General features: G+C 38.5%; 5 protein-coding genes across 5 annotated transcripts; 3 read left to right on the plus strand and 2 right to left on the minus strand.

Moving 5' to 3' along the window:
* Positions 1–4,208: 4,208 nt before the first annotated feature.
* On the minus strand, positions 4,209–5,841 carry LOC109160498. Its single transcript, XM_019308785.1, has 3 exons — positions 5,175–5,841; positions 4,839–5,062; positions 4,209–4,214 (listed from the first exon to the last, which is right to left on the minus strand). Exons 1-3 carry the CDS (start codon positions 5,839–5,841, stop codon positions 4,209–4,211), a joined length of 897 nt encoding a protein of 298 aa, XP_019164330.1.
* Positions 5,842–37,039: 31,198 nt separating this feature from the next.
* On the plus strand, positions 37,040–38,039 carry LOC109160499. The gene is made up of 2 exons (XM_019308786.1): positions 37,040–37,316; positions 37,468–38,039. Exons 1-2 carry the CDS (start codon positions 37,040–37,042, stop codon positions 38,037–38,039), a joined length of 849 nt encoding a protein of 282 aa, XP_019164331.1.
* Positions 38,040–40,057: 2,018 nt separating this feature from the next.
* LOC109160500 lies at positions 40,058–40,846 on the plus strand. The gene has a single exon (XM_019308788.1). The coding sequence runs from the start codon at positions 40,058–40,060 to the stop codon at positions 40,844–40,846; it is 789 nt and encodes a 262-aa protein (XP_019164333.1).
* An 8,782-nt stretch (positions 40,847–49,628) lies between these two features.
* LOC109160460 (short-chain dehydrogenase TIC 32, chloroplastic-like) lies at positions 49,629–54,337 on the plus strand. The gene is made up of 8 exons (XM_019308746.1): positions 49,629–49,865; positions 51,225–51,456; positions 51,799–51,878; positions 51,989–52,142; positions 52,627–52,705; positions 52,813–52,897; positions 53,131–53,177; positions 53,975–54,337. Exons 1-8 carry the CDS (start codon positions 49,754–49,756, stop codon positions 54,146–54,148), a joined length of 963 nt encoding a protein of 320 aa, XP_019164291.1. The 5' UTR covers positions 49,629–49,753; the 3' UTR covers positions 54,149–54,337.
* A 69-nt stretch (positions 54,338–54,406) lies between these two features.
* LOC109160501 lies at positions 54,407–55,561 on the minus strand. The gene has a single exon (XM_019308789.1). The coding sequence runs from the start codon at positions 55,559–55,561 to the stop codon at positions 54,407–54,409; it is 1,155 nt and encodes a 384-aa protein (XP_019164334.1).
* Between the last annotated feature and the right edge of the window lie 16,528 nt (positions 55,562–72,089).

The raw sequence follows: 72,089 nt of genomic DNA on the forward strand, positions 1-72,089 counted from the left end.
AGTTATTGATCGAATTATGAGCAAAGAGCTCTAACATTATGAACTTACAATTATGAACATATAGTGATAAAATTATGAACATAGAGCTCTAAAATTGTGAACATAGAGCTTCGAAAATTATGAATGTACAATTATGGAGTTATGAATGTACAGTTATGGAGTTATGAATGTACAGTTATAGAGTTATGAACGTACAGTTATGGAGTTATGGATGTACAGTTATTAACATATAGTAATAAAATTATGAACATATACTCCTATAACGAAGCGGTCTGAAATTAAAAAAAAAAAAAAAAAAAAAAAAAAAAAAAAAAAAAAAGAAGATAACAGTGCCTAACGGTACTGTTACCCGTGTCCAGCAAGCATGTTGGACACGGGTCCAACGCATAACGATTGAGAACAACCGTACCCTAACCTACATAACTACAATGTTCTCCCTATTTCATTTTCTTTCGTCCAATCCATGCCAAGAGTGACACTCCTTCAAAGAACACTTTATACCATTTTTCTTAATTTGATAAAACACTTAATACCGCGTGTGTTTTCTTGTTCTTGGTATGTTGTTTTCGTCAATTAATGTGGTAATGACTAATCAATGAATCACTGCATCGCGTGCCTTGAATTAATGCATGCATTGGGATAACCTTTTTTGGCCGTGACCATATGTGAGCAGAGATTTGCATGTGACGATCTAATAAATCTTCCGTGTGACCGGTCCGATTGATCCTAGTTTGACGCAGGAACAATGTTTAGTTGAGGGTAAAATCCATAAATTTTGCAATGTGATCCAGTTAATGTTTCATTTTAGTATAAAGTACATATCAACTGTCAATATTCGACGATGAAGATAAGTTTCAAATGAGAGAGGTTGAAGACCGTAAGTTGTTGCTCAAAAAAATAAAAAAACGAAACGCATGACTAGGAGAGAATGCAAGGCTTGTGTGTGTAAGTTTGCCTAACAAATGGGTAAGTTTGATGGTGAGAAAATGACATTTTTTATTGTTGGATGAAAAGAGAAACCCGTTTAACCGTATGTATTGAGTAAACTCTACTTATGTGTTACAAACTGTAAAGAAAATGATAATTTTGATTCTTTAATTATAGACAAATACTTAATTCAATCTTTCAATAATATGAGTCTAACTTATTTGTTTTTTACGTTGTCAAAGTTGTGCTACAATTAGTCTCTAAGGTAAGGAAAATATTACTTTTGAAGGTTAATTAAATGTTTAAAATTTTAACTTTTAAATGTTATTTTTATAAAATTTGTGCCATTATTCTTTTAAAGTATTCAATAATTTATAAAGTTGCAAAACGATTCTATTAAAGTGAAAAAATATCAAATTTACAAGAAAAGATCTTGAAAAGTTAGGTGTTGGGTATTTAACGATCAAAGTTAACACTTCTATCACCTTATAGACTAATTCTGTCGCAACTTTGACAACTCAAGAACTAAATGTGGCCATTCGTATAATTGAGAAAATAAATTGATTATTTGCCCAAAATTGAATGACACCTTTGAGTTATGTATTGATTTTATGTAAATAAGAAAAGTTAAAGAGATTAACCGTATAACATATTTAATCCTTGTTGCACAAAACTATGCATAATCTCAAGTAGTTTAAGTATATGACTTGCATATATAGAATTCATTCTCTCTCTACCTAATAAGAAATATTACCATTTATCATTTCTGTTCTAATTAAAATTTTTTGTACCCTTATAAATGCATCTCTTCATCATGTACTTTAAATAATTATAGATTGATCAATAATAAGATTAATTTCAGAACTATCATTCTCAATATCAATAGACCTAACGATCCATGGCTACAAATCCTAAAAAAAAAAAAAAAAAAAAAAAAAAAACCATTACCGGCCGGTACGGTGACACCACCTCCTCTTCTTGCATCATTTTCTATATTGTCTATCCAACTATAGCACCGATAAATACCCTCAGTAGATATGTTGAAGACATGCTTCTGTGTCCGGCTTCATTTAGTAAGGCTCCAAATGAGTATTTAGTTGTAGCTGCACTCTGGATGTGCTCCATTGTAGTTGCGCTCTAGATGAGTGCTCCGTTGTACACTCAAAATTAAATTTGCCAAGGTCAGCAAAGTTATATCTTCAACATAATACACAAGTGTCTTATTAAAAATGAGAAAATTGTAATTTATACCCTTCACAAATATGTCAATTATCAATGTTACCCTTAAATTATTAGTGGTGTAAATGTTACCACTCAATTTTTAAAATGTGACATATATTGCCCCTCTCCTAATAGGAAGAAGGGGAAACATTGTTGTTGGCGGAAGGAGAACAAATGAAGAAAGGAAAATGGAGGAAAAAAATGTGGTATTTGAACGTGAAAAATGACGGGTAATCACGTCACATTTGCACCACTGATAATTCAGGGGGCGGAGGGGCAATATTTGTCATGTTTTGAAAATTGAAAGACAAAATTTACACTACTAATAATTTAGAAATAACATTGATAATTGGCATATTTGTGAGGTACACCTTTAAAAAAATTTCTCTTAACCTTTAGACATTTTTGTTTAAAAATAAACATCTTTGCAATATATTTTAGAAACGTATGTATAAATTCACTCCTAAACTTTTACTCATCACAAACCATGACACTAACAATGATCCTTGTACACTTCTTCAATAGCTAATCCTTTCCATGAAATAAAATAAATACAAATATGTAAAAATCAATATTTTCAAATAAATTGTTAATATAACGACAATCTGGGTTCGGCCCTACTATGAACATGGGAGGTTTGGGTTTAAAATGATGGACCTTGTGCACAAAATTGTAAAACTTTGTATTGAGTCTTGAAATTAAATTGGATTGATTTACCTCATCATGAGTCTGGGACAAATTTATAAGATTCAAGATATAGTCTAACAAAATCAAAAAATTTGAGTTATTAACAAAAATAATAATAATAACACTCTAGTGGACTCATCTTCTCCCAAAAAGTTGAATCCCCAATCACAAGGACCCACACTCCGACTCGACAGAACACTTGAGAGGATGTAAATCACTGTAATTCAATGGCTCAATAGACAAGACTAAATACATTCGTGCACAAAAAATCTATCAACTTTATGCATAATTCTCACACTACCTTTAGTTGACTAATCTTGTTGTGAAGACCCGGTCTTCGTACCAATTCAAGCATTCTAGAAATCTAAGCGTTATTCGTATATACTCTATTCTCGTTTTCTTTAGTAGTGTAGGGCAAATTATGCTATGTATCCGTATGCACCATGCATGGTGCATACGGATGCAAAAATGACGTCATTTTATTAAAAACGCGTGTCTCTCCTTAAAAAAAATTCCTGTTTGATTCCCAGCAACAACATATGAACTAAAATTCCAGAATCGATGAACTATAATTCCATGAACTATAATTCCAGAATCTATGAACTAAAATTCCAGAATCTAATCTATGAACTAAAAATTTCAGAATGAATGAACTAAAATTCCAGAATCTATGAACTAAAATTTCAGAATCGATGAACTGCAATTCCAGAATCGATGAACTATAATTCCAGAATCAATGAACTAAAATTCCATAATCTATGAACTAAAATTTCAGAATGAATGAACAACATAATTTTGTTGCTCAGAATCGAACCTGAATTTTTTTTTTTTTTTAAGGAGAGACGCGCGTTTTTAATAAAACGACGTCTTTTTTGCATCTGCACAGCATAACTACTCGTAGTGTACTCTCTAGATTTGTATTGGGCCAATAGCGATTAATTAAACATCTATATTTTTGTTCTTCCACTATTTTTTTTTTTTTTTTTTTTATGTTTTATCTCATATTCTCATTCAATTTTGTATGACTATCCTATTTTAATTTATTCTATTGTTATTATGATGACAGCCTTATCCCTACATTCTTATTGTTCAAAAATCCATAAAATTCACCTTTCTTAAAAATTAAATAAAACTTTGAAAAATACTAAATGCACTCCAAACTTTTACTCCATACTTACAAACTTTTGATATAGGTAAATTTTGCTAGAATTCATTGAATGAAAATGTCTTGTTCATGCTTGCCACATCAAGGAGTAGAATTTGGGGGTTCGCATAGTAGAACTCTAGAACTTTCACCGCTTATTTTAACTTTATTTTAGGAAAAAAATACTACAATTAGTATACTTTTTTTTTTTTAGATCAACTTGTGCATGTTATGTCTAAAAATTAAAATAAGGTAAAAAAGAATTTAGAATAAATGTAAGTATGAGTAATACTACACATACTCTTAATTTTCGCTATTTTTTATTTTCTCAATAATTTATGTGACATGTTCTGATTCATCTACAAAAAATAGTAACTTACAATTTTCATTATTCCTTCTTTTTTCTTAAATCAATAAAATGATTATGTGACATGAATTTTATTCTCTTAGAATCCATATATCATTTTTCATGTAGTATTACTCTTTGGATTAGAAAAATGGGGCCTAAAGACGATGGCCATGAAGTCATAATGGTTCTCTTATCAAAGGATGTTGGAATAAGAGACTACATTGATGGAGAACGAAGGAAGCAGAGAGAAACGAGAGGTGCGGGAAGATGAAGAAGAAAGGTGTTATTATTGATGATGAGCTACTGGTTTATATAAGGGAAAAATAAAAGATAAAAGAAATAAAATGGAAGGGGAGGATATTACATTTTTATCCTCCAACACCCCCCGGTAAGCTGGAGCGTGTAGATCCTACATGCCCAGCTTAGATACAAAAGAGAAAAAAAAAAAAAAACAATATTTGGTGGGACTGCATTTTGAGTGAATCTTGTGAAATCATCAACCAAACTGACTGTAAACTTTAGCTTCCAATATGAAACCCATTCAACTTGGACATCCTCTTTAAAATCAGCCATATCTTCTTCCACTACCTTGGCCACATCTGATTCATCTATAGAATCTTTAGTGTTTCCTAACAAACTCTCCTTCTTATCTGCTTTTGACTTGGGCAAATATGTAACAACAGGATAGCATAGCCTCCACCGCTTGGAGACCTGTTCATGGAATCCAGCAGGGCCTGGCTCAACACATTCAAATGAGCTCTTATCTCCACCGCTTGGAGGGAGCATAGCAGCCTTTTTTTTTTTCTTTAGATTGTTTGAAATTATCCTCCTTCCAGCTAGAAGCACCAGACGAAGCCATAACATTAGCAGAAGTATTCTTGGCTATCTCAACTAGTTGTTTCAATGACTCGTGAGAACCAGGTCTTGCAGCAAGCTTTCCCAATGCATCCACAAGATCTTGCAGCTCCAATAGAGCTTTTGAATCAATCTTCAGCAATGTTTGTATAAGAGAAATCGAAAACACAGTTGTAGACTTATTTCTTTCAGCATTAATAAGTTCCGCCATATGATTGTTATATTCTGCAAAGCTCAGTAGTTCACTCTGTATAAGACGAACAGTTATGTCTTTGTTGAACTTCTGCTCCTCATCAGAGTAAATCACCCAACTAGTCAGCTCCTTAACAACAACCTTGCTGATGTCTGCTCCATTCAACCCAATTTTGTGACCACAGTCATGTATTTCTACTCCTGGTAGAGTTTTGTATGTCTTTAGATCCCTTATTGGAACAATGAAAGCATGAACACCCATGTCGGAAACACCTTTTGAATCATGAGATGGTAGCAACAATCTTGCAAAAACTGTTGCAAATTTACCATGGACAGCAGCATTACCAATCCACCATTTAATGGCCCCATCATTAGGTGTGTCTATAATAAATTCACCCTTAAGTGGATCAAAGGTGGCAACAGTTTGAAGGCCTTGAACATTGGAACCATGATGAAGCTCAGTCATTGCAAAGCAACCGGTGTATTCCAGGTTGTTTATGCCTTCAAAGTACTTGTCTTTGTGTTTCTTAGTCCCCAAATTGAGAACAGAGCCTCCCTAAAGACTGTACTGAACACCCAGCTTGATACCTAAAGACATATCAACGCTACCTGCAGCCTTCGCAATAGCGAAATACTTAACAGGCTCGTCGTCCACGATCACCGCACCATTTTTAGTGTCCAACCCAGCATTCCTGGGATTCAGGCTCACTGATGCATTTTTACAAACAGTTGGTGTATCTAACAATTGTTCACTAATCTCAACACAATCAGCATGTCTAATCCCCTTAATAGCCTTACCAAAAGACGTAGATGCTAGATTAGAAGGATTACCAGATTTGAGACTCTCCACTGCAAACGAGACCCCCTTCTTCGCAGCCACTTCATGATAATCAAAATATAGCGATACTTCTCGCCAAGTATAGCGATACTCCACTGGAACCTTCGTAAGCTTCCTCAATGCCGTATCCTCTGCTCCAATTCCGGCGATACTCCTCTCCGTTTCTCTCCGAAATTTCGGATGGAAAGACACAACTGCTGTGGCTGAATCGGAGGATTGGACCGGAAACGACGGATAAGCTTCCTGGATCGCCTTCCGCTGCGGATCGGCTACGGTTATGGCTGAATAGGAGAACTGCTCCATCTGCTTCAACCGGTGTGAGCTACGAACTCCTTCCTCTGCGGCTGGGGAGGTTCTAGCAATCGGATTCTCCTTGTCTTCTAGATTCCTCTGCGGAATTGATCGACTACTCTGCGTAGCAATCGGATTGTTTGGCTTCCTCTGCGGAATTGGGGATTTAACAATCGGCATCACCGGATGAGCCGTGCTTTGACTCAATTTTCCGGCGACGGTGACAGCGGCGGCGTGGCTGTCTCGCCGCTCTGATACCATGTTGGAATAAGAGACTACATTGATGGAGAACGAAGGAAGCAGAGAGAAACGAGAGGTGCGGGAAGATGAAGAAGAAAGGTGTTATTATTGATGATGAGCTACTGGTTTATATAAGGGAAAAATAAAAGATAAAAGAAATAAAATGGAAGGGGAGGATATTACATTTTTATCCTCCAACAAAGGAAGAAAGAGAATGAAATCACAACTATGATTCAATTACCCAATAGTTTGGGAAAACAAAACAAAAGGAGGGTGAGTGGCTTGGTCGCCAGTTGACAACCACCTAAACATTACCAACGAGCACTATAAGTGCACAAAATGCATATCAATTTTTTTTCATTTTCCAATGAGACCCACAAAAAGTATTTAATCGGAAAAAAAAAAAAAAAAAAAAACCCCTCCCTATTGAAGAACCCCTTTTACTCTCTCCTTTCTCTCTTATCCACATCGCCCAAAAATTCACAAAAAAAAAAAAAAAAAAAATCAATAAAAATTGTTGTTGGCCTTACTCCATACTCATTTAATTTGAAGCTAGTCGCACATCCATACACGGCTTACGTACCGAAAAGGTCTCATTTGTAGGTCGCAAATGGCATGGATGGGCGTGCCGTGTTTGAATACAACTCTAACAACTACCTATCTCTCTAGCACCATATATTTGACTCTCATCTTTATTCCCACTTGCATTTAATTGGATATGCACATATTTTTTAAACAATAACACATATTGTTCATATTTACTCCAAGTCTCCCACTTTAATGTTCACAAACATTTTTTTCTTACAACAGAAAAAGTCAAACAAACAAAAAAAAAAAAGAACTCATAAATATTTAGATCACTTCGACCAAGCATGCATGATCAGCAAAAATCTGTAACTTTAGACCATTTGAGGAAACATTACGCACATGAAGACCACACGAAACAAAATAATAGTTACCTACCATCCCATCTGTACATTTATTGGTCAGCTGCAACAATGTAATTGAAGTGATTTATCAATTCTATTAAATTCTTACTTTCCTAGTTGAAAATTCTAAAGTCATTTCAAAAAATTCATCAGTGAATTTAATTAATCGAGTAAAATCATTTTCTATAAAAAGATCTTAGGAGACATCGGGATTCAAGTTCCACTTGACCCTATTTACCTTCAGAAAATACTATTTGTATTTTGAAAAAAAGTCATCGATGAATTTAATTAATCGAATAAAATCATTCTCTATAAAAAGATATTGGGGGACATTGGGATTCAAGTTGCACTTTATGCTATTTACCATCAGAAATTATTATTTATATTTCGTAAAGTGTATATTCCTATCATGAGGTTTGTATTAATTGGGAGCAAAAAAAATAAAAAAAGAAAAGTATTTTGCAGAGTTGACTTGTAGGTCTATATCCTATATGCAACAAACATAAATGTCTGCTAATTAAAGATTTCGTAAAGGAGTTCACAACTAACCCATGAAACATTCAACTGTCATGACTAATGCGATTGGTACGTTAGTTGCGTTTGGTTTATGAGTTTTAAATTTTATAACCATATTCACACACACACACACATATATATATATATAAATTTAGATCAAATAAAACATGCTAGGAAGCAATCAGAGTCATTCATTTAAAAAGATCTAACCGCTTTAATAGTGAGAGAGGAAAAATGAAGTGCATTTTTGCAAATAATTAGAGCATTAAGTACAAATAATAACACTATAGAGTATACTTAACAACACCATAGAGTGCAACAATAAAAATGTACACCTAAGTAATAATATTAAGTGACCTAACGTTATTAATAATTAGTTAATTATTTACTTGCACACTATAGTGTTAAAGGTTGCACTTTATAGTGTCGTTGTTACTTGCACCAATTACTTGCATATGTTACTTGCACTTTAAAGTTTGAGTTACTTACAAAAATGTCACCGCGTTTTTATTTTTTAAATTACTTTTGCTCCATTAGATCTTTTCAAATGGACAAGTCTAATTAGTTCTTAGTTTTCTCTTGAGCAACACTTTTCTTAATAAATATTACAATTTTTCTCATAAGTCTTCAACCTAAAATATTACATTTTAATTTAAAAGTATTACGGTGTACATTTTTAATCAAAGGCATCACATTTTTTTCATAAGTATTACACTTTTTGTCATAAGTATCACTCAATCAATATATCCATGATTAGCTTGCATTTTTTCTCATAAGTAATTGTTTAGCCCCTAAATATTATATTTTGATTATTTAAAAGTATTATATTTTTTTCTTCAAAAGTATTAAACTTTTCCATATAAATAACATAAAATTTATTATGATTAGTATTACATTTTCCAGCATAAGTATTACATTTTCATCTTGACATTACCTGTCTCACGGATCAACTTACCTAGCTTCTACCTAATTATATAAAAGTCAATATTGGTAAGGTTCTAATAGAAATATAATATAAAATATGTTGATGTAATCATGTGCATTCTTAACTTACACATTTTGATTTTTTCCTTGTACAAAAGGATAAGACATTTTCAAAGTTGTCATATTTATTTTTTCATTTTTTTTCTTTATATATAAACTTTGGTAACAAAATATTCATTGTAAATTGTAATTATTATTAACTTACTTATTGCATAATATTTTCTAACATTTAATAATAATAATAATAATAATAATAATAATAATAATAATAATAATAATAATAATAATAATAATAATAATAATAATAATAATACTGAGAATTTTATTTTTATATTATTATAATAACAATTAAATTAGTATATAAAAAATAGACTCGTGACATTTTTGGATTATATTTTTATTCTTTTTGCAGCCATTTTCTTCTTTGTAATAATGATAATTGAGGTCTCAATCATATACACAAGAAAAACATATGAATTTGTACGCTATAACTTCATTACATAATTATATTCTTTAATTGCTTTTCACCAACATTAATAAGTCTACTATAATTAATCATTTCACCTTTTACAAAAAAAAAAAAAAAAAAAAAAAGTTTAACCAACTCATTAATTGTCATCAATACCGTATTAAAAAAACCTTAATTTATTTTAATATGCAAATTGATAGTACATGATTTTTTTTTTATCATAATTATTTACAACAATATAATGCACATCTTTAATTACTATTACTTTTATCACAAGTTGAAAACTCATTTTTTGTTATTTTGAAAATGTTCAATTTTATTTTATCTTAATTAAGTTTCATATTTAAAAATTATTTTAATTTTCATATTGGGTATTGATCGATTTTTTTTTTTTTTAATGCCAAGGAGAGGGAAAACCCTCAGAGATCATAAACGCCTGAACGCCACAGCTCCCAGTTGGTCGAGCTTGATATCTTCATATAAATCTGCTGTTGCTTTCTGGAGATCACGATAGCCTAATCGGTGGGCGAGAGCCGCCGAGGCTAGTTTGTCTGCCACTACATTCCCCTCTCAAGGGATGTATGCGAACTCTATCTCTTGGAAGTGATCAGCTTCGCATAGGCATCTCCACACGGTGTTGGTGGTGAAGCCATGGTTTCTTTTTGCAGCACATACATCGGCAATCAGACTCTTCGAGTCAATCTCCACTACTAGCTTTGCGATTCCCAACTCCTTCGCCATTCGTAAGCCTTGAAAAATCCCCCAGGTTTTACCTTCTCTTGCACTACAACGCCCGATGTTGAACATGAAGCCTCTCACCCAAATCCCATGCTCATCCCGGAGCAAGCCACCACAATGCGCGATATCATTTGCTTTGCAGTAGCCATCGACATTGACTTTAAACCAGCCTCTTGCCGGCTTCCGCCATCTAATCTGATCAGTCGTGCGAGATGTCATTGCCTCCTCCGGATTCAACCGTTTCTCAAAAGAGTTTTTAACCTCGAGGTCATTGTGTTCAAGCCACTCCAGTTTCTGCTCTAGCGTTCGTGGTTTTTGCTCAAAAACTTCACCGTTTCGCCATCTCCATAGCCACCAGATCCTCAGGCAAAACTACTCTCGCCAATTCACGTCAAAGCCAAGTGCCACCTCTCCCCGCAGGTTCGTCTCCAGCCAAACATCCCAAGGCAATGCATTCAGGGTCGTTCTTGTTCTCCCACTTAGAGCTGCATCCCAGACCGGCCTTGTTGCCGGGCACGATCGAAAGAGATGGTTCAGGTCTTCAACCTGTCCTACACATCGAAAACAAAAAGGATTAGTCGTCAGCTTGCGCCTAACTCTCTCAGCATTTATGAGAACCTTTCGATGTTGAACCAGCCATAAGAACATGTTAATTCTGGCTGGCACTCGAATGCGCCACAACCTGCGCCAACTACCCTCCGTGGTGTCCATGGGGTCGTTCACGAGTGCATTATAAGCTGACCTAATCGTGAACTTCCCCTTTGGATCAAGACTCCAGTCAAAAATATTCGGCACTTGCGCCTCAGTGAGGACATAGCTTGCTAGTCTCTCTTTAGTCGCGGTTGGTAAGGCGGTATCCAGTCGTTCCCACTTCTAGCCCCGCGTGTCATCCCAATAGTCCCTCACCGGCACATAGAGATCAGGCAAAGTTAGCAGCGCGTTGAGCTATGCGTACAGGGGTTCCAGGGTTATCCACCTGTCCATCCAAAATTGTGTGCCCATCCCACTGTGAACATTTTGTGCGAGTCTCTTGTCCATAAACTCCCATGCCTCGCCAGGCGTTGGAAACGCTACGCCGTCCTTGTGTAACGCATTGCCTTGTCACTGGGGCCTTATACTTCGTAGTCAAAATTTGCGCCCAGTAGCTTTCACTTTCAGTCCTGATACGCCAAGCCAATTTCACCATGCAGGCTTTGTTCATCTCGCACATACGCATAATTCCCAGCCCCCCAGCCTCCTTCACCGTTGTAACTAATTCCTAGTTAGCTAGATGCATTTTGTTCACTTGAGCACTACCTCCTCAAATGAACTTCCTTTTCCGTTTCTCGATTTCCATGCACAGAATCTTGGGAATGGCATTCAGCACCGATTTGGCCAGAACAACCCGCCCCGCTAAGGACAGATTTCTTGTTTTCCATCCCTCAAGACGTCCAGCTATCCTGTTCAGCAGGTCTGAATAAGTGCCACAAGTGACCCGGCCATCGATCGCCGGCACTCCCAAGTAATTACCCAGATTCGTCGTTCTCTCAATTCCCAGGCACCATGCTATATCCTCCGCCAAACCCGGCTCAGTGTTCTTAGAGAAGAAGACCTAGGACTTGCCTAGGCTGATCTTTTGACCTGATGCAGTACAAAATCTATCCAGACAGTCCTTCACTACCTCGACCTGTGCCATTGTAGCTTCCGTGAAAAGTACTATATCATCTGCAAAACACAAGTGCGTTAGTTTAGGCCCATTAGTTGCTAATTTAATACCTTTCCAAACCTGTTTATCAGCTCCTGGCGTAATTAGCTGACTAACGCATTCCATACATAACACGAAAATAGTCAGAGACATGGCGTCCCCCCTGCCTGATGCCCCGAGAAGGTCTGAAGGGCTCCAACCGTTCCCCGTCCCATATTACTGACAACCTAGATGTCTTGATACACGTCATCATGAGATTTTTGATAGTTCCAGTGAAGCCCGCTTGGTTAAGGGTGTCTTGGATAAAATCCTAGGACAACCGGTCATAAGGCCCTACAATCTTAGGAAGGATAAATTTGAGTCGGTTTGTAATAGTTTTGGTAATGATCTTGTAGCTGACGTTGCAGAGACTAATGGGCCTGAATTGCTTTATAGTTCCCGGCCCTCGGACTTTAGGAATAAGGGCAATCAGCATGTCATTCAGTCTCTCCGGGATGTGTCCTGTCGCAAAGGCCTGTTTGACCAAGTCGAAAACGTCTTCTCCAGTTTCCGTCCACATGTGCTGGTAGAAACTCGCCTGGAAGCCGTCTGGCCCTGGCGCCTTGAACGGCTTCATGTCCTTTAGGGTGTTATGGAACCCTTCCTTTGAAACCCCTCTGTTAAAACAGGCCCAATCGATGCCCCTTAGCCGGGGAAAGCTTGCTGTAAACTGTCCACTAGAGGTTCCATCCATCTCTTCCGAGAACAACTTGATGTAGAAGTTTCTAACATGACTGCGTAGCTCGTTACCATTCGAGATCCAGACTCCGTTCTCACCCATAAGCATTCAGACCGAATTACGTGACTTTCGTATAGTGGCCGCCGCATGGTAGAAAGATGTGTTTCTATCTCTCGAACTAATCCATTCCTCCCTGGATTTTTGGTACCAAATAAGCTCTTCTTGGTGGAGGATTGTATCCAGCTCCGTCCTTAGCTTCACTTCTAGCTTTGCCAGACCCCTGTGGTGGCCATCCGCGAGAGCTTTCTGTATGCCACTTATGCGTGCCAAGATGTTCTTTTTGCGAATAAACACGTTACCGAAAGATTCAATGTTCCAGGTAGCCAGTTTTGCAGCTACGAGCATAGTGTTTTCGAGAAAGCCACGGTCGGACTTCCAGCTGCGTTGAACAACATCGTGAACGTTAGGCCGTGTGAGCCACGCTGCCTGGAAAGTGAAAGGTGCCGGCGACCGTCTTGGCCCTTCCCCGTAAACCTGCAGCAAAAGAGGAGCATGGTCAGATGCAATTCTCGCTAAATGCGTCACGCGTGCTTCTGGGAACCTGGTCCACCAACTTGTGTTGCAAGGAGCACGGTCTAGGCGAGCGCCTTTATAATCATCATTCGCCCCTTCCTTTACCTAGGTGAGCTGTGGTCCCGTGAAACCCATGTCAATAAGTCCCTCGTCATGAATCCAATTCATGTAATCCGAGCTCTGGTGCACAGAGTATGATCTGTAATTGCTCGTTTCTTCCTTGCAGGTGACTGAGTTAAAGTCCCCGGCAACAAGCCAGGGCCCATTAATGCCTCGTTTCTCATGCGTAAGATCATTCCATAACCACTTGCGTAAGTGGTATGCCGGGCTGCCATACATCGGTGCTAGATACCAGTGTGGGCGACCCGCCTCTATTACCTGCATAAAAATGAACTGGGGGTGAATGCTCAAAATCGTCATCTGCACCGGGTCCTTCCAGAAGACCCAGATGCCTCTACTAAAACCCACGGCTTCCACCCGAACCCATTCTAAAAAGCCAAGCTTCGAACAGACAGAGTTTGTGTGGGCTCCCAAGATCTTTGGCTCAAAAAGGCCTAAGATGCAAGGCTTATAGGTCCGGTCGTCCAGAGAAGGAATTTAAGGGCGCGAAGGAACGGCTTACCACCCGCACCCTGACAGTTCCAAAAGATGCAGTCCATAAACAAAACAAAGCAAAAGCGAAAACCAGACACAACTCAAACATAGAAAGACAAAACACGAAACCCGAGGACACTCACTGAGCATCCCCGTTACCTCTAGTCTCACGATCCACCAAGGCTTCGTCGAGGTCCATTACAACATCACCCTCCTCGTCCAAATTCCCCGGTCGATCCGCAAACTGCTCTCCCATATGCTGCCAGACCGGCGATGAGAGTGTGCTGTCAGGACTCTCCAAGTATACACGCGACGAGTTTATCACCAGACCCCCCTTCTCCGCCCGAACCACGACATGCTCCTCCTTCTCAGAAGCTCGCCTTGGTGCTCCACCACCTTCCCGTCGAGCTCTTTGTATGACCGGCATTGCACTGATGTCCTTCCCCACTGGTTTTGTACGTTCGTTCGAAATCTGTTTCTCATTTGCTATCACGTTAGGGCGTCGAAGTTTGTCCCCTCTGGTCCTCGTGCCTGACTGACTCTCGGCTGAGGTCAGGGAATCGCATCAGTCTCCACTGTGCGCCTATCGCCCGCAGCATCCCCCTGCATCGGTTCTTTACCGAGCACCATTTCCTCTTCAGCATCCCCCTGCGTCGAGGTCTGTCCCCTCTGGTCTCCCTTGTCTCGAGAGTCTAGCGGCGCAAAACGAGAAACTTGGGCCACCGCTTATTTCCTTACGCCCACACCCTCTGGACGGCCATTCGCTTGCCTCACATGTCGTGCATTGGCCGCCGATGGCCTACCCCTCCGCTGCGGTGCAATCATCCACTCCCCGAATGGGATTGTGGGATCCCGGTCTTCCTTAGAAACAGTAGGTACCTGGACAGCCGTCGCTGGGTTCTGATCAATGTAACCCTGTGCAACTCCTCCTCCTACATCTTGTTCAAGTTCCTCACCTGACTTGCGCAGCTTTAGGCAACCCTCCTTTGCATGCCCATAGAAACCACATGCAAAGCATACCAAATGAACCCCTTCATACGCGACATGGTGGACTTTCCCTTCGTAGGTGAATTTGGAGATGAGAGGCTTCCTCATGTCAATCTCGACGCAAACCCGTGCAAATTTCCCCCGAGATCCCAAGCTAGTGGCCAGATCGACTCGCACAGTCCGTCCAACCCAATTTCTGAGTTTCCTGAGGAAGATGTAATCGTAATAATCCATGGGGATACTCGGGATTCTCAGCCATACAAGTACCTTCTCCGTAGTATCGTTCATTGGATCGAAGTCCGGTTCCCAGGGTTTCACTATCAGATAATGATCAGATAAATAATAAAAATAAATTCATATATTAATAAATGTTTGACAAAAATATAACAATAGGGACTAAAAGTGTATCCACAATTAATGGGTTATATTTGTTTAAATTAATTTATAAAAATTAAATTTCTTAAATTGAAATAATTCAAGATCGAACTAAACGCATTATTATTATCTCAATAAAAAAAAAATTACGTATTTCATGTAAAGCAGACCACACAAGAGTTACTCAAACAATAATAATGGACAAAAGCATGCATGCTCTAGTGCTCTATAGGTCGACACACATGGACGGAGCCAAGGGTGGGCGGGGGTAGTTGCCCCATCCCCCATCCCCACCCCATATATAATAGTTGTATATATATATGTACACTGCTGGAAATTATGGAATTTTCGACTACATGAAATTGATCTTAATTAAATCAAGTCGAAAGTAAAAAGTGGTTGGAATTAGCAACAAAGATTTTTCCGGATACCAAAAGTGGTCGGAACAAGACTTTCGACTTGATTTAAGATCACTTACAGGTGGTCGGAAATTTCATAATTTCCAACAGTGGTATATATATAGTACAAGTTTTAGTATTAGTATAAAGAAACAGATAAATATTAATAAGAAGTGAGATAGATTAGTTGTCGGAGCATATGTTTGGTTATAGTGAATGTCAAGAGTATGAATTCTTTGTTGGCATTAAAACAATTTTACAGTTTCTCTTGCTTTTTTAATATTTAATAAAATACACACATATATAACATTCTTTTATATTAAAAATAAGATATGTAATATATAATGTGTTCTCTATTCAAATTATTTTATCAAATTAATTATGTTTCATATTTTGTTATGAATATTTTTAATAAAATTTCGATGTGTTTTATTTTTCGCTCATATCCAACATTATTTATATCTATATTTCTTGGGTAATTTTTTTCTTTTTAAATTATCTCTTTTGTTTTAATGTTTCGTCTTCACTCAAAAAAATTGATGGATCCGTCCATGCTTCTTCGCACCCTCTCAACAAAAATTCCGGGCTCCGTCCTGGTTGACACATGTAAGATGCCATTCAAAATTTTAAACTTCAACTATTAATAATTACATACGTCGTACAACGTAAACCAGTTGATTATTTAATGTTTCCATGTGCAGTGTATGATGTACATCCTCAAGAAATGGTATGAATAACTGGCAAGCCTGGTATGATATGTAGATGAATTGATTGGAAGATGGATGGGTGATAATTAAATAAGTAATGTACTGTTAAGCTGTCTGGATTATAAATGGTAGGATGGGTATAAATGTTTTCCTTTAAAGACATGCTTTGTCGACTTGTGGAAAGGGATGTTGCCAACTTTTCTTTTAAGATGTCGATAGTGTCACATATATGTATCAAACTCTTTGATTTATGAAAAATCTCGTCACCATTATTAGAGGTGTATTTTCCTTTTGAGATGTCAAGATTGTAACATATACAAGAAAAATTCACATACCGTTGTTGCAGGGGTAAAATTTCTGTTGTTGAAGCCAGTGTTGTTATAAGTCTTGCACATTGTCTTTTTGATCTAGAAATAATAACGGTTTTTGAATCGTTGTCTATTAAGTGTTGTTGAAACCGGTGTTATTAAAAGTCAGGCACATAGTTGTCTTTTCTATATACGACAACGCTTTTTGAACCGTTGTCTATTGAGTGTTGTTGAAATTGGTGTTGTTAAAAGTCACGCACATAGACACATAGACAACAGTTTTTGAACCGTTGTCTATTGAGTGTTGTTAAAATCGGTGTTATTAAAAGTCACGCACATAGACAACGGTTTTTAACAACGGTTAAGTAAAAACCGTTGTCTTTGACAAAAGTGTTGCGTCAAAGACAACAGTTTTGGACCAAACTGTTGTCTTTTATACAAAAGACAACACTTTTGTTAAAAACTGTTTTCTTTCTAGAGTTGTCTATGTGCATTTTTTTTTGTAGTGTAATGAGCTTATTGGAGGGGTGTTTTCTTTGTGCGACATGCATGATTTACCCTGGTAGGTGCTTATTTGTATTATTTTTATAAAGTATTAATTGGCCATTTTTGACTTAGTAATACTTGTGTGAGACGGGTCAAGTCGGGTCAAATCAATAGTAAATGTAATACTTATACTAGTAAATGTAATACTTCATACTAAATAATGAAGGGAGGGTCAAATAGACCCTCCAACTATAAGTCGAAGTGTAATTAGGCCACGAACTAACAAAAGTTCCAATTAGGCCCTTCATCTCTGTACTTGTATGCAATTAAGTCCATAACTTTTTAAATTTGTTCAATTAGCTCAATTTGCAGGTAAACATAAGGTAATAGCAGGTAAAATTGATTTAAAAAAAAAAGAAAAAAAAAAAAAAAAAAAAAAAAAAAAAAAAAAAAAAAAACTCCATCCAGTTTGACTGAGAAGCCATGGCTAGCTTCTCCGTCCAGTTGGACGGAAAAGCCTCTGTTAACTAGACGGAGAAGCCATGGTCGGCTTCTCCAACTAGTTGGACGGGGAAGCCATGATCGGCTTCTCCGTCCAACAGGGTGGAGAAACTGCGGTGGCGTGTTTGTTTTTTTTTTTTTTAAATAATATTTTTAAAAATATATTTTTTAATTTTAATTCTTCAAAAAAAATTACCCGTAACTTAGATATAACTTGCTAATTAACCTACTTGTATAACTAGGACTATGTGGTCTAATGGTACCCGGGTTGGACTTCCATTTGGAAGGTTATGAGTTCAAGCCTTAGTGGAGGTGTTATTGGTTCTTTGTGTTTTAGTATATGAACAGATACTACAATGTAATAGAGCTAGTAACATTCCAAAAAAAAAAAAAACCAATAATGAATAAAACGTTTATTACTTATATAGGAAAACACAATATTTTAGAAGGAAAATGAAATACCTAATTATTACATTTCGATGTAACAATATTATTTTTTTATAAAAAATATTATATTTTTCCTTATAAGTAATGTGAAAATGTAATACTTTTACATTTTTTATTACTTTTTTCATCAAAATATTATGTTTTTCCTTATAAATCAATAAATAATGTTCCGCTACTATGTGAGACTGTAATTTTTAAACTTTTGTTCTTTTTTTTTTTTCTCTTTTAATAGAGAAACCAAACTCTTTCTACTTAAAAGCACATGTCCTTGTCAACAACAACAACAACAACAACAACAGCAGCAACAACAACAACAACAACAACAGCAGCAGCAACATCAACAGCAACAACAACAATAACAACAACAACAACAGCAACAGCAACAGCAACAGCAACAGCAACAACAACAATAATAATAATGTTTCCTTCAATATTTGCCCTGCCATCTTGTGGAATGAACCTGTTCTCAACTTTTCTTGTTTAGTTGTTTTCATTATTACACATCTAATCTAATGAACATAATGTCAAACTCTTCATTATAATGTCTTGTGATTATGACTCATTAGTATAGTTAGTGCATAGCAACATCTTCATTATTACACATCTAATCTAATGAACATAATGTCAAACTCTTCATTATAATGTCTTGTGATTATGACTCATTAGTATAGTTAGTGCATAGTAACATCAGACTCAAATATTTTTTACGGTAAATATGTTACCGGTAATAATAATATTAGAATAACGGATTGTAACAATAGTTGTATTGCCTTAATATTAGTATAGAAAATACAGTGTGTCCTTTGCTAGCTGAGGAGAGCCCCATTTATACTAAAGTCCTAACGGTAACAACATGGGACATAAATGGGGAGCCTAAGCCTTTAATTCATTCTCATCAATGGTGGCTTCAATGGTGACTTCAATGGTGGCTTCAATGGCAATAAAGGTGGCACCTATTGAAATTCTGTCCGTTGGAGTTTTGCCCGTTGGGGTTTTGCCCGTTGGTTTCCACATGGTGCTGGGTCGGATGCCCACTTATGATCCGGGTCGGGTTCCAGCCCTATTATCCTGTCACCAGTCCCCCCTACTCCTGAGTCAACGGATGTGTTTGAGTTGCCTTGGGAGTAAGGCTAAATCCATCTTGATCCTGTGCAGAATCCTGATTGATTTAGGATATGTGATTTTATTTTCCAAATCCCTGATGATTTGTGCTTTCCAAATCCTTTTCTGCTTCTAAAGATATTCACTTAACTTTTATATCGCAGACTCCTCTCCAATATAAACCCTGGCCTCTTAGTTGTTTGAGAGCACATCTTCATCAGCTTCTGCCATTACTCTGTAAGTCTCCGTTGTTATTACTATTTATTTTATGTATTATATATATATATATATATATATATATATATATATATATATATATATATATATATATATATATATCCCCTTTTTTTCGGACGGGATGTGGCGCCGCTTCGGCCGATCCTGGCCGAGGCGTCGCCTCAGCCAGTGGCCGAGATGCGTGCCTCGGCCTAGCCGAGGCGTGCGTCTCATGCCATTTTTTTTTATCGCTGGGCTGAGGCGCCGCCTCGGCCGAGTTTGGCCGAGGCGTCGCCTCAGCCGTGGGCGCTGGCCGAGGCGGGCGCCCCAAGCCTTTTTTTTTTTTGCTGCCGGGCTTAAGCGCCGCCTCAGCCGTCGGCCGTGCCTTGGGCCGAGGCGTCGCCTCAGCTAGCATTGGGTCGAGGCGTGCCTTGACCCATGGCCGAGGCCTGCGCCTCGGCCTTGGTTTTTTTTTTTTTTCCTGACAGTATGTCTGTGGTCGTGGTCGTGGTCGTTGTTTCCTGGCAGGCAATTTTGTACCCGAGCCTTGCAAGCTTATCTGTAACCAAGTGAGGTTAGTGTCTTTCTACTTGTAATGGATATCACACCCTTGATTGATGTTGGAGAACTTGATTTTGATGGTGATGATGATGAGTACCTTCTCGAGCATGATTCCCTTCTTTTTGGAAACTTTCCCACTCTTCCGTTTGTAGTTGACTCACCAACATCTAAGCCCCAACTGAAAAAGAAGAAAAAGTGAAAGGCCTCATACTCTCCTCTTGATATCTCCGACCCACCCCTCGATAAATATTTTGTGGTCCACCTTCTGTTGCTACAGATTGGGTTGCGGTTTCCCCTTCATAGGTTTGTGATAGACTTTATGAACTTCTACGAGATAGCCCCCGGCCAGCTTGTTCCCAACGGTCACCAGGTGATTGCGGGGTTTCTTGCTGTATGTAAGGACAAAAAGATAGAACCCACGCTAGAAACGATCGATAGAAGGTCAACGATCGATAGAAGGTCATCCCCCATTAGGTCACCTACGTCTCAGCGGAGAGAAGGACTCATGTCGAGGGTAGGGGGCAACGTAGATGGGATCCCCACTTGACACGAAAGGGGGACGGAGAACCCACAAGGCCCATGCTGACCATGCTGACGCCCTTGGCCGGGCTGTGGAGGCCTACAAGAGTTCATCCGAGTTTAAAAGGACGCGATGCACTATATGAGCACTCCAGAGGCTGTCCGGGAATTCCTCAAAACTGGAGTTGGCCAAGAGGCGGTCGAGGCCGAGGCGTCGGTTGCTTTTAACATTGGGATGTATACGAAGAAACAACAGATTTTTCCGGTGCTGAGGGAGAAGGTTCCGAATTTTGATCCCGTGGTACTTGGCTTGCCTGTCATGAGAAGAATCCTGACCCTGATGTCCAGAATGAATCCCCTGATGATGTTACTGATGGTCGTGAGGATTCTTTGGTGGACGAGTTTCGTGGCATCGACACCAGTAACGTCCCCAATGTTCCACTCGATCAGATTGTGATTGAGGACCTCATGGACAACGAGTAGTTTTGTAGTCATACTTGAGATTTTTTCCTTGCTTTCCAGTTATATCTTTGAATAATTTGCTTTTCTATATTCAAACTTGTTACTTTCAGAATATTCAGAATAAACCTATTACTTTGGAATAAACTTGTGACCTTGATTTTTTTTTTTCTTTTCGGCCGAGGCATGCCTCGGCCAAAGCTGTGGCCGAGATGCGCCTCGGCCACCCGAGTTGCATCTCGGCCAATCCGTGGCCGAGGCCTCGGTTCTGTTTTTTTTTTTTTTTTTTTTTTTTTTTTTTTTCAATAAGAACCATGGGCGGACCATGGGAACCAGATATTATTTCAGAAAGCTTCGTAAGAGATGATAACGAACTCGCTTAAATAACATGGGCGCACCATGAAAACAAGATATTATTTCAGAAAGTTTTAGCATATAGAGTGGACGGACCGCGATTACCAAGTACTCGTTCCAAATGATTACCACTATAGGATACTAAGGAAAATACTTGATCAAATGTTCCGAGTTCCATACCCGATCGATCATCCTTCCCCCTGTCGCTTTTAACTTGTATGTTCCTGGGCGAATGATCTCTTCCACGACGTAAGGCCCCTCCCATTTCTTTGCGAATTTTCCTCCTTCCAGGGTTGGCTAGCTTCCCTTTTCCGCAACACGAGGTCGCCGACCTGGAAATATCAGGGTTGGACTTTTGCGTCGTGGTAGGACTTTAGCTGGCGACCACAGTTCTCCATTTTGCAGAATGCCGCTTCTCTCTTCACATCTAAAAAGTTCAGATCAACCCTTTGGTGGATCATTCTGTTCTGACTCGAATTCCTCCACCCTTCTACTAGGTATGATCACTTCCACCGGGGCCCGAGCTTCGAATCCATAAGCGAGGGCGAATGGGGTTTCTCCGGTGGCCCTTCTTGGTGTCGTTCGGTAGGTCCAAAGTATGCCGTCGAGCTCTTCCACCCAGGCTCCGCCGGCTACTTCTAGCTTCTTCTTGAGGCCGTCGAGGATGGTTCTGTTCGCATTTTCCACTTGTTCGTTCGCCTGAGGATAAGATACCGCCACTCAGCTATGCTTAATGCCCCATCCTGCTAGAAATTCTGAAAATTCTTGTGCCTCCAACTGACGACCATTTGTGATCACCTGGAGAGGGATACCGAAACGATACAAAATGTTTTTCTCGACAAACCTTTTGCACCTTGCTGCGGTGATGCTTGCCAGGGGCTCGGCCTCCACCCACTTCGTGAAATAGTCGACGGCCACAATGACGTACTTCCTGCTTCCGGTCCCCGTGGGAAGGGCCCCTACCAGGTCAATTCCCCATCTTGAGTGCTTACCGGGGTGTAGTTTGTCGCAGGTTGACCTGGTAGTGCCTGGAATTCTTGGCACTTGGGACATCGCTTTGTATACTCGGTGCAGTCCCTCCGCATTTTGGGCCAAAAATACCCTTGTAACATGATGTGTCGTGCAATGGTGTATGCCCCTTGGTGCGCGGAGCATACCCCCTCGTGGACTTCCTTCATCCCCAATTTCGCTTCATCTGGGTATAGACACCTCAGTAACGTGCCGTTGTAGGAGCGTTTGTATAGCTTATTGCCTGAGACAACGTAGCTGGGTGCCCGTAACTTTGTTACCTTCGCGTCTACCTCTTCTTACGGTAAGGAGCTGTCTGCTTTGTATCGCTTGATATGGTCAATCCAACATGGCTCCCTAGTCTGCACAGGGAAGACCCACGAAATATCGATACTTGAAGTCTCGAGGTCTTCTAGCCGAGCGATCTTCCTGATGTGGCTGGGGACTCCGGTACTCAGTTCTGAGAGCATGTCGGCATCAGCGTTCTGCTCTCTTGGTACCTGGTGTATTTCATATCCCTAAAATTCGCGCAAGGTTCTCAGCACCGCGTCTCTATATTTCTGCATGCTTCCTTCATTTGCTTCATACTCCCCCGACACCTGGCAAACTACCAGCTTGGAATCGCATCGAATTCGGACTTTTTCAGCTCGTAGTCCTCCTGCCAACCGCAGCCCATTGAGGAGGGCCTCATATTCCGCCTCATTGTTAGATAACTTAAAGTGGAATCGGATGGCATAGTAGGGGCGGAATCCCTCCGGAGTGACGAGCACTACGTCGTCGCCGCAACCTTTGCTGTTGGAAGAACCATTTGTGGACAAGGTCCACCACCCTCCATCTTCAGTTTCTACCTGGTCCGTCACTTCCCGGGTTGTGCATTCTACTATAAAGTCTGCAAGAGATTGGCCCTTGATGGCGGGCCTCGGTTTGAAATCTATGTCAAACTGACTGAGGTGCATGGCCCACCGTGCCATCCTAGCGGAGCTGTTAGTATTCCGGAGGAAGCTCCCCAACGGTTGGTGTGAGAGCACGTGGATGGGGTGAGCTTGGAAGTAATAAGCCAACCTTTTTGATGAAGTGAATATGGCAAATACTGTTTTCTCCAACACACTGTACCGGAGCTCTGCGTCGTGTAGGGCTTTACTTACATAGTAGATGGGACGTTGAGTCCCTCCTTCTTCTTTGACCAGTACGGAGCTGATCGCACCTTGTGACACGCCCAAGTACAAGATTAGGGTTTCACCTGCCTCTGGCTTTGCAAGCAGGGGCAGGGACAACAAACATTTTTTCAATTCCTCAAAGGCCTTCTGACAATCTAGCGTCCACTCGAACCCTTTGTTCTTTTTCAAGATTTGGAAGAAGGAGAGGGATCGGTCAGCCGATTTAGATAGGAAACGGCCTAAAGCCGCCAGACGCCCGTTGAGCCACTGGACTTCCTTTATGGACCGTGGAGGCTCCATCTCAAGGATAGTCCTTACCTTTTCTGGGTTTGGCTCAATGCCGTTCCTAGTGACCATGAAGCCCAAAAATTTGCCCCCATCAACGGCGAAGGTGCATTTTTTCGGGTTCAAGCGCAAATTAAATTTCTTCATAATGGAAAATACCTCGCTGAGATCCTCGACATGAGAGGTGGCCTTGCGACTTTTGACGATCATGTCGTCCACGTATGCTTCCATGTTTCGTCCCAACACCGTTTTAAACAGCTTTGCCACCATGCGAGTGTATGTGGCCCCGACATTCTTCAATCCGAATGGCATGACCAAGTAGCAAAATATCCCCTCGGGGGTGGTGAAGGCGGTCTTCTCGGCGTCCTCCTCATGCATGGATATCTGATGGTACCCACGAAAGGCGTCCATGAAGCTCATAAGTTCGCATCCTGCCGTCTCATCCACCAACTGATCTATGTTGGGTAGTGGAAAATGGTCCATAGGGCATGCCCTATTGAGGTCCGTGTAGTCCACACACATCCTCCACGTTGATCCTTTGGGAGCCAGGACTACATTGCTCAACCACTGCAGGTAGTAAATTTCCTTGATGTGCCCCACGTGAAGCAACGCGACCACCTCTTTTTTCACGAACTCTTTTCGTTCTGCCGACATCTACCTTTTTCGCTGATGCACTGGCTTTCCGCTGGGATCGACTGTGAGCTTGTGGGTTATGATGCTTCGATCTATGCCTGGCATGTCCTCTGGCCCCCATGCGAACACCGCGCGACGGATTACATCCACTATCTGGGTCCTTAGCTCTGGGCTTAAGCCTGTACCGATCTTCACCACTCGATCTGGTCTGGAGGGATCCAGAACTATATCTTCTGTTTCTGATACGGGCTCGGCACAGGGCCAAGCCTCTTCTTCCTTGAACATTTTCTCCGCAATCATGTGGACCTGTAGGTCCTTGCTGCTAATCTTCTTGCATGCCTTCACGTAGCAACTGCGGGCTGCTCGCCGGTCTCATCTGACGACTCCTATCCCATTCGGAGTAGGGAACTTCATACACAAGTGTTCCACCGACACTATGGCCTTGAGGTCCTCCAGTGCCGGCCTCCCCAATATGATGTTGTGCGCGCAAGTGAATCTTACCACGATGAATTCCATGTCCAGCTTGCGAATGTTGGGGCTAATGCCTATCTCTACGGGTAGGATCACCGACCCTTCTGTTTCCACCGAATCCCCAGTAAACCCCGAGAGTGGAGTTCGTACCTCTTTGAGCTGGCTCCTGGGTAGCCCTGACTTGGTGAAGGCATCGTAGTACATCACGTTGACTGAGCTTCCCGTGTCGACCAGGATGCGATGCACGATCATATCATTGATGTCTATTTTAATCACTAGTGCGTCGCGATGGGGCAGGGGGCCCTCAGGGAGGTCCTCGTCAGAGAAAGTGATGGCCTCCCGCGTCTGCTTCTTTCCTTTGGGAAGACTTACCACTTCTCCCACGTACAGTTGTCTGCTCCACTTCTTCCTCTCTGTGGGTGTGTCGCCCACCCCCCCCCCCCCCCTGCAGGTCCACCATAGATAAAGTGTATGGTGTGCTTCTTTTTTCGTATGGGCTCCACCTCCTCATTTCCTTCTCGCTATCATCCTGCTAAGATATTTGGTCGTGTTCTCTTTTTTTGGCGTTCGAGGTGGACGGCTCGGCGCCATCCTCTTTCCTCCAGACATTTTTTGGTGGATCGCGTTGCAGCTGTTGCTGCTGCTTGGATCACTTGACAAAATGTCGAAAGTAGCCCTGCTGTATGAGTTCTTCTATTTGTCTCTTCAACACGTTACATTCATTTGTGTCGTGCCCGGGTTGCCTATGGAACCTGTAATACTTTGCTTGGTCTCCTTTCGAAGAGACCTTCATGCACTCTGGCGGGAACTCCACTATTTCCATCTCCTCAGCCTGCTTTAGAATGACACTGACGGGATGGGTAAGAGGAGTTAAATTATGCAAGGGGACCAGGCGAGGTCGTTCGTGGTCTCGACCTTTCCCTGCGGTCGGGTGGTTCGAGCGTGGTACCTGGCAGGGCGAACTAGCTTTCCCAGGCTTCCCACCTTTCCTGCCGTCCTCTTCGTCGTTCTTCTTCCTGTCGACGTCCTCTGCTTCTGCATAGCGGCTAGCCGTCCTCATCAGATCTTCGTAGGAGCGGGGGTGGTGGGCGTTTAGCTGCTTGTGGAAATACCCCGATCTTTAGGCATGGATAAATATCGGGATCGCCGCCTTGGAGTCGAAGTCGTAGACATTATTGACTTCCTTTTTCCATTTGATCAGGAAGTCTTTGAGGCTCTCGCCTCTATCTTGCTTTACTACACAGAGGTGAGAGAAGGGTTTTTTACGTTGTATGCTACCGGAGAAGTATGTCAGGAAGCTCTTGGACAACTCCCCAAAGTCTTGGATCGACCCATCCGGGATGGTGTTGAACCAGTCTTGGGCCGCTCCATCCAGGGTAGACAAGAATGCTCGGCACATGATGGCATCACCTGCCCCGAACATTACCATAGCAGCCTTGTATCTCGTCATGTGGACACGTGGGTCGGTGGCCCTCGTGTACGCCTTGATGGCAGGCAACCTAAAGTCCCTCGGCAAAGGTACGTCTATGATGATTGGGGAGAATGGTGCTGACATCCGCACCTCGGCTTCCGGCGACTGCTCCTGTGCCTCCACCCTTCTTGCTAACTCCTCGATTCTTCTTTGCAGCCTCTCGACCAGGGCCGACTCGTCAGGGTGCCGACGCAGGGCCGGCTATCGCTCCTTTACGCCTCGGCGTGGAGCTAGCTCATCGACGTGCCGTCCATCTGAGTGTCGACGCGGAGCTGGTTCTTCGACGTTCCGTCCATCCAAGTGTCGGTGTGGAACCCGCTCATCAGCGCGTCGCTCCGTCGAGTGCCGACGTAGAGGCGGTTCATCGACGCGTCGCTCGTCCGAATGTCGACGTAGGGCCGACTCGTCACTGTGCCGGCGCCGCGGGGCTGGCCCACGAGACTCGCCATCCTTTCCGTGATTGATCTTTCTGCTTTTCTTTCTTCGTGCCGGCGAGGGCCTATAGCGGAAGACCCCTCGGCCAGTGACTCTGACCTTTGTCGAGCGGGCGCCCCGTGTCCCAACCATTCCAGGGCAGAGCGGTAGGGTCCAGGTTGCCGTCTTGCCGGTCCACTTCTTTGGGCGCCCTCCCCTGGACCCCCTGTCCTGGTACGACGCCCTGCGTCCTGGGCATCTACCCTTCGCGGGGATTCTACCTCTATTTCCTGAGGCCGCGGCGGGGCCACTTTGCCTTGTAGTCCCACCGCCACCTGATTTAGCGCCGCTGTCACTGCTTGCTGAATGGTCGCCTGGAGGTTCACAACTTGGTTCGCCCCTCTATTGTTGAGTTGGTCTCGAAGGTCCCCTCCATTGTTGAGTTGGTCTCGAAGGTCCCCGAGCCTCCCGTTGTTGAGCTGTTCTCGGAGGTCCCCTCCGCGATTGTTGGTGAGTTGGTCACGGAGGTCACCTGAGGCATTGCCATTGTTCACGTTGCGGGAACCGTGGGAGCTGCGGGACACCATTCTTTCAAGCTTGCTGTTGAAAGAGGAATGAGTTGTGTGTGTAGTCGCCTGCTTGAGTATTGGACTCAGGCTCTCATTGAAAGCACCAATGACGGTAAATATGTTACCGGTAATAATAATATTAGAATAACGGATTGTAACAATAGTTGTATTGCCTTAGTCTCAGTCTAGAAAATACAGTGTGTCCTTTGCTAGCTAAGGAGAGCCCCATTTATACTAAAGTCCTAACGGTAACAACATGGGATATAAATGGGGAGCCTAAGCCTTTAATTCATTCTCATCAATGGTGGCTTCAATGGTGACTTCAATGGTGACTTCAATGGCAGTAAAGGTGGCACCTATTGAAATTCTGTCCGTTGGAGTTTTGCCCGTTGGGGTTTTGCCCGTTGGTTTCCACATGGTGCTGGATCGGATGCCCACTTATGATTCGGATCGGCTTCCAGCCCTATTATCCTGTCAATTTTGTTTAACTTTTTTTTTTTCATTAAGTATATTTATAGAAATGTGAATTTGTATATTAATTGGATGCTGACATACCATAATTATTTGAAATTTGAGTTACACGTTTTTTAGTCCACCTAAATACCTAATGAGTTATACCTAGAAATGTCTTTTTGTTGTTTTCGCTTCGCTTTCTATGGTAATAAAAAATTTTTTTATCATTTATAGTGAAAATTTGCACTTTTAATCTATTAATTATTTTTTAAGTTATACTCCATTACTCCGTAAATGCCATCTCTTTATCGAGTTATAGATGTAGTCTCTTAATTAGAAGAACTCTCCTAATATCTATAAGTACATGTCACATCGAAGTTAGTAAAAGGTCAAGTCCAGTAATTGGTGGCTAAGGAAATTGTTGGGAGGAGGCTAGTGAATGGCCAAATTCAGTACTCTGCCTCTCAAAAATATGCTGGCGGTATATAAGGAAATAAAATTGCGTCTTCGTTGTGCGCTATAACTTTTGACATAGTGGTAAACACTTGATCCTACCAAGTGGTATCAATGTTGGTAGGGGGAATTGTTAGGCAATGATTGGTGGCTAGGGGGATTGTTGGGCAGAGGCATGTAAAAGGTTAAGTCCAACACTTTGCATCTTGACAATATGTCAGCAGTATATTAGAAAATATAATATAGTTTTTACCGTAGTGATAAGCACTTAATCTTAACATTTTATTTATAATATTCAAACTCAAAACGTTATTTAATATGAACATTTTTTTCCAGGATGTATTAGTATATTTTATTTTAAAAATTATTCAATTTTTAGTAGATTTTTATATTTCGTACGTAAAACAATTCATTATCTTAGCTAGTTCGTTCAATCCTATGATTTGCATGTTTAAGCAAAACTTGAGTATATAGCATATGTTTTTTCTAGCACCGTTTATCTCTCTCTTGTGTGTCATTACATAGGAGCGAGATCATTCATGCATCCTTAATCAAAGGTCAAGGGTTCGATCCTTGGCTTTGGGAATGGAGCAGCCTTAAATTTCCAGGTCAGCTGTACGACGGTGGAAACCCGGGGTATAATGCATTGCTAAAATCTGTTGGTATTTTACTGCTTTATTACAGTTGATGATGATGATGATGATGATGGGTGACAGACTGAAAACATCTTTTAAGGTGTTTGCACAAGCTAGCATTATTTACGTGCATCAATTAAATATAGATCAGGAAAAAAAAAAAAAGGATTTTTCCATTTGGAACATAAAATATGGGGTATAGTTAAGGGGTGGGTGAAATTAAGGCACCGACTGGGAGGTTGATTCATTTAATGAGGTTTTAACTTTCTAGGTTTATTTATTATGCAACTCAGATTCCTCAAAACTTTTAAGAGCTTGAAACTTGAACCTAACAATTGTAATGGTAGCCCACTTTTTTAGATTAAAAATCCCCCATGGACCCCACATATCATATCGAAAAATGTAAATTATGGTAACTCAGCTGAACACAGAGGTTAGACCTTTGTTTACTGCGTATAAAGAAATCATACTTGATCCTTAGTCATTCTTCACAAACATTATCTATATAACCAATTGAGCTGCCCATGCGAGTCACCTTTTTAGATTAATTTTATGTGTCAAGTTAGCATAGAGTAAAAAATAAAGTTCCAACAGAGAGTAAGTGTATAATGAGCTGAATTTTGGGCTGTGCAAGCTGGGCTACAGTACAGGATCCCAAATTTTATAAGGCTTAATATTTAATTTGTACCTATCTAGTTTAGAAATAAAACTAAAAATTTACAATAAAATTTAAAAGGTTCCATGGAAATACGATAGAAACACATGTTTATTGTGTTTCGACTTGGAGGTTAAAGATTCAAAACTTGTGTGTGTCTTTAACTTTAGACATCTCCATTTTTTTTAATCGTATTATAATAATAATAATTATTATTATTATTACGGTATTGACTTTAAAGATTGTGATTTTGGTAGGGCCTCATTTATTTACAAGAACAGAATCACAAAAATCTAAAAACCGACCCTGCGTATAATTACACTTCGACAAGAGGGAAAATGTGTCTAGGATTGAAACTTGACATTAGAGTATTGCTATATTTTTCTCTTAAAATATTTTTGCTTTGATATTAAACTAAAAGAGGTATTTTGTTTAAACTAAAACTTTAAAGTGATTTGACGACATTTTCGTATCCATTTTTTCCAGATGCACCATTCGTGTTTATGATTTTGATCTGACAGTATAAGTACACATTTGATATTTGATATTATAGGTACTTTACCTTCAACACTATAGACTTGTTTTATGATATTTCTTTATTTAAGTAATTTGTTATAATAGTTGCATTGCGTGATTAAATTAATGCCTAATATGAAAATTAGAATAAGTAACTACTTAATGTAATATTTAAATATGAAAGTTAACTAATACAAAATAAAATTAGTTATTTTATATATAACCAAAATGAGTGTTTTTAACTTGTGATAAAACTAGTAGTAAAGATTATTATTATTTTAAATAGTCATAATTGAAAATAAAAATCATGTTCTAATCATTTGCATATTAAAATAAATTAAGTCCTCTTAATACGCTATTGGTAATTTGGTAAAAAGTAACCATTTGTTTTGGGGTTAAAAAGTGATATAATTATAATAGATTTATTGATGATGTCGAAAAATAATTAAAGAGTTATGCAATAAATTTATAACATTCAAATTCATAGGTTTTACGTATGTATATGATTAAGACTTTGATTACCGTTATATGTGAGCTATTATCCTGCAAACTCTCATTGATATTTTCAAATACTAATTTTTTCTCTATAAGATTTATTGTTTTTTTTTTTTTTGACAAATCTATAAGATTTATTAGATAATGGAATTTTTGCATTTAAATTATTAAAGTAGAGAAATTTTTTGTCATAGACATTGTAGATCAACTTGTAACAAAATGTACATTCTAATTGAAACAATATAGTTTTGAAATATAAAACTAAAATTTATACTACATGAAATAATGTTTGATCTAAGCAAAAAAGAGAATACTGTGTATTCTTAAGATAATATGACATTCATATTCATTTAAGGGGACGATTCAAAAAAATAATATCTTTCACCATTTAATCATTTATAATGATTGAAAGAAAGAAATCAAATTAATTAAGTAAATATTATTATATTTAAATTCATACTACAAAGGAGAAAAAAGTTACAAAAAGAATAGAAAAAAGTTTAATGAGTTCTTTTTTAATAATAATAATAATAATAATAATAATAATAATAATAATAATAATAATAATAATAATAATAATAATAATAATAATAATAATAATAATAATAATAATAATAATAATATTATTATTATTATTATTATTATTATTATTATTATTATTATTATTATTATTATTATTATTATTATTATTATTAAAAGTTTGGAAAAATATTTTGTAATAAATGAAGTTAAGAATAATAATAAGTTAAAAGAATATTCTATGATCAAAGTTTAAACATAAAGAGAAAAGCTAAAAAGGAAATATGATAACTTTGAAAATATATATCATTGTGTAAGGAATAAATCAAAACATATAAATTATCAATGCATATACGGTCCAAAGATCAGAGTAGGAGGTTCCCGCGGCCCTAGGCCTGTCGGCGGCAGCTGGCTAATTCCAGCAGTACAGCGGGTGCTGGCGACCGGTTCGGTGCTTGCAGTTGTGGAGGAGGGGTAGTGGGGTTTGGGGGTGGTTCCGTCGCACGAGGGCAGCCAGGATGGTGACCGAGTTGTGGTGGCGGTCACCAAGCGGCGTAGAGAAGGGTCGAGTGGCAGTGGTAGGAGGCAGGCTCTGAGTGGCGGGGATGTGACTATGACCGAGGTTTCAAAAAACTTGCATTAGGCGGGTTCTGGTTCCAAAACCCGCCCATCTCAATGAGTACGTTAAGCTGGAACTGCCGTGGCTTGGGTAATCCATGTACAGTTCGGGAAGTTATGGACATTGTGTCCCGTAAGAAGCCCGAGTTCGTTTTATTTTTATGGAGACCAAGGTGAGCGGACACAAGCAGAAAGTCTCCGCGTTAATCTTGGCTTTGAGCCTTTGAAGGTCTTTTTTTCGTTGATAATGTAGGTCTGAGTGAAGGTTTGGCTTTGTTTTGGAGGAAAAATAATACGGCAAGGCTCTTGAGCTACTCGAAGAATCATGTTGACTTGGAAGTAAGTATTCCGGGCTTAGAAGCTTAGCATATGACGTGTTTTTATGGTTTCCCGGAGCGTAGTAGGAGGAAGGATTCCTGGGATCTTCTGAGATCGTTGGCTAATAAATCATCGCTTCCCTAGGTTGTTTTAGGAGATTTTAATGATCTCTTGTTCCAGCATGAGAAACGTGGCGGTAACCCACATCCTACCAGTCTCCTTCGCGGTTTTGGGGATGCCATGGATGATTGTGGACTAGTCCAACTACCAATGAAGGGCTATACGTTCACTTGGGAATAGGGAAAGGGGACCGCTGGTTGGATGGAGGAGAGGTTAGACAAGGTTTTGGCGACTACTCAGTGGAATACGACCCGCCCTGACGCGTATGTTGAAAATATTTTGACACGTTCGTCAGATCATTCGGCTATTTTTCTGAGTATTGTGGCTGAAAGTGGAAGGGGAGGAGGTAGGGGAGGGGTTTCAGATTTGAGATGGCTTGGCTGCTGGATGATGGTTGTAAGGATGTGGTTGAGTCTGCATGACAGGCGGGCAGGGCTGGGGGCTTATTGGATTGTATGTCTCTTTGCGGTGACCGGCTCCGGCACGACGGGGGGGGGGGGGGGGGGGGGGCATTTTTCTGGGCATAGAATTAAACGTCTCCGTAATGAGCAGCTTCTGCTCCGTGACCGAAGAGATGCAGCGTCTCTTGCTGAGTTTCAGCGGCTTGAGACGCAGTTGTCTCTACTAGAGGCTCAGGAGGATGTTTTCTCGAGACAGCGGGCTAAGCAACACTGGTTGAAGGGTGCTGACGCCATCACAAAGTTCTATCACAGGTATGCCTCTGCTCGCAAAAAGAAAAATACCATCTCTAAGCTTATGAATGTTTCTGGTGATTGGGTGGATGGGGATGCCATGAAATCTATTGTTCTGAGTTACTTTCATGATATCTTTAGCTCTAATAATGCTGCCTGCGATGATGTTTTCTTTGATTCTGTGCCCTTGCGGGTTTCGCAAGCAAATAATGATACCCTCTTGCGCCCTTTTGTTGTTGAGGAAGTTAGAACTACTCTATTTTCCATGTTCCCTGATAAAGCGCTTGGCCCGGATGGTATGAATTGGGTTTTCTATCAGCATTCCTGGGATATAGTATGGGGAGATGTGGCTGCTTTTGTGCCTGAATACGTGTTCTTTTCCTGAGGGCCTTAATGATACAAATGTTGTCCTTATCCCTAAAAACGTGTGTCTGACTCTGTTTCTAATTTGAGGTCAATAGCCCTTTGCAATGTTATTTATAAGATCATGGCCAAAATGATTGCGAATCGTATGAAGCCTTTTCTAGGGGATTTAATCTCTAAGTCCCAGAGTGCTTTTGTCCAGGGAAGGTTGATTACTGATAATATTCTTGTGGCTGCCGAAGTAGGACATTACCTGAACAGGAAGCAATGTGGGGTGGCAGGTTGGGGGGCCCTAAAGCTTGATATGGCCAAAGCCTATGATCGTATGGAATGGCCTTTTCTCCGGAAAATGCTGGTGGCTCTGGCTTTGCAGATCGTTGGGTGGATTTGATTATGTTGTGTGTTACCACAGTCTCGTATAACTTCCTCATTAACGGGGTGAACAGTGGTCAAGTCATCCCCTCTCGTGGTCTCAGGCAAGGGGATCCTCTCTCTCCTTATCTATTTATTTTTTGTGCTGAGGGGTTGTCTTTGCTGCTTCAAAATGCTCAGCTTGGTGGTGCTATACATGGCTGTAGGGTGGCTAGAGGAGCCCCCACTATTTCACACTTATTTTTTTGTAGATGACAGCCTGCTGTTTTTTAAAAGCAACTGCCCAGGAAGCTGGGGTTATTAAACACTGCCATAATGTATACGAAGCTCTCTCTGGTCAGGCTGTCAATTATCATAAGTCTAGTGTGTGCTTCAGCAGGAACACATCTGTAGCTGATAGGGAGGTGGTTGCACAGGTTTTGGGCGTGGAACAGGCTGATAATTTTGGAAGATATTTGGGGCTGCCATCTTTTGTGGGGAGGAATAAACGTGCAGTGTTCTCTTATATTGAAGACAAAATTAAACAGATGATTGGCTCGTGGAATAAGAAGCTTCTGTCTCAGGCTGGTAAGGAGGTTCTCTTGAAAAGTGTGGCTCAATCTATGCCAACCTTTTCTATGTGTGTTTTCTTACCCCCTGACTCAGTTTGTTTATCTATTGAGAGAGTTATGAACCGTTATTGGTGAGGATCAGGTGGTGATGGTGCTATCCATTGGAGAGCATGGGATCGCATATGTGCTCCTAAGAAGTTTGGAGGATTGGGTTTCAAGGATCTCCGGGTATTTAATATAGCTATGTTGGGGAAGCAGGCACGGCATTTCCTCACTTACCCCAATTCGCTCCCACCACCTCTTTTACCAATGCCACTTTAGGGAACTCTCCAAGTTTTTGCTGGCATAGCATTATGGCTGCACATGAGCTAATTTGCAGTGGAGTAAGACGCAGAATTGGTAATGGGGAAGACACTTTGATTTGGGGTCACCCACGGTTGCCATATGAGACAAACCCCATGGTTCATTCTATTATGCCCCCTGAGTTACAAGGAGCTAGGGTCTCAGGTTTAATTGATCAGGATACTGGCTCATGGGACCATGCTATTTTAAATGATATTTGGCCAGATGACGTGGGGCGTATTACTAGGATCCCAATAAGCCTGGATTACGTGGATTCGTGGTTTTGGCACGGAGACCCAAAGGGTTGTTATACGGTGAAACATGGATACAGAAGCGTTATTGGTGATTTTGTTGATAGCCCATGGAATTTTGACAAATGGATCCCCCTCTGGAAAGCTAACGTCCCCCCCAAATGGAAGACTTTTTTATGGAGAGCCCTTAATAATATCCTCCCTACTACGGATAATCTATTAATACGAAGAGTGGATGTAGACCTTACATGCTCAATGTGTACCAATGATCATGAAAATACCTTGCATGCTCTTGTCTTTGTGTCTTTGCCAAGTTAGTTTGGAATGAGGCACCTTTTTCTGTTGCTAATATAGTTGGTAGCACTTTCCCTGTGTGGTTTGCTAACTTGATGAACACTGTGTCTCAAATACAAGTTGGTGTGGCTATGGCAGTTTACCATCTCTGGAGATCCCGGAATCTGGTCGTGTGGGAAAGGAACCTGCCATCCCCGATGAAAGTTTGGCGACAAGCTTCATCGGCGCTGCTACAATGGCAGCAGGTCCATCACCGCTCGACGGCGTCGCCAACAGCCCTTGGTCCACCTGTGCAGCAACCGGCCTCTCTTCCACACTGCTACATCGACGCCGGTTATCGCCCGGACTGGGGGGAATGCCTCTTTCACAACAGTTTTGCTCACTTCAGACGGAGCATTTTTGGCTGCAGTTTGCGGACGTCTCCCCTGGTGCTTCTCGCCGCTCATGGCCGAGGCTCTCGCCTGTCGGGAAACGCTATCTTGGCTTAAGGAGCGGGATATTTTATCTGTAAATCTCTTCACCGACTGCTCGTAGCTCCGGAGTTTTTTATCATCCATCACCAAGATTCGGTCATATGCCAGAATTGCAATCAACGACTGTCGTCAGGCTTTGCCTTCTTTTACACATTTATGCATTAGCTTAGTGTCGAGATCGGCTAATTTACTTGCACACTCTTTAGCTTCTTCTGCTTTCTCTCAGGAAAACTATATGTATTGGAACTCAAATTGCACAAAATTAGTTAATTTATAGATTCAATTGTACACGGAAAATTTTCTCTCTCTAGCAATTTTTAGGGTTTTTCTCTACTAGGTACCCCTAGGGCTTCCGGTCTTTTTCTTCTGCTACTTCGCCGGCAATCTTTGCCGATCACCAAAGGTTGCTGCTACGACTGCTTACTACAACGACGTACATGGCAACTACGAGGGAGGAGGAGAAGGTAGCGCAGCTCTCAGACCATTGGGCAGACTGGGCGTTGGACGAAGAGGAGGGGGTGTTTGAGCCAAATGCTGGGGCTGCTGATGAGGCTGTTGACGAGACGGATAGGGCATGGGTAATCGTCGGATGGTTTTTGACAAGGAGAGCGGTGAAATTGGAGTACATGCGACAAATCCTAGCGTCCGTTTGGCAGCCGGTGCGGGGAGTCCAGATCACTGAGATACAACCTAACCGCTTCATGTTTGTCTTCTTCGACGAAACGAACATCCACTATGTTCTGGATGAGGGGCCGTGGTCCTTTGAAAATCACACCCTAGTATGCCGCCAACTAACCGAGGGTGTCTTGCCGATGAAAGTCGAACTCGACATGCTGGAAATCTGGGTACAAATTCATGATTTGCCACTAGGGTACAAAACGGAGATTATCCGGGAGCAAATCGGCAACTTCATTGGAACATTTGTTAAGCATGATGATTGATTCACGGGTGCACAGTGCCTTGCGTTTTACCGCATTCGTGTGGCCATACCGGTTACACGACCACTTAAACGGAGGATGGAGATGTTAAAGCGGGATAAGACCACATGTTGGGTTAATTTCAAGTACGAGAGGCTCCATACGTTTTGCTTTTTCTACGGGATGTTGGGGCACTTGTACAAGTTCTGTCAGAAGGCTAGGGGATCAGTGGTACTCGTTGACCAGTTCCCGTATAATGCCGCACTCCGAGCTGGTGGGAGCCGAGGCCTTCAGCATGTGGGAGAGACATGGTTGGTGTCGGTTAGAGGTAAGCCGAAGGGGGAAGGTGGATCGGTGCAGCCGGGATTGCGAAGGGGGAAGGGTGGGGTGACCGGTACGAAAGGAGCAAGGGTGGCCGTGGTGGCAGCCTCGAAGAGGTGGAGGGAGGTTGCCCCTAGCAATAGGGGCCGACCTGAGAGTGAGGGAAGTGATGTTGCAATGGCCAATGTTTCCAAAAACTTGTTTACGGCAGGTCCTGTGTCGCAGGCCTGCCCAACACAATGAGTACCCTCAGTTGGAACTGTCGTGGCTTGGGCTATCCACGTACAGTTCGCGAGATTGTGGACATGGTGTCCCGTAAGAAGCCCAAGTTTGTGTTTTTGATGGAAACCAAGGTGGGACGGGTTCATGCTGAACGACTCCGTGTCAAGCTTGGTTTCGATGGTCTTTTTTATGTAGACAGTACTGGTTTGAGTGGTGGTCTAGCCTTGCCGTGGAAGACGAATAATACGGCTAGGTTGCTGAGTTTCTCGAAGAATCATGTAGACATTGAGGTGAGTATTCCTGGATTTATCAAGTGGCGGATGACAGGCTTTTATGGCTTTCCCCAGCGAGGACGAAGAGGTGAGTCCTGGGAATTAATTAGATCACTGGCTCAACAATCAGAACTCCCTTGGGTTGTTATTTGGGATTTTAATGATCTCCTGTATCAGCATGAGAAACGGGGTGGAAACCCACATCTTGAGAACCTCTTGCGCGATTTTGGGGATGTAAGATGACTGTGGATTATCTCAAATGCCAATGCAAGAGTATCCTTACACATGGGAGAAGGGAAATGAGACACCAGATTGGATGGAGGAGCGTTTGGATAAAGTGCTAGCCACGAAAGTTTGGCGGGGAGTGGTGGTGGGGGCCAGTGTACAAAATATTCTAACCCGCAATTCTTATCATTCTGCTCTTTACCTTGGGATTATGGATCCTCGGGGAAGGGGGAATGGTAGGAAGAGGGGGTTCCGCTTTGAGATGGCCTGGCTGCATGTCGAGGGATGTAGGAGTGTGGTAGAGAAGTCCTTGGATGAGGGAAGGGGAGGAGGTCTGCAGAATTGCATTGGGTTGTGTGGGGATCGGTTGATGCGTTGGGGTGGTGATCGTTTTCACAAGTTCGGTGAGCAGATTATGAACTTACGAAAGGAACAATTACTATTAAGAGAGCGCACGGATCCGGCTTCCCTAGCTGAATTCCAACGCCTTGAGGAGCACCTGAGCCGCCTTGAAACCCAGGAGGATGTGTATTGGAGGCAGAGAGCCAAACAGCACTGGCTTAGAGAGGCTGATGCAAATACATAGTTTTTCCACAGGTATGCCTCTCACCGTAAGAAAAAGAATACTCTCTCTAAACTTATGAATGATAATGGGGATTGAGTTGATGGGGATGCTATGATTGAGGCTATCCTAAGTTATTTTGGAAATATTTTCAAAACTGACCACCCGGAGAGTGGGGCTAATTTCTTTGATAATATAATCCCACGTGTTACGCAATCACACTATGATGCCCTGTTTCGCGCTTTTGAGGTAGATGAGGTTAAAACTGCTTTGTTCTCAATGTTTCCGGATGGGATGAATCTGGGTTTTTATCAACATTTCTGGGATGTAGTAGGTATGGATGTTTCGAAGTTTGTAGTGGATGCTCTAAATTCTTGTACCTTCCCCCCCCTGATTTGAATGAACTAATGATGTTTTGATCCCAAAGAAGCAGTCCCCAGAAGTAGTAACTGATCTTAGACCTATTGCCTTAAGTAATGTGGTTTATAGGGTTATGGCTAAGATGATAACTAACCGAATGAAATCTCTCACAGAGAAAGTTATATCTGATTCACAGAGTGCTTTTATACCTGATAGATTGATAACAGATAATATCCTATTAGCTGCGAATGTTGGGCATTTTTTGAACAGAAAATAGTGTGGGGCGGTTGGCTGGAGTGCCCTGAAGTTGGACATGGCTAAAGCCTATGACCGCATGGAATGGTCTTTTCTGCGTAATATGATGGTGGCTCTTGGTTTTGATAATAGGTGGGTGGAGCTAATTATGTTATGTGTCACAACTATATCTAATAATATTTTAGTTAATGGCTCTCGCAGTAACCCACTTATACCAACCCGTGGTCTGAGACAGGGTGATCCGTTATCCCCATATCTGTTTATAATCTGTGCAGAAGGGCTTTCTTTGTTGTTACAATTGGAGTAGAACAATGCCTCTATTCATGGTTGCAGAGTAGCCAGAGGTGCTTCTCCTATCTCACATTTATTTTTTGCAGATGATAGTTTCTTATTCTTTAAAGCCAATGCTCAGGAGGCTGGCGATATTAAAAATTGTTTGTCTGTGTATGAGAAGTTGTCTGGGCAAGTGGTGAATTACTACAAGTCTAGTATTTGTTATAGTAAAAACACAGGCCAAGAGAGCAGGGATGAAGTGGCGCAGCTGTTGGGGGTAACTCAGGCACCTAATTTTGGGAAATATTTGGGACTCCCCTCTTTTGTTGGAAGAAATAAGAAGGCGGCTTCGTATATTGAGGATAAAATTCGCCAGAGAATTGGATCCTGGAACAAAAAATTGCTATCACAGGCTGGTAAGAAAATCCTGTTGAAAAGTGTGGCACAATCAATGCCTACCTTTTCAATGAGTATTTTTTTGCTACCTATATTTGTTTGCACGGCTACTGAGCGCACTATGAATCGATATTGGTGGGATCTGGAATGAATCGTGGGATACACTGGAAAGCAAGAGATAAATTATGTATCCCAAAAAAACATGGGGACTGGGTTTCAAGGACCTCTGTGCCTTTAACCTAGCTATGTTAGGTAAACAGGCATGGAGAATGCTTACTAAACCTTATTCTATGGTGGCTCGTGTCTATAAGGCAAGATACTATCCGAGGGGATCTTTTTATGATGCATGTTTAGGGAATAACCCAAGTTTCTGTTGGCGAAGTATTATGGCAGCGAAAAACTTGATCTGTAGTGGTGTAAGACGCAGGATTAGCAATGGGGAACTACTATGATATGGGCTCATCCGTGGATACAGGATGAGCTGGACCCTATGATACAGACTGAGATGCCGCCACATCTCGCAAATGCCAGAATTGTGGGGTTGGTAGATCAGGAGACTGGCTCATGGGATCATTAACTGATTTATTTCAACCTACTGATGTGGCTAACATTTTGAGAATACATCTTTCCCCAGACTATGAGGACACTTGGTATTGGCACAGGGATCCTAAAGGAATTTATTCTGTCAAAAGTGGATATAGGCTCATTGTTGGAAATTATTATGATAATGATGGGGCTTTTGATAATTGGCTCGCCCTATGGAGACTCAAAATTCCCCCAAGTGGAAAACCTTTCTATGGAGAGCTATTAGTGATATCTTACCTACTACTAAAAACCTGCTTATAAAGATAGTGGATGTGAATCCATTTTGTGCTATGTGTGGAATATTTCATGAAGATACTTTACATGCTTTAGTGTCGTGTGATTTTACAAAAGCCATTTGGGATAGATCCAACCTTCCAATCCCCAATATTGTGACAAATATTTTTCATATTTGGTTTAGTGAACTCTTAAATGTTTTGGATTCTAATGGCATTATCTACGCAGCAGCAATTTTATACCATATATGGAGAGCACGAAACGGCACGGTGTGGGATGCTTGTCTGCAGCGGCCAACGAAAGTGCTAGCTACTGCCACGGCGGCCATGCAAGCATGGAACAATACACGGCTGGGAACCGTCTTACGCCTGCCAACCGGTGTTGTCGCCACTGCCGCGATGTCGCACCCTCCTCCCGGACAGCCAGCTGCGCCCGCCTTATTGCCTACTGGTCAGTTGCCGAGAGTCTGCCGTTTCGACGCCGGATACCACCATGCAACAGGCAAGGCCACGGTAGGGGCAATCCTACTCGACGTCGACGGAGGGTACATCTCAGCCTACAGCGCTCCTCTACCGGATTGTTTCTCGCCACTTATGGCTGAGGCATTTGCATGCAAGGAGGCTTTATCATGGCTAAGAGGACGGGGCGAAAGGAATATAAAGCTATACATGGATTGGCAAACACTACAACATTATCTGACCTCACCACCTATGACAGTTCGGTCATAGATCGACTATGCTATTGGTAGTTGCAGAGAGATTTTATCCTATTTTGATTTCTATTCGGTTAATTTTATTCCTTGATCAAACAATTTATTAGCACATACATTAACTTCTATAGCTTTCTAGCAGTCTGATGCTATGTACTGGGACCTGCTCCCTCCTGACGCTATTGCGACTTATTTCTAATGATTACACCGTTCATTATTTTCAAAAAAAAAAAAATGTATTGGAACTCGTTCTCTCCTGACGCTATTTCTGCTTTGCTTTAATATATGCTTCGTTGGTTTGCTTTCAAAAAGATTACACTAACCTCAACTTTTTCATTGAAAACCAATGAAAATAAATAGTTGAAAAAATGTATTTTTATTTGCTTAATATGAATCTTTAATTATTGTAACTAATAACTTTTTATTGTTGCAAAATACACCCCTAACTATCCACATGTATTTAGCTCAATGGTTCAGTAGACTATTTGAAAGAAGAATACACCTCTAACCTTATTTGTAAAAAATTAATTTCATCCATAGATCAACGGAATTATAAACCTCCATTAGAATACACACACAATCATATGTAACTTTTGTCAAAAAAATACATGATAATTAAACATGGATTATGAGCCAAATTACAATGGATCAGAGATTCATTATTCCGTAGCTGAATAGAAGAAAATCACAAAATACATGATAATTAAACATGGATTATGAGCCAAATTACAATGGATCGGAGATTCACTATTCCGTAGAAGAAAATCACAACTTCTTTTTTAAAATAATAATAATAATAATGATAATAATAATAATGATAATAATAATAATAATAATAATAATAATAATAATAATAATAATAATAATAATAATAATAATAATAATAATAATAATAATAAGGGAAAATAGCACTTTTTCCCCCTAAGTTATATATTTATAGCACTTTTCTCCCCTCAATTATTTATGTAAGCATATTAGTCCCCTCAATTATTTTAAAATTGGTGGTTTTTCCCCTTAATATATTAAATTGACATTTCTACCCTTAAAGTAAACATTTTATTTATTTTACTTCTCCAACAAATTATTGCGTATATGTAGCGATTACCACGGTTTGGTTCGAACTGAACCAGACACTATTGCAATCGAATTAAAAGTTTTCGGTTATGATTCAGATCTAGAACCCAATATTTAGATTTTAATTTATTAAATTTAAGAATAAAAAAAACTGGATCATGAACCTTGAACCGACGGTTCCGGATCCAGTTCGTGATTTTGAACCGTCTTTATTTTAAAATAGTCTAAATTCAACAATAACTGTATTTTATTTTTTCAGTTCGGAACATGAACCGGCCATTCCGGTTCGCGATTTTAATAAACTCTAAATATCCCGTTTTGATTATAAATTGTAATTGGAATATTTTGGTTTGGTTGCTATAGTATCTGTTTGGTTTGAACCAAATTATAGTAATAATTTGTTGGAGAAGAAAAATAAATGTAATATTTATTTTAAGGGTAAATATGTCCATTTAACATTTCAGGGGGAAAAAGAGCCACTTAAATAATTCAGGGGGAAAAAGTGCTATAAGTATATAACTCAGGGAGAAAAAGTGTCATTTTCCCTAATAATAACAACAATAACAACAATAACAACAATAACAACAACAATAACAACAACAATAACAATAATAACAACAACAATAACAACAATAACAACAATAATAATAACAATAACAACAATAACAAATAATAATAAAAATAATAATAACAACAACAATAATAATAATAATAATAATAACAACAACAACAACAACAACAATAATAATAATAACAACAACAACAACAACAATAATAATAACAACAACAACAACAACAGCAACAACAGCAACAACAGCAACAACAGCAATAATAATAATAATAATAATAATAATAATAATAATAATAATAATAATAATAATAATAATAATAATAATAATAGAGTTTGGTTTTACGGTTTTACCACATCTAAAAGATATGGACTAACAAAATTAAAATTACATAAATATGGGATTAAAATAGCATTTCTTTTCAAAAAAATTTATGTTTTTAAAGCCTCATAGATTTTTTTTTTTTTTATTACAAAGGAAGGGGAATACCCATACAATCTATGCTTACATTGAGGTTCGAAACTTAGACCTCCCACATAAAGGAACAATCTGATACCAGTGGACCACAAGCCACTTTTAAAGCCTCATAGATAGTGTAATGTAATATTAGAGATAAAATTAGAAAAAGAAATTAAATAACAAAATAAAAAATATTATTGGTAACAAAAAATGATTTGATGGACCTGCAGCACTGAGAAAGGGCGTGTTTAATTAATTAACGTAGTGGTACACCATGTGATTGGGCAATAGAATTAATGGACGGAGAAAGATGGTCGTGTTTGGTTTTGATAATATATGCCGTTGAAATGGCAATTCTAATGGCGTCTCGGTCGTCTTCCATTCTTTGAATGGACTACTTGGACTACATCTTTCCCCTTAGAAGACCCGGTATATATGTATGACTATTATTTATTTTTTTGATAACCTTGATTTTTTCTCATAAATTTGCTTCACGCTCATTACTCCATTAAAAATATACACTTCTGCTCACAAAAAGTTCAATCCAAACACAAATCCTTAGAGCCCGTTTATTAACAGAAAACTGTTAGCTGTTTTTTATCAATCGTTATATCCTACACCACGACGCACATAGCACTGTGCGCCGCGCGCCTCCCAAAACGACGTCGTTTTGCGGTAGTGTTGGGAGGCGCGGTAGGAACTTGCTGAGATTATGTGTATTTGTTCACAATGTTATGTGTATTGGTTCATACAGTTATGTGTATTTTTTATACAATTATGTACATTCTTTTTATACAATTATGTACATCCGAATCAGAAAATTTGTGTGTATTATGTTAAGAGTTGATGTGTATTATGTTAAAAGTTTATGTTTATTATATATTATGTTAGATTATGCGTATTATCTTTTAAAAAGAGTATGTATATTTTGTTATATAATTATGTACATTCATGTATAACATTATGTGTATTCTAGTATAACATTATGTACATTCTTGAACAGCGGGGTTTTTTTTTTTTTTTTAAAGAAAAAACTACTGCCATTCACTGGGGCGGGAAATTTCAAAAAAAAAAAAAAAAATTAAAACGACGTCGTTTTGCATCTGGGCGCATAGTGCAACGCGCGCCGTAGTGTAGGATATAAATTGCCGTTTTTTGTTTTCTAATTTTTTAGTTTTCATTATCTGTTTTCTGTTTAGGAAACTTGTTGATTAACACTTATTTTTTTCCATTTTTTTTTAATTTAACGTTATAAAAGTAACACAAGTTTATTTTTGACTGATTTTTAGATCTTATATTTAAAATATTTGTACATATCTTTGGTTTAAATAGAATAAATTTAATTTTATTTCTTTTAAGTCTGATATATGTAAGATTTTTACATAACAACTAAAAAATATATCGAACCAATAGCCTACTAAGTTCACCTAAAAATTTTTTTTTTTTTTGAAAATAAGTTCACCTAAAATTTAGTTTAGATAATATTAATATTTTTTGAGCTAATATTTAAAATATTTTTTGGATATATTCATTTGAATGGCATGTATATGAATATATAATTTTTAATTTGAATTCTAATATATGTGAGATCGATTTCAATATCCTATATCCGGACCGAACTTATATTACGATATAACATAACTAAAAATATTCAAAGTAATAATATATTGAGTTTAATCAAAATAAAAAACATTGTATAGAGTTTAATTCTTAATTTTGACAATGTAAGGGTGTGTTTGGTTCGCACATAGGAATCGGAATCGGAATGGGTATCAAATACTTGGTAATGGTAATGGGTTTTAGTGAAAGTATTTAACATGTTTGGTAGTAGGGTGGAATGAGAATGGTTACTAATAGTAGTGCTTGAGAATGAATAAGGGAATGAAACCCTTATTGTATTTGGGTATGGGTTTTTCAATTGATGGGGTATTCGAAACCTATAGTATTGTTCTAAAAATCTATCAACCAAACAACAACAATCACTTTCATACCCATTCCTATGTGCAAAATCCACCAACCAAACACACCCTAAGTAATGTCTAACTTTAAAATGTAAGTAAATAAGTAAAGTAAGTAGAAATGATAGAATATGGTGATAAGTAAAAGAAGATGATAATGAATGTAATCATAGTAATGTGGTTATAGTGACATATAACAAAATAGATGATAGATGATTCTGTTTTCTATTTAGAAAACAGTTTTTAAGAGTGTTCCAGTTTTCTCTGTTGTAAAATTATTTTCAGTTTTCAAAATGAAAAATTGTGCTAGTAAACATGTTTTCTGTTTTTTATTATCCAATTTCTAAAAAAAATGGAGAAAATTTCATGTTAGTAAACGAGCCCTTAATGTTCGTGACATGAATCAAAGCCCCACTTTAGCACTGTAAGCTAATCTTAATTAAATAAGACTCTTTTTTTTTTTTTAGGGTGGGGGGGCGGGGGGGGGGGGGGGGTGAGAGAGGAAGAGAGAAAAATCTATATATTGTCACTATTTAACCCTAGCCAGCAAAGAATCACAAGGAGTAAACCAGTCTAAGTTGTCCATAATTAGACCGGCTCAAACAAAAAGGTCAATATGTCACTCTCACTGGGGGTCGAACTCTACATTATGATTATTATGGGTGTTTGGTAAATAATTGTTAGCTGATTGTATTAGTGAGTTTGACTAGTTGATAGCATTAGATTTTTTTTTTTTTTTTTTTGAATGTTGATAGCATTAGATGATTGTTGAAAAATATTTGGTAAATTAGCTGATAGCTTATTACATGCAATATGACTTTCTCAAAAAGCTGAACGAAAAAACTACTTTGAGCAGCTTTTAAAATTTTAGTATTTTTTAAACAATAAGTTGTTACAAAAAACTAATTAATCAAACATTCATATTGATTATTTAACCAAGTCAAACAGCTAATAGTGGTCAAATAAACCAAAATTAGTTGATAAAGCTAACTATGTTACCAAACATGGCCAAAATCAACCGTCGAAAATGAATTTTAAATATGTAATTTTTTAACAAAAATATGATTTTTTTTTTTTTTACATATCAACATATGTTATATTTTCTGTGCGAGATAGTTGAATACAAGTTTTTGTATTATTTGTAAGGTGAAAATGAGATTTTTATGATACTAAATAAAATATATTAAAAGGTTAACGTAACGTGGATTCACATAATCACACAACATACGTCGTGAAAATGTTCAAAATCTGAAGTCTACCAACTCCGACAGTCGCGGACTCGCAGCATAAACAGTTTTTTTTTTTTTTTTTTTTTTTTTTTTTTTTTTTTTTTTTTTTCTCTCTCCTATTTAACAAATAAAAAAATCTGACAAAAATCTTGACCGTTGTAAATACGGTAAGGTAGTCATCTTTTCCCGTGTCTCTTTCCTTTAACTCAATTTGATTGTCCATTTTGCTTTCAAATAACAAAAAGAATTAATCTTAAGATCTCTCGATAAGTAGCTAGTAAAGTTATCTACACATACTACGTACCAAAATTTACTAGTCACTACCTAGAGTTAAATTAACAAGAAAGAAAGAGAGAGAGAGAAAAACAAAGAGTAAATACTTTGACATATATATAACAAGAAGTCTAGTTTTGAAAAATAAATAATTGAGACAGGGTGGGGATTCGATCTTTGCGACAAATATAATATTAAAGGTTTGATCAAGTTTGGAATAGATAATTTGTACACAAAAATGTATAATTTGATATTGAGTTTTAAAACTAGATTGACTCTCGTTGTAATCTTAATTAAAATGGCTTGGGAGAGAGGACATCGGAAAATAGTCCTTGAGCTTGATTCAGTCATGGTAGCTAGATTGCTACGGAACACAGACAGAAAAAGGAACAGGAGCAATGACTTATTATGGGTATGCAATGATCTTGTGAAAAGGAACTAGAAGGTTAGGATTAACCACATTTATGGTGAGCAAAATAAAGTAGCTGACTGGTTAGCAAGATAAACAATGACCCAAGCTAGGGGGTTGATGAACATCACACCATAGCCGGTTGCCTGCAAATTGTTTAGGGCGATGTTGTTGGTCAATTTGACTAAAGGGTGATACATGTGGATGTCTGATTGTTTTAGGTGATCCCTCCCCCATAACAAAATTTAAAAAAAAAAAAAAATTGACTCTATTTACTTTCTCATGAGTTTGGAGCGCGTTCATGGGTCCAAGATAGAGTCTAGGACAACCGAGAAACTTGAGTTATTAAAAAAAAAACAAATAATTAAGAAATGAGGATTCTGAAAACTCAACAATCAATTTATTAATTAAAATAGTATAGTAACATGTTCTTTTTTTTTTTTTTTTGTTAAATCGTACTACACTCGTACAATAACAAATATCTACATATATATTTTTTTCTTTAATGCACCATCCTGCATATTTTTAAAAATCAAACAACCCCCTCTTTTTAAAAATAAAAAAAATAAAAATTTCACATCCTGTATAGCTTGTGTATGAATGTGTGATAACAATTGACATGGACTCACATACTACACTTTACATGTGATTTTCTGTGAAAATTCTCATCACGTAAAATCGCAATTTTTTTAAATAAAAAAACTTGAAACCAAGATAGAAACGTAAACCTAAACAGTATTATATATACCATTACCATAATGGATAGATGGGTGCATATGTTGATGTGACTTAATTATATGAATTTACAATGAATTGACTATGATAGATAGGTGCGCGCAATTTGTGCACACATATTTTTACATTCAGACGACATAATTGAAACTCGTAGTCAGTATCTTTGAAACTCGTAGTCAATACCTTTGAATGTAGAGATGTCAATCGATTTAATCAACTTTATCAATTTTAAGTTAATTTTGTCGGACTTATTAGTTCCGAGCTTATCGGATTGAAAACTTTTGTTCCTATTCTTAAACCGTCGGATTGTCAGGTTTATTTGTTTCGTGTTAATTGTGCTGAATTTTTACAAAACGAAAATTTTTTGACCCTAATTTTTACAATTTCCTATTTTATATATTGAGTCATCTCATTAATTTCGGGCTAAGATTGACATCCATGGAGGTGTGTATTGGCCACTAGGTAAACCCCGCTCTTGTGCAACGAGCTTGACTGAGACAGTGTTGAAAAAAATCAAATCTATAACTTTTAGATACAAGAATTATGCTTCATCACTCAGTCACTTCTTTCGAGCTATTTTAACAGATGTTGATGTGACTTAATTTTTATTAATGTGCTGGTGTATAGATGTGCGCAATTTTTGCACAATATTTTCAATAGATGTTGGTGTGGCTTAATTTTCCTTGTGAATTTGTTAATTCTACCATGAATGAATTATGTAAAACTATGTCAAACAATTAACATTGTAAAACTTCATCAATAATATTGAGCACCCTTAAATATAAGTCACCCACTAATAATTACTACTACTTGATGTGTCATTATTTCATTAAATATTATTTTATTTTATTATTGCATAAATTCTTTATATTACTTATATGGGCTAATGGGAGGATCAATTAATACACAAGTAATAAATGAATTTATTTTTATTAAACCAATGTCACATCATATAGAATTTTGCAGGACTTAAGCAGCTTTGGCCGTCCATGAACATAAATGTAATACCGCGTTAAGATTCAGATATTTTTATGAATATTTTACTATTTTAGTTTATTTATTTATTTTTTTGGGTGAAATGACTAAGTTATAAAGAAACAATATTTACATTTTTGTTCATTATAGAACCAAAGCTGCCATAATCTTACAATTAGTTGATGATGTGTGCACGCGCATGGTGGATTCTGGTCCAGATTATGTACCTGTTGCAATTAATATATTATGTAATTGTTGCAATTAATATATTATGCACCTCTAATTAATAGATAGATTATGTATGTGTAAATAAATTGAAAGTACAAAATAGCTGTTAGCTAATTGCGTTAGTGTGTTGACTAGTTGATAGTATTAGCTGATGGTAGAAAAATGTTTGGTAAATTATTAGTTGTTAGCTGATAGCTGATTACATGCAAAATGACTTTCTCAAAAAACTTATCAAAAAAGTTGCTCAAAGCATAACACATTTTTTTGAATTTTCGCATTTTAGAGCAATAAGCTGTTACGAAAAGCTAATTAATGAAACACTTATATTGATTGTTTAACCAAGTCAAACAATTAATAGTAATTAAATAAGATAAAATTAGTTGATAAGCTAACTATATGTTAATTGCAACATGTACATAATATATTAACTGCATATATGTACATAATTTAATTAGGGTCCGCAATGCTAATGATAGACGTTGATATGTTTTGCCAAATTTAATAGTAGAAAAGCAAAACAATTAATCATGAATAATTACCAGGACTATGTGGTCTAATGGTACCCGAGTTGGACTTCCATTTAAAAGATTATGAGTTCAAGCCTTAGTAGAGGCGTTATTGGTTCTTTGTGTCTCAGTAGGTTGAGAAAGTATGTGAGTACATACTACAATGTAACAGAGCCAGTAACTTTCAAAATTTCCAATTAGTATTAGAGTTCATGTAGACACTTGTAGTGTGGCGGCGGATTAGGACACAATATTTAAAAATGGATCATTAATTACACACACAATATGGCAAATTGGGCTGCTTCCATAATGTCCAATCTACCCCTCCACCCCATAACACTTCCAAGCTAGCTTAGCTCCTATATATATGGGATTGTATATATGTGGTTTGTCCATCCAGCAGCACAAGAAGTTGAGAGAGAATTGAGTTTCCCTTATTTCAAGGCACACACCATTTTGGCTTGTCTGCTAGTTGTAGATCAGATCAGAGAAAGAAAGAAAGCTAAGAAAGATGATTAGGTCAATCACAGGCATTCCAGGGCCAAGTGGGTTTGGTTCAGCTTCCACTGCTGACCAAGTCACTCTGGGCATTCATGCTTCCAACCTCACTGCCATTGTTACAGGTTTGAGCTTCAATCCTTTCTTCTTGGTTAGTTTCACATTATTTCTTCATGTCTATCTTGCTCTTATTCGTAATTTAAACGGTTTATATTTCAAACCGCCTCAACTCTAACATGTTGTTAGAGCGGGTGAAAACCAACTTAGCCAGACTATTAGCTTGGTAATTATATGTTTCAAGCTCAACTCTCCGTGGGAATGGTCTATTAACCTTTTTAGGTTGAGTCGATCAGCTATGAGCTAAGCAACCTAGACTGATTTATATACGTCGGAACTGAGTTTATCTAGTACGGACACTTAGGTAATTGTTGCATACCGAAACAAAAAAGAATGTATGTGTTGATTTTAGCTACAGTCCTAAGGTATTTAGCTCTATTTTAGGTACTCGTAATATTTTGTGAACAAAATTAAGGTGTAGATGGGGCCAAGTTTGTGGGGAAAGGGTAGAAGGGAACAGGTGAAGAATGATTCAATATTGGGATGTTGAACTAACTTATTGTACTGTTACTTCAAACTTCTAGCTGCAGTTCTGCAGTTTCAACAAATTCTTTTATTCCTTAATTAATATAAGCCACAGTTAATTTAAATGAATTAATATCTGTCCATCTTTTTAACCCGTTTAACCAACCAAAGTTGGTAAACAAATTTCTTTGAAGGAGTTGATAAATTATCTGATTTTTCTTCTTAACTCGTTTAACCTACTCAAAAGCTACTAATTTTTTTTTTCTCCTTTTTTAGTGGTAAAGGGTAACCCGGATCTCCAAACTTTCTGTATATATACATATACAAAACTTTATATATGGTGAGTAAAATTAACATATTAGCAAACTGAGATTTGACTAATGATCCTACAAAGACAAGAAATGAGGTTTAGTAGGACATAGTATGTATATACGTACTATATTTCCCTGTAAATTAGGTGGAATGTCATCCCTTGTTTGCCAACTTTGAAAAAACTTGAGACCCACACATACGGATGTGAAAATAGACAAATAAGGTCAAATATGGAAGGCAATTACTAGCACCAATATGACTCCTTCCTGGAAATCTTGTCACCTGGGGCAACCTCAGTTAAGATGACTAAAGATACAAACTTAGCTTGTATCACAAGATCACGAGTTCGAATCTCAATTTTCTTGGTTGGAATCAGTCAATTATAGACAACATATGCTGGTTTACCTCTTTGTAGTGCCGATAAGAATCACAAGACGGATAATGACTGTAAATTTCTCTCGTTACCTTAATCCCGAAGATAACGACCCAACATTACAGGGTCTAACCATTTACCGACCACCCTAGATTGTGGGGAAGTAATTAAATAAGATGTGGTTGAGTAACATAGACTTATGGTTTTGGCGGTGCAGGTGGTGCAAGTGGCATTGGGTTAGAAACCGTGAGAGTTTTAGCCCAAAGGAAAGTGCACGTGATCATAGCTGCGAGGAACACGGACGCTGCAAAAGACGCAAAAGACCTTATCCTGAGAGACAACAGAACAGCTAAAGTTGATATCATGAAACTTGACCTCAACTCAATCAGATCAATCAAGGCATTTGCTGATGATTTCAAAGCCCTTAGACTCCCCCTCAACATCCTAATGTAAGCTACACATCTCTTCTCTTCGTCATAAACGTGCACTCTCACTACCCAATAAAAAGACAATTGGGCAAAGACAAGTAAAGGGACAAGTCCAGTAGTAATTGTTAGACAGAGGCTGGTGAAGGGTCAAGTCCAACACCCTATCTCTGAAAATGTGGTGGCAGTAGGTATATAAGGAAATAAAGTTACACCTTCACTATGAGCTATCATTTTTGGCGCAGTGATAAACGTTTGATCTTAAAAAGTAATATTAGAGCCAGAACTATGTCCACAATATGATATTCCATTCCCGAGTTTTATTATTAGGCCTTCGATTGCTCATAATGAATTTGGGATTTGCAGAAACAATGCGGGAATCATGTTCTGTCCATTTCAGCTCTCGGAAGATGGATATGAGATGCAATTCGCGACGAACCATCTCGGTGTGTAACACTGCATTATTATTCTCTTTTTACAGCTACATAAACACAACATATATAGTATGATACCATTGTTGTAAAGCTGTTTGGTTGTTAATGTTGTCTGTTTTCAGGTCATTTTTACTTGACAAATCTCCTCCTAGATAGAATGAAGGAAACTGCAAAAGCCACTGGCATTGAGGGTAGGATTGTGAACCTGTCATCAATTGCTCACCGTTATCCTTACAGAAAAGGGATAAGATTTGACAAGATTAATGACAAGAAGAGGTATTTATTATACTATCTGTCACTGTTTTTTCTTTTTGTTTTTTGTTTTTTGTTTTTTCTTTTAAGACCCTATAGAATTGTGGAGGGATAAATTACGATGGTTCAGTAACCCATTAGGTAAAATGACCAGTGTATGCCTCTATGGTGCCCACATTGAGCCAATCACAAAAGGGTAAAACTCCCAAGCTACGCCTGCAAGGACCATTATTAGGCCTTTTTTTTTTTTTTTCATAAATGTTATCCTTACCCACAAAAAGTAAAATCCCTCGTCTCGGGGCCCTATATCCCAGTCTGACAGAATTTTAGATGAGTAAATCACAATAGATCAATAACTCTTTATGTAGGAAGAGTAGTGTCTAGTGCCTACAAGGAGTTTCCCTCAAAAGAGAGTAAAACTCTCACACTGTGACTGTCAGGTCCTATTAGGTGTTTTTTGTTTTTCATGGGTATTATCCTTGTACTCAACTTTGTCACTTTGGATCAGTTATGATGACAAAATGGCATATGGGCAATCAAAGCTAGCCAATATATTACATGCCAATGAGCTTTCTCGACGTTTACAGGTAACATATATTATAGTCCATTCGTCGTCTCACAAAAACGTGTCACATTTAAATACATACAAAGTTGAATTATTTTAGTAATATTTATTATCTGTTTTTATTTGTAGGAAGAGGGAGCAAATATTACTGTTAATTCAGTGCATCCAGGGGTGATAATGACAAATCTGATGAGACACTCTACCATTACTATGAGTATGTAACATCATCTATACAACGTTAAATGCAGTTATATATTTATTATTTAATATACAAAGTTTTACGAAGCAGTTGATTGCAATACCACGTTCTTTGTAAAGTTGAACACTATGTTTTGCTAAATGTACATAAAGAAAGTATACGTTGTAAAGCACAATGTATAATTTTACAACGTACACGGTTATGACATCTTTTTATTTTATATTTATTATTTTATTTTATATTTGCAGATATTTTGAGGGTTTTCACTTCAGTGATTTGGAAGAATGTACCTCAGGTAAATTATGAAACTATTTAGGATGTTTTATGGATATTATCGAAGTCATGAATTTGGCAAAGATTATTTCATATATTTCTATATTATATATTTTTGTTAGTTCTTGCTGGTGTGGTCCATACTAGTCTTAATGTCACTTCGGTGCACATATGACAAATGAGTGAATGGAGGGACTCGAGTGAGTTGAGAATGAGTTAATGAAGTAAAATTTGTTTTCTCAATTCTTTCAAATTAGTTCGATCGATTAAGTTAGGTTGGTCAAAAATTAAATCAAGTTAGGTATGTGAAAATAACTCCGATCCATATTTTTTTTCGAAAAAAGTGTTCAAGTGAGTGGAGGATGATTCTCATACTACCGGAGTAGAGTTTACTTCATACATACTCTTACAAGAGTTACAGCGTTAAGTAGTAGTTACGAATTTTGTGAAAAAGAAATGATTTTTAAATAATTTGAATCAATTTACATTATTTGAATCAGACATATAAAATGAGACTGAATGAATATATATACTTCTTCTGTCCCATTTTATCTGTCCTATGTACTATTTATTGGTCTAACTAATTTTTTTTTCTTTGTTTATTTTTTTCAGTATTTTTTATGTATTTTTAAATTTGATTTTTTGTGTTTAATAGTACTTTTAGTGTAGTTTCTAAATATATAAATTTTGTATATTAATACTAAACTTAATATTATTAAAAATTGAATTAAAATTGAGTCAAGCCTCATTAACTGAATCAGACACATAAAATGAGATTTATGGAGTATTAATTAAGGGATTTATGGTATGATCTTGCAGGGGGCAGCTACAACTTGTTATGTGGCACTTCATCCGGATCTTAAGGGCGTCACGGGAAAGTACTTCGTTGATTGCAACGTGTGCAAGCCAACGAAGCTGGCCAGAAGTGAAGCTTTGGGAAAAGAGCTTTGGGATTTCAGCAACCAGCTGATTCAAGAAGCTCAAAAGAAGTGAAGAATGCATGTCTTCCCTATCTACCATAATTATTTAATTTGTTGTGTCTAATTAAAATAATTATTATGCACTTAAATATTTTATATTGGTGGTTGGTTGGTTGGTTGTAGCCTGCATTGAGGGCATGAAACAATATTGTAACTATTAAGTAATGGCAAGAGTGCTGGATTATTTGCGTTTTATTTTATTTTATTTTTTATTTTTTTTTTTTTTTGGAAAGGAAACAAATTTCATTTTTTTGCACCAAACAAATTAAAATTAAACCTCATTATCAAGCTCCAAAACACTAACAAGAAATAAAGGAGGAACATTAAACCAAACAAGACGATCGGTAAGAGAATCAGATTTTCCAGCCAATACGTGGGCGACCTGATTCGCTAAACGTTTAATAAAACAAAATTGCAAACCATGTATTGAATCTACAATATTTCTAATATAATCTATGATTAAATCAAAATAGGAGTTTCCCGCGTTTCCCTGCACTGCATCAATAACCACCTTCGCATAAATCGCATCCATCTTAACGTCCACCTCCGTCAATTGCCATTCCTTCAGCCAACTCAAGGCCTTCCGAATTCCCAATGATTCAACCGAAGTGGCATCTCTTGCCACCGTTGCAGGAGCCACCATCGCTGAAACCCAGCCAGACCCAGTGTCCCCACTTCCATGATCAAAAGCCGCATCAACGTTGAGCTTACATCTTCCCAACACCGGCATCCTCCATCGTTCAACATTAGCATTCACCATTTCACAGTCCCCCTCCTCATCATGCACATGAACCCTACGCCACCCATTCCAGAAACTCTGAGCTAGCGACAGAATCTTATCAACACTTACAGCTTCCGCATTCCACAAAGGTTTGTTTTGACATTGCCAGGCACTCCAGCATAGAGTCAAAGCAAAGCCCAACCAATTCATATTCAAGGTCGAAAAAAGGAATTGAAAGCCCATACTTACTGATTCGACGCTGACTCCCTCTAAGCGTACACCAATCCATCTCCAGCATGCCCTTGTCATTAGACATTTGAAGAACACATGGAGACTTGATTCAGCCTCGGCGTCACATAGCCTACACGTTGCCGTATAGTCCACCCTCCTTCCTCTTAAGATATCAGTCGTGGGCAAGCATCCGTTGCATGTCTGCCAGATTAACATTTTCACTTTAGGGGGTATCTTTAGAGTCCAAATCTTAGTCCACCCCAACCATTCGTCCGTGGTATACTCTCCAGCCAGAACGCTATAACAACTTTTGACCATAAACTTTCCCCAACTCTCCGCCACCCAAAATAATGCATCTTTACGATCATATTTCGATAGAGGCAAGTTTGCCACCATCTCCGCAACCCTCTCATTAGAACATCTCGAACAACCTCCAAATCCCATGCCTTCCCCGTGGTCGTCATCAGCCCACATACCCTTGCCTCCACCAAATTAGGAGGCATTATCGTCGTCACTTTTTTGTTCTTACTGTCTAGAAGCCATGCATCGCCCCAAACCCTAATATCTCTCCCGTCTCCCACTCGTCAGCAATTCTCCCGTCGCAAAACCTCCTGCGACTACCATATACTCCTCCAAACAAAAGACGGGATGCTTCCTAGCTTCGCCTCCAAAAATGATTCTGTTGGATAATACTTAGCCTCTAGTACTTTAACAGCCAAAGAGTTCGGGTACTGCATCAACCGCCAGCCCTGTTTACTCAACATGGCCAGATTAAATTCTCGCAAACATCTAAATCCCAGCCCTCCTAGCCGCGTAGGTACACATAAGCTACTCCACTTCATCCATCGAATTCCCTTCCGTCTTCCCCCCCCCCCCCCCCCCCTCCCCCTCCCCCCACTCTCTACCCAGAAATATTTATTCATGATAGTTTCTAACTCCTGGCAGAGCTCCAATGGAAGTATGAAAACATTCATGGTGTAAGTGGGCAAAACTTGTAAAATTGTCTTCACCATAACTTCCCATCCTCTCCCTCACAAACCCCATCACCTCCCTTTTATTCCTCCTTACTAGCGATGGTAGCCCTAGGTACCGCCCTGTATTACCCCCCTCAGCCACACGAAGAGTCTCACACACAACCCCCCTATTTAAAGCTATTACATTTTCGCTAAAAGATATAGAAAACTTATCATAGTTGATTAGTTGACCTAATGATGCAACATAATCTTTCAGGACGTTCGTGATAGCCTTCGCCTCCTGGAAATTGACCCGAAAGAACACAAACGAATCATCAATGAATAGCAAGTGGGACACCCTCGGTGTCTCCCTAGCTACCACTATGCCATGAATCATCCCGACCGCTTCCTGTCTCCTAATCATAGCACTCAAACCTTCCGCCACCAAAATAAATAAATTGGGGGAGAGGGGATCACCCTGACGTAATCCCCTCCCCGATTTAATGCTGCCTTATGCTGCCCCTTCCGGAGAACACTGTATTCCACCGTTGTAACATATTTCATGATCAAGTCCACCCACCTTGCACTGAACCCCATCTATAGCATTACCCCCTCTAAAAACCCCCATTCTACTCTATCATATGCTTTGCTCATATCGAGCTTCAATGCAACAAGCCCTCCTTCCCTTGTCTCTTTCGTTTCATGTGGTGGTGTGTTTCAAACGCCACTAAGATGTAAACAAATTTCATTAAAATTAAGAAATTAAATGTTCAATACAAGAAGGAATGGTAAAAAGCCAACTAAGGTGACCAGACTGAGAATTTGCAACTCTAGCTAGAGCTTAACCAAGCTTATTCGCTGATCGATTAACATACTGAATAGGCACTGATTCAAAGTGTCGTTTTAGAGACTAACAATCTTATTCGCTGATCGATTAACATACTGAATAGACACTGATTCAAAGTGTCGTTTTAGATACCAACAATGCTTTAAAACGCAACCCGCATAAGAATAGTCCGATAATTCATCATTGAGGAACTTGCAAACCATTTGACAATCCGATCGCAACAGAACATTATGCTAACCTTGTTTAAGAATCCAAGAGAGAGCTTCCTTAACAGCTATAGTCTCCGCTAGATAAGGATCATTTAAGCACCGAACTGGACCGCACCTAGCTGCCACGTACCTCCCATTGCTATTTAATACCACAATACCATAGAACCCAGCAAAAGCACCATGTGAACAGAGGCATCAACCTCCACCACCAGTATCGAAGAAGGAAAGCCCGAAGTGAACGCCACAGCCTGATGTGCACAGAGGCATCAACCTCCACCACCAGTATCGAAGAAGGAAAGCCCAAAGTGAACGCCACAGCCTGAGTACGAGAAGGTCGATTGGGCAAATATCCAGAAACTCCATGGATAATAGACGCTTGCCACTCAGCCATGCAATTATTATCCATACTCTTAATGCCATCAACCTAACAAAGTTTTCTATTCTATACCCAATCATTCATCCGCTTCCATATACCCCAACATAAAGCAATACATCTCATGAGCTTAACATTATCATATTATTTAAACAGGTCAGAGAACCATTCTTCAAAGCTAACTCCTGCATGCATAGCCATAGGATCCAAAATACCCCCCAAACTCCAACAATCTCTTGACACTCAAAGAAGACATGCTTAATTGATTTAGGACACAAATGGCAGAGAGGGCACTGAACGTCTACAACAATACCTCTGTTAGCCAAAGAGACTAAAGTAGGTAAGATTTCTCTTGCACAGCGCCAAGCAAAATTAATAAACTTTGGAGGTATTTTTAATCTCCATAATTCTTTCCAAGCCGAAAAGGGGTTGGTAATTTGCGTATTTCTTTCATTCAACAAACGATATCTGTTGCATACTGAATACATTCCCCTTATGTCTCCTTGCTAACACCACATGTCTGCAACCTCGCTCGAAACAGGGAGAGAAAGAATTAAGTCGACATCCCTAGGAATAAACATCTCCCGTACCACGTCAACATCATAGTCAAGAGTACCAGGATCAATCAAAGCCTCCACCTTTGCCTCACCATGAACAATTGAAATCGGAGTCTGAATATATGGATTATCTTTATCTAGGAGCCACAGTTGGTGCCAAATACTTATTGTACGCCCGTTACCAATTCTAAGAAAACATCATCTCTTTAGAACCAACTACGCTACTAGGAGTGATCGCTAGCAATAACTATGGTTAGGACAAATATTAGCCTCGAGAAAGGATTTACCATTAAAGTATCGGGCTTAATAAAGACGAGAAACAATGCACGTAGGATTAGCTAACATTCTCCAGCCCTGCTTCGCTAAAAGAGCAATGTTGAATTTATGCATATTCTTAAAACCCAGACCACCTACAGACTTAGCAGTAGCCATGCGATTCCATGATAGCCATCTCACACCTTCCCCACCATTCTGCTTCGAGAACCACCAGTATTTGTTCATCATACGTTTAATGTGCTCACAAAAGGTTACTGGAATGAAAGAGAGACTCATAGTGTATGTAGGAAATGATTGAGCAACACTCTTAAGCAATACCTCCTTACCTACTTTGGAGATAATTTTCTTACACCAACCTCCCAGGCGTTGCTTCATTTTGGCTTCAATGAACGAGAAGACCTCTTTGTTGTTTCCACCAATGCCTAAAGGTAAACCGAGATACTTCCCTATATTGTCTGTCTGATTAACACCAAAAACAGTGGCAACCGCAAGTCTATTTTGAGCCTCCACATTTCTACTAAACACTATACACGATTTAGTAAAATTCACTGTCTTTCCACACATCTTCTCATAGGCTTGCAAACAACCTTTAATCACCTCTGCCTCATGCAATAATGATTTAAAAAATAAGAGGATGTCATCTGCGAAGAAGATGTGAGATATACCTAGTGCTCCTCACGCAACAACACAAGGAGAGGCTTGACCATCTCGGACTGCTTTTGATTTCAAGTGTGACACACAAAGTGAACAGATAGGGAGAGAGTGGATCTCCCTATCTCAAACCTCTCGCCGGAATGATGAAATCAGTGAGAGAACCATTCATTGCCACTTTGTACTGCACAGTAGAAACACATAACATCGTAAGATCAATCCAGTTTTGATCAAAACCCATCCGCTCCATAATCTCCTAGAGAAAGCACCACTCTATTTTATCGTATGCTTTGGCTATGTCCAATTTCAAGGCACACCAGTCGTTCTTCCCCTCTCTTTTGCGGTTCAAATAATGAATGACCTCCGAGACTATAAGGACATTATCAGTGATTAAATGTCCAGGAATGAATGCACTTTGTGAGTCGGCCACAACACTTTCCAGGACAACCTTCAACCGGTTAGAAACCAATTTAGCGAGGATTTTATATGTGACATTACAAAGTGCTATTGGTCTCAAATCTCCCATAGTATGCGGTACTGCTTTCTTTGGGATTAAAGTAATTATAACATCATTTATTCCCACATGCTGTGTCGGACCTTGGCTACGCGTGGCCATGACATGTGAACGCGGCTGGACTACCTTCGCAGCCCGCTTAGCTGGACGAGACCGGGCAAGCCGCTCAGCCTCCTGACCACCAATCGGAGCCAGCTCCGAAACAGTCCGCGACTCAAACACGGACGAGGCAGCAGCAGAAGGAAACTCCGCCACTTGGTGCAACCCAGAGTCAATAGGCGGTACACACACACTGCCAACGCCCCAATGAGCCACCAGAGCCGAACCTAAAGCCTGCACAGTCACAGAAGATGCAAACGAATAAACAGATTCAAACCGCACATGACGGCAAATGAAAACTTTGTTAGTTACAAGATCTAAGCAATGATAGCCACGAAAGGAAGACGGATAACCAAGGAAAATATATGGAGAAGACCGAAACTGTAGTTTATTGAGATTGTATGGACACAACAAAGGATAACAAAGATACCCGAAAACACGCAAAAAAGTGTAAGACGGATTAGAACGATGCAGCCGAAAATGGGGACTGACATTGTTCAGAACACGAGTAGGCATTTTATTAATAAAATAAACCACAGTATCAAAAGTATAGTCCCAAAAGCGTTGTGGAACCAAGGCTTGAGCTAGTAAGGCTAAACTAGTTTCCACAACGTGACGATGCCTACGCTCTACCCAACCGTTTTGCTCATGGGTATAGGCACAAGATTGTCTGTGATTAATACCCAGGGAGGAAAAAGTATTATGTAGACGTTTATATTCTCCCCCTAAATCAGACTGAATAGAGATACTTTTTTGATTAAATGAGCGTTCAACAAGTGACCGAAACTTATCAAAAATGGCATACACATCGGTTTTGGCACGCATAGGATATAACCAAATATAACGAGTGTAGTCATCGACAAACAAAAAAAAAAGTAGCGAAAACCATTAACAAAAAGTAAAGGCGTTGGGCCCCAAATATCAGTGTAAACAAGCTCGAATACATGAGAACTAGAAGTTTCAACACGAGGGAGGGGGGAGGGGGGGGGGGGGGGGAACAAGAGGATTTCCCCATCATACAAGCACGACAAGTGTAACACCCCCGATTTTCATGACATTTTAAACTTAAATATGCAAGATAATCTAACCACAATCAAAAACAAAACACAACGGAAGTCTACATATATATTAAGCCAAAAAAAGGGAGTGCTATGCCACGCTCACACCATAGTGAACGCACAGGCAAAACTATTGTCAACAATCTAAAATATTGTTCAACATAAGGGGCACACAGACCCAAAACACATCTAACACAGTCTGGAAGACTAAACTATCCATCACTATCGCGCTCACCACTACTCGGGACCTGAAAAGCACATAAATAAATGGGACGACGCCCGGTCAGCGAATAATGCTGGTAACCCATCAATACGCATCAATAGCATATATATAGATAGATAGTTTATTACAAAATCATTTCGAAACAGAATACTGTATATATCAGTTCAAAACCAAAGATAGTAGTCAACCACAAAGACTCTATATCACTCACAACGAGGACATGGGGAAACACATCCCAAAACACATCAAGATGTGACAACGACAACACAAGTAAGACTCAAGGCGTATTCTACCATCACTTAGTAGAATATCACCCGACAGGCTCAACAAATGAGGACAAAGAAACACACATCGGCAACACATGCCTTCGTGACATCACTCATCACGAATAGAGAAACACACATTGGCAACACATGCCTTCGTGACATCACACATCACGAATTCAATAATCCTTCCTTATGCTAGGTTCCAACCTTATGGCTACCCCCAACCTTATAACTAGTTCCAACCTTTACCTCCAGGACCCCTGTACTCCAAAGTCCAACCTTATGCCTCCGAGGACCGTCGTCTCTACTCCGACAATCTCCAACATATCCACCGATTTCATAGTACATGAGGGTACCGTTCACACACACGGCCGAAGCCACCCAAGAACACGTGAACCTTACACACAGGTCACAAACTCCATAATCACATCATGGCCACCACGAGGACCACTGCCGTACCTTGGTGACTAATGTCCCATTCCATTAATCGTGCAATCCAGGTACAGCCACACACACCACACCATCATAGGAATCAACCAATGGATCACAACAAAGATATGAAACCATACTCAACAAGGAAAGGATCACAATCCGACAACAACGATGATCAACACAAGTTATCATCCACAATAGGAAAAAGCAAACCACACACGCTAGCATTTCAACACCGAACTAGCATGCTTATCAAACGGGTAAACAAAACATAGTTCCGAAGAACACACAAGACTCATCATGGTTCAACAAATCACAAGGTTGAACACTTAGCACGATTCAAGACACCAAAACCTACAAGGATTCTTACCATATAGTTCTAGACATACGAAACATCAAGAAGACACTCAAATAGTTCCACAAAAGAACATCGGGAAGTCAAAACATCAATTACCGAGTCAAAAGAATCACGGGGAACAAATCCCCAAACAATCACAATATTGTACCCGCGGGTGGGGCCACGGGTGGACCCCCACCCGTGGTTCCGCCCGCGAGAACCACCTTCCCAAGGCCTTGTACCCCGCGGGTGGGGCGGCGGGTGGACCCCTACCCGCCGTTCCGCCCGCGGGTACACAACCCTGTACTAAATAATCCCTTCGGGGATTTTCAACACCAAGCTCAAATTCAAGTCCAAAACACTCAAAATCTCACCAAATACAACAATATGACTTGAATCAAAGGAATAGCCAAGCAATGGCATACAAGAACCCTAATAACAAGCTCTAGATATGCATTCTCACAAGACAATGCATCAACACTCACATTTCATAGCAAAACTCACAAGTAGAATCCAAGAAATCATCATAAAGGTAAGTAAAATAGATTTTGTAAAGCATGGGTTACCTCTTGTAGTCTAAACCTTCTCTTAATACACCTTTTCAAGCTCCTAGCAAGGCTCTCCTTCAACCCAAACTTCAAGGACACACCAAAAGACCATAAAGATTTCATCTTTAGAAAAAGATACCTTAGAAAGCACTAAAAACACAAAAGGACCATAGATCTTACCCTCCTAGATGCTCAAGAGTAGGAAAGGTGGAATCTTGGAGACAAACTTGGAAGATCTTGGAATGCCCAAACTTTGCTTGAAGGAGAAGCTAGCTAAATTTCTAGAGAGAATGAGGAGCTTTTGTTTTGAGTGTGTTAGGAGAAGAATGAAAGATGACTTCTAGGTTAGCTTGGAATACAATCATAAGGTGAAAGGTCTTCTTTACCCTTACTAAGATGAAAAAGTGTAAGGAAACAAGGGGACTATTCTCAAAGCATAGGGTACAACCCATTGACTTAGATTGACTAGTCAATTACTAGTCCTCGACTATTGAATTTTCAGAAATTTAAAGGATAAATTACCAATTAGATTATGATTAATTATTTAATTAATCCTTAAATAGAATTTGGATTTGTGGGGTGTCACAACAAGAAACCGAACTATCACTAAAACTAGAACTAATAGAACACGAATTTAAATTCTGACGTAAGACCCTAGTGTGCGGGTGACCCAGCCGACCATGCCAAATAGAGGAGGACACACGAGAAGCCACCAACGCGACAGGACTCGGACGAGATACTGCCCAAGTGTAAAGACCACCCGAAGCCTGCCCTTTATAGAAGACCTCCTTGGTTATAAGATCCTTCACAAAGAAATAGTCATGGTGAAACTCAAAATAAACACCATTATCTTTAGCAAAACGTTGCACAGATAACAGAGACGCAGATAACCTAGGAACATAAAGAACATCAGACAACATAAACAATTTACGAGAGGAAGCTACCAAAGCAGAACCAGTACTAAGAATAAGTAAACATTTACCGTTACCAACACGAAGATTGTCCTGGCCAGAATATGGAGCAGCAGAGGGAATCAAGGACGGATCCGGAGTCGCGTGATTGGACGCACCAGTGTTCGGAAACCACTGCTGAGTCCCTACCGATGCCGCATCATCCACCGAATACGCAACATGTGCATGTGGCCCGGGAGCACCATCATACCGCCGGTAGCAAGTAGCGGCCGAATGACTATCGGCGCCACAAATTTGACACTGGACGCCGCGACCACGTCCACGACGACCTCCACCACCACGCTGGCCACTAGACCGACCACCATGTTGAGCAGCCATAGCAACTGGAGCTGGAGCATTGCCACTGCCGTCATTCGCACAAATGAACGCCTAAGAAACCAGAAAATCAGAAAGCTCGCTTAAGGACACCAGAGCTCCCCTTGTCAGAGACGCCACTAGAGGCCGATATTCCGACTAGAGGCCGCAGAAGATATACATGTTTTGGTCTTCGGGGGTCACCGGTCGGCCGGGGAGTGCCAAGTCTTCGATGAGAACTTGCGCATGACCAAGGTAATCAGGAATGGAAGCGTTACCTTGCCTCAACCCTTGCAGCTAGCCAACCAGCCGAAGAGTACGAGCCCGAGTCGTCGACCTTAGGGTTTGCTCGATCGACAACCAGAGCTGCCGAGAAGACGTCCTCCCCCACCGGCAAATGCATCATCTGCTCGTTCGAAGCTACCGACAGAGCCGGCATCACTGATATTTGCCATGAGAAGAGTGATCGAAAAACCTACTGATACTAGATGAGGATTAGTATTTCTGAATAATGAATAATACCAGTCTGAACAAGAATATAAGAATACTATAGTACGAGTCCTATTACAATATAACAACTAATGATGATAGACTTCCGAACAGATGCAACATCCAATAGTTTTGACTTTCAAATAATGGCTAGCATCGAAGCTCTAATTAAGTTTAGACGTAATAGGAATGATTTTTCACTTTAACCCATTTTTAAAAATAATTTCAACCGTACCATTGAAATGCATTTATGATATATTTTTTTTTAATTACGAAACCACCTTGAAACATTTTAGCCGATCGAATTTTTAATGTAAAAACATTCCTAAAATAAATAAATACTCATTCTTGAAATTTTTTGTGCATACAAAATGGATAGTAACAATTTGTATGTCCCAAATTTGGGTTGAAATGGACTTATAGGCTTATAGCCTTGGGCTCATTTGGGACCTCAACCGGGGTGGTACCAAACCGGTTCATGGTCCCAAATGTGTAATACCAAATTAACAAATGGTCCCATCCAAACACCCTAGCAGCTAGGCCATCATCCCAAATCATTTTGTGGTCTCAATTTTGTACTAAGGTCACATTTAACAAGTCGGACGTGTTAGATTGTTCCAATTTTCAACTCCACTTCTAGGTAGGTAAAGTTAACGATTAGAAAGTGAAATAAATATACCTTTTAGTATAGAAATTTATAAAGTCTCTTTTTGTTTGTACATCTGAAAAAGGATTGAAATCAAACGTATGATTTCTTACTTAATAAAACGGATGTCATATAAAGAGACAATGAAAATTGTATCTTTAAAATTTGTAATTTCCTCCATTCAAATTGTTAATATATTCAACTTTAATATATTTTCATTTTTTTACTGTCCCATTTTGATGGCATGATACTTCTTGTCAAGATCGAACACTTACTACTCTGTCAAAATCTATAGCTAATAGTAACTGCATAACTTTATTTCTTTATATTTGATAGTAGTCAGTGCTATGTTTTGATGACATGATGCTGAATTCGGCTCTACAATCCTCCGCCCAACAATTTATTATTTTTTCCTCAAAGAGACAACCAAGTAATGTATGTTGGGACCATCATAACTTGTGTTGCTACCCAACCATTTTTGCAATTTTTATCAAAATTGATATGGTGCAGCTCCATAATATTTATTTATTTATTTATTTTCTAAAAATGTACTTCTATATATTTTTATCTCTATTCCAATAAATAAAACATAATTCTTATTTAGAAACTAAGATGTCAAAACATTAATAGAGTTATACTTGTCAAAATCCTTTGCACAACTTTGCCTTCGTCCCAATTTCTTTTGCCTAAATTTTGATGAGTTTCTTGAAAAATTTCTTTTAGAATTCATACAAAACTTAATAAGACATTGACAAACAAGTAGTGTAAAATGAAGGAAAAAGTATTAACTACTATGCCCACGTGAAAAGTTGGAATAAAAATTGTGTCGCTATAAAATACTACATTTGCAAGATATAAATTAAATTTGGGAAAATAAATTGATTTTATTTATTTATTTTATAATGAATTTGATTGATTATTTCTTATAAAATTGCTAACTAAACAGAGTTTGGTTATAAAAAAAAAAAAAAAAAAAAAAAAAAAAAAAACAGAGTTTGAGTGGTTTAAAAAAAAAAAAAAAAAAACAGAGTTTGAGTCATTCTTAGTTAGATCAAGTTAAAAATTTAGCTAAAACTATAGAATTATTTTAAATTTCAATATTAAATTATCAATCACTACTTTTGCAAATTTTCGACCACATTTCTAGCTAAATAAAGAGAGTTTTTTGTTGTTGTGGAAGAAAGAGAAAGTGCGGTGGTAAATGAGAGAAAAGGTATAGGTTCTTCTAAGAAACCTAGGTTTAAAAAAGATCAAAAAGAAAAGAGATGGGAGATTTGTGTGCACGCATGAGGCCCAGCGAACTGATGCTCTCCACATCTAATAGTTATGCTGTGCAACCGAATGCACCATGCGTATGGTGCATACGATGTAAAATGATATCGTTTTGACTAAAAACGCGCGTTCCACTTAAAAAAGAAAATTTAGATTCGATTCTCGGCAATAGTATTATTGTGGATATATAGTTATGAATTTCTGGATATATAGTTATGAATTTCTGGATATTTAGTTCATTCATTGTGGATATTTAGTTCAATCATTGTGGATATTTAGTTCATTCATTGTGGATTTTTACTTCATTCATTCACTGTGGATATATAGTTATGAATTTGTGGATATATAGTTATGAATATGGATATATAAAAATGCTATTGCCGAGAATCGAACCTGATTTCTTTTTTAAGTGAGACGCGCGTTTTTTAACCAAAATGACGTCGTTTTGCATCGTATGCACCATGGGCATGGTGCATTCGGTTGCACAGCATAATTTGTGCTCCACATGCCCCTGGACAATTAGAGTAGTCACTAGATGGTGACCACTCCAATTAATATATTTTTAACTACTTCAATTAATATATTTGTTTAATTCTTTTATTTAAATTATCAGTTCAGTCCCGAAAACAAACTTGTTAAAAAAACACTTTATTAATTATTAGTATACAAAATTTATATATTTAGAAACTACATTAAAAGTATTATTAAACACAAAAAAAAAAAAAAAATCAAATCAAATCAAATTTAAAAATAAGTAACAAATATTAAAGAAAATAAACAAATAAGAAAGAGTTCATTTAACTCATGAATAGTAAGTAAGACAGATAAAATATAACAGGGGAGTATTTATTTACTATGTCAGTCACCTATACGACACTTAGTAAAACGTCGTTAAAAAAAAAAAAAATTGTCGTAGTATCTATTTTATGTAGTAGTGTATTCTTGGGCGCAAATTATTCTGTGGACCTGAGTCCACCTTGCAAGCTGGACCCGTCTCCAAATGTTCACAATTTACATATTAAATGTTTGTAATTTACCTTTTAAAAATTCACAATTTGTATACTATGAAGTATGAACACACAGTGTTAACATATATGTAATTAATTATCTTGTTTTGTATTCACAAGTTCCTCTCAAATACTGCAGTCATATAATATTAACATATTAGGATTTAATGACCTTGTATTGTATTCACAAATTCTCTTCTACAGTTATTATGCGTTTTGACTTGGAAACACAATTCATATTCTATAAGTTCACAATTTCAATATTAAAAATACATATAATTTATACATGGTTTGGGACCAAAGTCTACCTCAATATCCACCTTGTAAAGTGAAATCGGATCCATAGTATAACAGCTCAGTCCTGGGCACGCAGATTGGTTCATAATTATTACACTCCATAAATTGAATTGTTAGTTCACCAAAAAGTTGATGCATAAATGTTGAAGTACAGTGCAATATAGATCAGAAGCCCCATTATGGTGGTCACTACAGTCTACAGGCTTGCACTTGTATATATATATATCAATTCACTGGAGGACCATCATATCGTACTGGTAATAAGCGGGAACGTTATGATGTGAGTATGTGCTCAGCTTGCAAGGTGGACATAATTTTATATCTATAATTTATATATTGTAGATTTATAGTTTCTATATTATTGATCTATTATTTCTATACTGTAGATTCATAAAATTTATACTTTAGATTCATAATTTATAAACCGTAGATTAATAATTTAAATACAGTAAATTCATAATTTCTAGACAGTAGATTCATAATTTCTGTACCGTAAATTCATAATTTCTGTACTGTAAATTCATAATTTATAAACTGTATAGTTATCAAATTATGAACATATAGTTCTCTGATTTGTGAAAACAGAGTTCAACAATTGGAATCTAAAATATAAATTTTATGAAGGGAAAATGTTACTTTTTCCCCCTAAGTTATATACATATAGTACTTTTTCAATCACATTAAGTGCATAATATTAAGTTTAATTATGCAATTAAGAGATCTCTTGTAGTGATTTAATTAAGGCATGCTTCTAAGGTTTTAGAGATCATATAGTGAATTTGGATGGTTTCTTCTTTCAGTTGTGCACATAATATATTTTGAGAAACATCCCTTAAGGTACCGAGAATAAACATTGGGTTTGTTCATAAAGGACCTAAGTTGGAGAATTAAAATGCATGTGACCATAATAGATACTACTCTGATTAAATAGAGGACATATCACTATGACTCTTGTGTTTTGTTCTTTGGCGAGGGTTGTGCTAGTACTTGCACCAAGTGGTAGAATGTAAGATTTTCCCTAATAATATATATTATATGTTATATATTAGGGCCTTAATTAAGTACTGGTGCAAGTTGACTAGACTTATTAAGTGGTCTGGCTGGACTGAATAACTAGAAGTTGTTATTCAACCAAACTCTGTGTCTAATATAAACCTGGATCAATGGGCTTCAAGATATTCATTATATAGCACATTCAGTTACGATACTCATACTGCTCAGTAGACACCAATATGCCATCTAGGGTTCTGAGTCAAGTATGAGACAAATATGGCTGACGGTCTACCATTCAAGGCAACACAACAGGAACATCAACTGTGGCTGGAGATCAACACGGCTATCGCTTCCGCTATTACACGAGGTCAGGTTTCTCGTATATAATTATTCAGTATGGTTAGATTATTGTCTTGGCCTGTTTTGAGACATTAAGGACTTTAGGATTTAATTGTTATTTTGGCCATTAAGAATTACAAATTATTGCTTAAGTTGATTATTTTTTTTAATCTATCAATAGTTTTTAGGGCCTTAATAATAATATTAAGTCTTTAATTTTATGGCAACAGCAATATAGTTGGTATATTGTCAGTATAATGGTAATTTGGTTATTACCTTAACTCCAGTTTCCCTAAGTATCATAATAGTCATGGTTAATTATTATGTGGTAAATTGAGATTAGTATTTGGCATCCCATAATTACAGTTTTGTCTTTATTGTAGTTATTGTTAATTGGCGTTATTAATTACTGTTATTAAGTTTAGGGGCTAAATTCATTTATTACCTTCGATAATAATTTTTATTTCATGGTAATCTGCTATATTTGGTATATTGGCATGATTACCACTTCTTTTTTACATGACTATTAATGTTGGTAATTAAGTCCTACCAATAAATTGTTTAACGTACCATTGGACGCTGCATCGAGTTTATTGACATCGAAAGTGAAGATGAGAGAATTCTGGAGTTTTTTCTTCTCTTGTGGATCGTCATCGTTGTTAGCGCAATGAGGAGATGCGGTTTGCATCATTAAGGTTAGCCATTAATTATCTTTTATGATTATTATTGATAATTAGTGCTACAGCTACAGTTAACCGCTAATTTAGACTAGTCACATATTTTATTCTTTAGAAAAATGGAAACATTTAAAGGTGCATTACCATACTTTAGTTTGTCGTTATTATTAATGTTAATAGTGATTATAATGTTCCTTATTGCTATTAATAATAAATTAATGATAGCACTAATATTGTTATGGTATTCAGATATGTATCTTAAACTGTTTTCCAAATAAATTTATGTGACAATATTTCAGTACAGAAAATAATTTTCTTGACATTAATATTTTTCGGACTTTAAATTTTATTAAGTTTTCAAAATTATATCCGAAACTGTTTATAAATGTTAGCGGTTTTAACCATTGTTTTTTCATCTTTAGTCTCCTACTTAATGTGATGATATTATTATGGCTATTTATTGTTATTTTGATTATTTGTAATTTTGTCATTAATAATAATATTATCATTAGTTGGGTTATGGAGAGTGATTTTGAATCAATTTAGTAATCTTGGAAAAACATATTTTCTAGACAATTGACTATTGCCATTAATTCTATAATTCATTTAGTTCTTTGAATTATGGGTTTTTAGTTCTTATTGCCCATATTTGGTTAAGTATGAATAATTGAAAATTTGTTATAAATTCATGCTCTTTGGTTGGTTTATACTCTTTAGATAGTTTTATGCATTCAATTACATTAAGTGCATAATATTAAGTTTAATTATGCAATTAAGATTTGTGAGACTTTAATTTACAAATGACAATTATACTTTTGGCTTGATGTTGTTTGAATTTGTAAATTAAAGTCCAAACCAAATAAGGAACTAATATAATTCCATCCTAAAGTATGCATTGCTAAAGGCCTAATAAAGAAATTGCATAATTTAAAACAAAATATTATGCTTAGAACAAGTATGCATAAAATTAAACATTAAACTCATATATTCAAATGCTTGTATTTGTTCTTATAAATTCATGAGTTCAAATTATTGAACGTTTGGTTGTGCAACATATTTATGAAAATGTTGCAACAATATTAATGAATTTATTAGAACAAAAGCATTTTACTTGTGGTGCAATGTCATTTAATAAATTATTTAGTGATTAGTAGGGTCTTTAGTTTCTTTAAAATTGATCCTGGGCCATTTTTGGTTTGTAAGGCTCAAGACGATTTTGTGAGACATATAAGTAAGACTCATTATGTTTAGTTCATTTATAGTGGACATTGGAGTTATTTGGGAAGTTGTGGTGTATGATTAAGATTCCAAATTTATGGACTTAGATCTTTGGTTTATTGTCTAAGTTATTGGAATGCTTTTGTGACTTGGCTATCTTTTGATTATTTTGATGAGTGGGAATAACAGACGTGTTAACTCCAAGCTCTTAGCCATTAGAGGTAGTACTTATGTTAACTTATTAAAAAGTCATAGAATATAGTTAGCATTATGCTAACATCAAGAGATTTCTACTTAAGGCATGCTTCTAAGGTTTTAGAGATCATACATTGAATTTGGATGGTTTCTTCTTTCAATTGTGCACATAATATATTTTGAGAAACATCCCTTAAGGTACCCAGAATAAACGTTGGGTTTGTTCATAAAGGACCTAAGTTGGAAAATTAAAATGCATGTGACCATTGCTTGGACTCTCACCATCTTCACGAACACCGGACTGGGAACTGCTTGGACTCCTGCCATTTCCATAAACAATGGATCGAGAACTACTTGGAATCTCGCCACTACTGCTCCAGTGCCTCTCCATTCTCACCGTACTTGGTGATGAAGACGAAATGGGATCAAGCCGGTAATCTAGTATCGCATTGGACATCAGCTGAACTCACCGGGAATGTGCTCCAGCACGTTGCTGTCACAATGTTTGGATGTCACTGAGCGCGCGCTCCGGCACGTTGTTGTCGTCGACGAACTCGTCGAAGGAGAATGCTAATGGATGTCGACAATGACGCCATTTGGAGAGGAAGGCTATTGGATAGTTGCCATGCTCCGGCGAGTTGCCGTCGGTTCATCGACGGAGAAGATGGAACCACTCCAGGCGTTGCTATTCATGGAGGAGGCTCTGGAATTAAAAGGCTCATATAACAGTCTTTTACTTTGCTTTCGGCGTATTTCAGAAGTTTGTCGTGCACCATAGAATCGTCATCGGAGGACCGATCGCTTGGAGAAAATACAATGTTGCTCTTGAACTCGACGGAGAAGAACTGTTTATTGAAGCTTCGTTGCGAGACCGCTACAGAGGTATGAACCGCTACAGAGGTATGAGTTTTCTTTTGCTTTAATTTGTCTCCTGTGCTTTCTGCTCGAAGGAAGACCACGTAGAGCCATGTGCCATCTCACTTTCCCATGTCTGCTTACGTGTGAATATAACTTTTTGAAGGCACATGTGAATACTGAATACAACTCACAATTCAACTTTGCTTGCTGTGTGATGTACGTGTGTAATCCATTTTTTCCCTTGTGTGGAAAGTTTTTTTTCCGTGTTTGATGCTCCTTTTTCTTCACCTTGTGTGAGATATATATATATATATATATATATATATATATATATATATATATATATATATATATATATATATATATATATAAAATACTCCATTGGTCCATCTGATATATATGT

Source organism: Ipomoea nil, unplaced genomic scaffold (assembly GCF_001879475.1).
Source record: "Ipomoea nil cultivar Tokyo-kokei standard unplaced genomic scaffold, Asagao_1.1 scaffold2848, whole genome shotgun sequence".
Lineage (NCBI taxonomy): Eukaryota > Viridiplantae > Streptophyta > Magnoliopsida > Solanales > Convolvulaceae > Ipomoea > Ipomoea nil.

Excerpts from the sequence above, each read along its gene's own strand:
- LOC109160498 (XM_019308785.1), bottom strand. The coding sequence starts at position 5,841 with ATGACTGAGCTTCATCATGGTTCCAATGTTCAAGGCCTTCAAACTGTT. Across the intron at positions 5,063-5,174 it reads TAATGTTATGGCTTCGTCTG|GCCCTGCTGGATTCCATGAA; the intron begins GTGCTTCTAGCT and ends GTGTTGAGCCAG.
- LOC109160499 (XM_019308786.1), top strand. The coding sequence starts at position 37,040 with ATGGTGTCCCGTAAGAAGCCCAAGTTTGTGTTTTTGATGGAAACCAAG. Across the intron at positions 37,317-37,467 it reads TCCCCAGCGAGGACGAAGAG|ATGACTGTGGATTATCTCAA; the intron begins GTGAGTCCTGGG and ends TGGGGATGTAAG.
- LOC109160500 (XM_019308788.1), top strand. The coding sequence starts at position 40,058 with ATGGAGACTCAAAATTCCCCCAAGTGGAAAACCTTTCTATGGAGAGCT.
- LOC109160460 (XM_019308746.1), top strand. The coding sequence starts at position 49,754 with ATGATTAGGTCAATCACAGGCATTCCAGGGCCAAGTGGGTTTGGTTCA. Across the intron at positions 49,866-51,224 it reads CCTCACTGCCATTGTTACAG|GTGGTGCAAGTGGCATTGGG; the intron begins GTTTGAGCTTCA and ends TTGGCGGTGCAG. Across the intron at positions 52,143-52,626 it reads AAGATTAATGACAAGAAGAG|TTATGATGACAAAATGGCAT; the intron begins GTATTTATTATA and ends ACTTTGGATCAG.
- LOC109160501 (XM_019308789.1), bottom strand. The coding sequence starts at position 55,561 with ATGTGGGCTGATGACGACCACGGGGAAGGCATGGGATTTGGAGGTTGT.